Genomic DNA, 72,089 nt, shown 5'->3' with positions numbered 1-72,089 from the left:
GCCAGACATGTCACACACCACCATTTGTCCGTGCCTCGGCATCAGACTTAAAAGGCAGCCGCTCCCCCATCAGACTTCAAAAGAAGACGCTCCAGCGCCACGCAATGCCAGTGCTTGTTTTTAAATATATTTTCATTCCTGCTGCACTCTTTTCTCTTTTTGTTTTCCCTCCGCTTATATATTAGCACAGCGTCTGCTTCACGGACACCGTGCTTCATGTTTTGGACACCTTTATATTACGTCTGCCTTATCTTTCCTTTCCGCCTGGATTTCTGGCTTTCTCTCGCCTTCCTCGCAATAGGAGCCCTCTCCCCCACCCTCTGAGCAGCTGAGGGTTTCTTATACATGTGCGAGAGCAAACGCCTAGAGTTTAAATAGGAAATATGCTATCGGAACAAAATTAACATTGGAAACAAAACTACAAATGCCGAGCATACCAGGAAAAAATTCCCAGTATGATCAGCATTTGTAATTTAGTTTCCATTGCTTAATTTGATTAGAAAAATTGTAGGCACGGGGTTGAGCCGATACTTGAACCGATTCCTTGCTCATGGAGTCAGCCGCTCTGTAGCTTACACTACACCTTCTGAAAATTATAACGGACACTGAACCACCACCAGTACGGCTGCACCAAAATGCTGATATATGTAGGTGACTGAAGAAAAACAGCAACGCAACGGAATAGGAAAGAGTAGTCTGGGCCATTGGTACACTACCGCTAGCCCATTCCAGTAAGCACATGTTTGTGGAGGGAGAAAGCAGTGCGAGCAGGGGCTGAACATGTACAGCAGCCTAGGAGAGGTGAGTGCAGGCTGCTACTGCTTCCCATTCACTGCTTCCAGGTCTTAATATTTGGCCCTATTCTTCGTGCACATTTCTCCTTCTGCATAGTGTTACTCTCTGTACCCCATGTGCTGGTCCCTGCCCGTTACTTTCCTCTTCAATGCTTGTTGCTTCCTCAATTGCATCCTCTGTGTTGATTACACCTTCCCCCTGTTGTTTCCGCCCCTTCCACCCCCCTATGTTGCTTCCAAGTACCCCCACTGTGTTTCTTCAGTGTCCCCAAACTACCTCCCATGGAGCTTGCGTCCTATGATGCATGCACCCACCGTTCCTTCTGCCCTAAGTTGCTTCCGCTGCCCCATCCTCCTGATTTAATAAAGCACTTGCCCGACTCTCACACCCCTCACCCTCACACACCCTCACACCCACTCTCACACCCCCTCACCCTCAAACCCCCTCACCCTCACACACCCTCATTCACCCTCTCACCCTCACACACCCTCTCACCCTCACACCCCTCACCCTCACACCCCCTCACCCTCACACCCCCTCACCCTCACACCTCCTCACCCTCACCCCCCCTCATCCTCACAACCCCTCACACACCCTCACCCACCCTCAACCCCTCACACCGTTACCCTCACACCCCTCACCCTCACACACCCTCACCCTCAAACCCCCTCTCACCCTCACACCACCTCACCCTCATCCCCTCACATCCCCTCACTCTCGCACACCCTCACACCCCCTCACCCTCACACCCCCTCACCCTCCCACCCTCACCCTCACACCCCCTCACCTTCACACCCCCTCACCCTCACACACTAACCCTCACCCTCACACCCCTCACCTTCACACCCTCTCACCCTCACACACACCCTCACAGACACCCTCACCGTCACACCCCCTCACCCTCACCCCCCCACCTTCACACACCCCCACCCTCACACACCCTCCCACCCTCACCCTCATACACCCTCACACCCCCTCACCCTCACACCCCCTCACCCTCACATCCCCACACATTCACACACCCTCACCCTCACAACCCCTCACCCTCACAGCCCCTCACAGCCCCTCACCCTCACAACCCCTCACCATCACACACCCCCACCCCTCACCCTCACACCCCCTCACCCTCACACCCCCTCACACCCCCTCACCCTCACACACCCTCACACACCCCCTCATCCTCCCTCACTCTCACAACCTCACACCCTCACACCCCGCACCCTCACACACCCTCACCCTCACACACCCACCCTTGTCACCCTCACCCCATCACCCTCACACCTCCCCACCCTCACAACCCCACACCCCCTCACCTTCACACCCCCTCACACCCCTTAACACACACCCTCACCCTCACACACCCTCACCCTCGCACCCCCTCACCCTCACACACCCTCACCCTCACACCCCCTCACACTCACACCTCCTCACACCCCCACCCTCACCCCTGTCACCCTCAACCTCACCTTCACAACCACACACCCTCACCCTCAACCTCACTCACCCTCACCCACCCTCACCCTCACCCACCCTCACCAGCATAGCATAACAAAACACAGCATAGTACAGCATAACAAAACATAGCATAGCATAAAAAAGCACAGGGTAGCAATACATAGCATAATAAAACAAAGCATAGGATAGCAAAACAAAACATAGCATAACAAAACAAAACATAGCATAGCAAAACACAACACAACAAAGCATAGCATAACAAAATAAAACAAAACATAGCATAGCCTAACAAAACATAGCATAACAAAACAAAGCATAGAATAACAAAACAAAAAAAGCATAGCATAACATAACAAAGAATAGCAAAACAAAACATAGCATAGTATAACAAAACATAGCATAGCATAAAAAAACATAGCATAGCATAACAAAAAAGCCATGATAGCAAAACATAGCGTAACAAAACAAAGCATAGGATAGCAAAACAAAACATAGCATAACAAAACAAAACATAGCAAAGCAAAACACAGCAAAGCATAGCATAACAAAACAAAACAAAACATAGCATAGCATAACAAAACATAGCATAACAAAACAAAGCATAGAATAACAAAACAAAACAAAGCATAGCATAACATAGCATAGCATAACAAAACATAGCATAGTATAACAAAACATAGCATAGCATAACAAAACACAAAACATAGCAGAACAAAACATAGCATAAGATAACAAAACATTGCATAACCTAACAAAACAAAGCATAGCATAACAAAGCATAGCATAACAAAACAGCAAAACACAACAAAACATAGCATTTCATAACAAAAACACAACAAAACATAGCATACATAACAAAACGTAGCATAGCAAAACAGCATAGCATAACAAAACACAACAAAACATAGCATAGCATAGCATAACAAAACACAACATAGTATAGCATAACAAAACAAAGCTTAGCATAGCATAACAAGCATAACAAAACAAAGCATAGCATGTGGGGGAACAGGAGTCAGGACCGGAGCACAAGAATGGTGGCCGGCAGGGGCAGTAAGTACTTTTTATTTTTTAATTTAACCCATTCCCTCTTTATCCCTGCCCCCACCCCTCCACTAGTGATTGATAGCATCCACCACTGAATATCACACTGGAAAGACGTTCATTAGTGAATTTCCAAAGTTTTGCATGAGTGTGTTTTTCGTCATCATTACATATTGATTTTCTTTGGCAGAAGACAAGATACAGGGGTGGAAATGTTTGGCTTACTTACTGGCAATTTTCAATACTCCAGATCTTCCCTCCTCACTCTATTACTTAATAAAATGAGATGAAGACACCTGCTCATCTCCAGCACTCTCGTTAGAACTCGTACGCTTATTCTAAGAAAAACCTGCTTTGATATAACATTTGCAACAAAATTCAACACATTGTCCTGAACCAGATTACATTTGAAAGGAGAAAATAAAGTCAAAATTGAAGCCCAAGTCGCTGCCTTACAACTGCCAACCAGTGATATACACGCCAACTCGCCCACCCTGAAAGCAGGCATCCATTAGTTGACAGAGCCTGAACTGTCTCCGGAAAAACATCTTAATATCTGGCAAGCTGAGGAAATGATCAATTTAACCCAGAGACCCTGCACGCATTGGGAGGACTTGCAGCCCCTCCTTATCAAGCCGTTTACAAACTGTCACCTGATCAGTGAATGTATATCTTTATTATTACCATATCCAAAATACCCAATCTATATTTTGCCCCATTATCCGGACAGAGAGAGAGCGGGAGCACTATCCCTTGATTCCTGTGGAAGGAAGAATTGATATTGGCAATGAAACTTAGATGCAATCCTAGAAAGAACCTATCCAAAATAATTCTAAATGAGGATATTGACATAGAAGAGAACAACATTCACTTATTCTCCTGGCTTTGGGTTATTTCTACTAAAAATAAAACCTTTACAGTGAAAAAAAACTTTTCATCCACTTCTTGCATTGGTTAAATAAGGGGGTTCTCGAAGACAGGTCATAAACAGAGGGAGCTGCCACGTAGAAAATAACTGCTTTGCCCTGGGTCTCAACAAATGAAAACCCTTAAGCATGACACCAGAGACTCAATAGCAGATAAACCACTTCAAGGCGATCTAAAAGCGTTAATAGATGACCACTGTACCCTTAAGGTGGCTACGGCAAGGTTTCACTCAAATCCCTCCTGTGATAACTGCAAAATGCTAACCCAGAGCAGAGCGATCATAGAAAAGGGTACTCAGCTGACAGCATCTGCTAAATGAAGAGCAATGGGTGTTCCATGGCTTCCTCATAGATTTCCCTTCTAAAGGCCTGCACGGAAAAGGCTAAAGACAAATCAGAGTTCATAAGCCTTGACCTCTCAATGACTAGACTGACAGTCTGAGACAACAATGAGTGATTGGTGGAATCAGAGGCTGTTAAAGAGGGAAAGGAGTCATGGGAATCAGTCAATCCTTCTCCATATCCATCAGACAAAGAAGGGGAACCAAGGTCTCTTTTGCTAATGACAGAGAACCTAAGCCACCACTGCTCTGTCTATCTAAATCTTGGCTAAACCCCTGGGGATGAGGAGAATTAGAGGAAAGGCGTTTAAGAATTTTGTGGCAACTGCATGGCACATTATTTGTCCCTAATGCTTGAGGATCTAGGAAGCTTGAGGAAAAATTGGTACAAAAGTGTATTCTGGTGATTTGTAAACAGTTTGACTTCTGGGACCCAAAGTAAACAACATATCTGTTGGTGCAAAGGGAACCTCAGAGAATATTCCTGAGATGAAGCGAATATGCAGCTTTGACAATCTGTTCGGATATGGTTTATCCCTTGAATGTGAGAGTCTTTGATTGACAGGAGAGTTACTTCTGTCCAAAAGTGCATTAGAGACGTTTGAAGATTCAAAGTCCTGGTCCTGAACTGATGATTCAGACAAGACATGGCCACCATATTGTCCATTCGTACCACCAAAGTCAAACACTTTAGATTGTTTGCAAAGTGTTGAAGAGCTAACCATCCAGCAATTGTTTCTCTTCAATTGGAGAATCGAGAAGCTTCCTCCAGGAACCAGCACCCCATAACTTCTGGCATCTGTTAAGACTACTAGGCCTGGTAAGGAAAAATCTTGTTCTGGTTCTCAGTGCTGATGGAATCCACCACAAATAGAGACAGTCTCTAATGTCTGTAGAGACAGGAATCTATGCCTCAAAGTTCAATGTAAAAAGGAGTTCAATGCTATAGAATGTGAGACACTAATCAACTCACTGAACACGCCACCCCTGGATCTGAAATCTCTCCTTGACCATGCACTGGGCTTAGCCAGCACTTATTGGAGATAATTTAATAGTTTGACTCTCCTTCCCTCTGGGAGAAATACTTCACCGCCATCTGTGCTGCACAAGACTTCAATATGTTTCTTGCTTTGTGTGGAGTGAAGATAAGACTTAGAATAGTTGATTGAAAAGTCCAGATCTAGGAGAGCTTGCTTCACTTTCTTCACACCTCTAACCCTGGGTAGATAAAGATGGCTCAATCAAGAGTTTGTGCCTGTAAAGATGAATCCTGAGAAAAATATTGTGAAGAAAGGCCATTACTGGAGCAGAAGCATATATCGAGATTCTGGGTGCTGTCTTGAGTCCAAATGCCCCCTGAAGTTCCTAAGAATGTCTCTCACTATGAATCTGAGAAACTTCTGATGCGAGTCTCTGATAGGGACATACAGATATATATTCCGTAGATCCAGCTTCGACAATAAGATTCTTTTCCAGATTAATGGAATTTGATGCCTTAGTGTATTCATCTTGAAATGTGATGTTACAAATAACATATTCACCAATTTGAGGTCTATTACCATTCTGAAATTCCCCAGACATTTCCTCATTAGGAAGACTGTTGAACGCCACCCCATACATCTCTCCTGAGGTGACACAAAGAGAATGGTCTCTCTGTGTGCCACCCATAATTTGCCAAACTATATCCCTCTGCAGGGCTGCTACCACAGCCGAGCACTGAAGTTGGATATAGCAGGCCACTCATAATCCAAAGCAGCCTCTCAAAGAAATTCATTGTTGCTGAAATTAAAACACCGAGGTTATGCTTGTAGAGTAACGTGATAAAAGGTGGTGTCTAGTCCCACTCAAACAGAACTAACAAAATCATGCCTCTTCAATAAAACAAAGAAACAAGCATTTGCAATGCAATAGGTCTCGCATTTACGCGAGTTAGAGCTATTGACATTGTAAATGATAATGCCTTTTATTTTTGTTTTTAAAACATAAATAAAAGGCATATTTATTTACAGTGCCAATAGCTGAAAGTCGCGTAAATGCGAGACCTATTGCTTTGCAAATGCTTGTTTTAACCACTTTCGAGTGTTTGGAAAGTACCAGCAGAGCAGCGGACCCCACCAGAGCACCAGTTACGTGGACAGAAGGCATTCCTGCTCATTGCCAACTTTTGGCAATTCATTTAATGCGGATTTAGGGTTCTGTTTATTCACAGTCAGCATCTCTACAGGCCTCCTCACAGGGATACTCAGTTTTGCAAACCTTTATCTTTTAACACTTTACCTATGAAGTGTTACCATTTTTACCATCATAATTTTAACACGATATAGCACTCTGATACCCGCAAGGGTCATGTTCACGCTATATAAAACATTATAAATCAATACATTTAGAATTATACTGGGGCATATTTTCGTTCTTTGTGTTGTGTCGCAGTAATGCTTTGCAGTAGTACAGACGTAGGCTCTTCGGGCACCAGACTAAAGTAACCATTCTCTGCCAACAGACTGCCCACTGCCATACAGCATGCTTCAGTGCCCAATGGCACTGAAGCGCACTCTCATACTCCTCATAGAAAAGCGTGGTTTTCTGATGAATAAACATTCTGCTGTGGTCGTGACTTAGAGGTAGGCCTGCTGCGAAGTAGACGAGTTTTGAAGTAGAATTAATTCGGCTTTCAGGCGTCCTTAAAAGCTGGACTGAATACGATGTAGGTGGGAGGAGGGTATGGAAGAACCCTCTTGGCCTCCTCCCACGTAACTCAGCACGGAGTTGTCCATGGGCAGGATTAAGTTTAGAGTGAAGGGCCATGCAGTATGCAGTTAGAAGTTATTCATTATGGCTGTAGGACACTAACACAGACTGACAATATATTGCTCCCACTACAATTACCTACTACTACAGGGTAAAATTTATTTTTACTAACTTAACTTCAATCATACGTACTTTGTGACGTAGGTAAAAGTGGGAACTTGATAACGAAAGTGAAGGAGCGAGCGACTACTAGTTGGCCAAACGGCGCCAGGTGAATGCGTGCACATGTCCTGGGCTGCATGCGCTAGCTAAAAAGAAAAAAACATATGTGGGGGCATTTATTGTTGTGGTGGTGGTGGGGGGGGGTAATCACAAAAGTAGAGAGGGCCTGCTAGAGGGAGTAAAAAAAGTAAAAAGTAAAAATGCAGTAAAAAATCAAAAGTAAATACCTTGCAGCAAACAAATGCAAAGCGCGTGTATATGTTTTTTCCTGCGTGCGCACAGTCACGGAAGAAGAGAGGGAGAAACCGAGCAGAGCCATACCTGTGCACATCTCGTGTCACCTGTATGCGCACATCTGCTGTGTCTTCAGCTAAGCTGTTAGACAGACATTCGCGTGCACATGTCCTGTCCCCCTTCGCCCATCAAACTGGCAACAATAAATCTCACCTAGGGGTGCAGCGCATGCGTTGCGTCACTAGGCGAGACCTAAAAAGGCTAGTGCCAGCAGTTATGGCCCTTGGTCACAGCTCTAGATTACCACCAGAATTTGTGAGAGCGTCAGAAAGAGACAGCAAACTAAAAGGCACCATCCAGACCTTGTAGGTATCACCCAAACGAACAGAAGCACCAGTGGTTGCACAACTGAAAACCCAGCAACACACTGGCCACAACACACACATCCCAAGACATATAAACAGAAACACAATGCCATTCACTCATAAACCTAAGACAGAAAGATGGAACTATCTCGCTGAAATTCACAACACACATCCTATGAGTCATACATAAAAACATGCTTCCCATTCCTAAGTCATAAGTCATAGAAATGGCTAGCATAGGACCCACATTCTTGAGTCACAAATTTAGGCGAACCAGCATATTAACACCTATCTGGCATAATCACACAAATACAACCACTGTGCCAGGCCCCGATATCCCGATCCAGGCAAAAAGAACTATTGCGGCAGCGGTCGGAACAATTCTTTGATACAATCACCATATTCAGAAAAAGAATCATGAATCTGTTGCTTTTAACTGTAATCTCAGTTGTAAAATAGTATGACTAATGTCTTTATCTTTGATTTTATCAATAGTTACAATGTACAAATAGAAATTCTAACATATCACAAAATGCCTCTAATGTAGTTTCAGAGCACTTACAACCAGACAATAAAAGCAAGCAGAACAACAAATTCTGGAGAGACCGGGGCAAGATGCTAAGGTACCAATGTAATGTTTAGTAGAAATGCTGGGCCTTGAACCTTCTTCTGCTGGTTCCACAGGTTGCAGCATTAGGGGGCAGGATGCCATGCTGCTGACTGAAATAACCTATCCCAGCATTGTGAAAACTGCAAAAAAAACTCAATAAAGACATTACAAAAACAGAATCTATTCCAGCATGCACGGGTTACTTTTTAAAAGTCAACATTTTGTGCATGTTCACTTAAGGACTGCATACTTGCTGGGGGCTTCCTGGTATCCTCTGGGGACTTCAGTGTGTTGACATAAACCACCCCATTGCTACATCTGGTTAGATAGATCCTGGTGACTTCGATTGACTCCTAAACCTTGCCAGGAATACATTTTATTTAAATTTAGGGTCCCAGGTTTATGACTCAAGGGTCAATCTCTCTGCTACTTCCTGACTTTTATGGACACTTGAGGCTCTACAATGAACATGCAACAGCAACCATTGGTTATTGCTATTTAATTATTGACTTAATGAAGTCTTGTTAAACAAAACACACAACAGCCAAAGCGTATTGCATCACGATATTCATACACAGGCCATAGTGATGGAAAATAAAAGAAATAAGAAGGACAGATGTTGCACTTTTTTATTTTTACTATAGTTGGTGCATTCTAATGTAAATTAGGGACATAGGAACTGATTTAGAGTTTGGAGTACCCGTACTCCAAGTTAAGAGATGTTTGCCGACCCAGCAGACATCTCTAATCGATGACAGGAACAGCTGTCAGGGCAGTTCCTATTAATGATTTAAAGGTTTGATGGGCAGTACCATCTAAATTACGGTATCCTCTTTTACCTTTTTTTGTTTTTTTAAAACAAAATCCCAAAGCGGGATTTTGTTTTTAAATTAACAAAAATAAATTACACCCACAGCATGAGAATTTCTTCCATGGAACGGAGGTCATTTAAACATTTTCACTGTCCCTTACAGCCCGTTTTTCACATCAGTAAGGGACAGCAATAACCAGGCATTCAGCCACCCCTACTAAATCAGGCGGGTGGCCAACACGCCAAACCTCAGATAATCCAAACTCTGTTGGGTCTTCGGAGCAGTATGTCAGCGACGGAGACAGAGTATTCTCCATCACTGACATACTTAATCTCTGGCTACTGTTAGGGAGGCCAGCGGGCCTTCAGTTTGGAAGAGAGGGTACTCCTTCGCTGTTGCACCAGAGCACCTTCTCTACCAAACTCTAAATCAGCTCCTCCGAAGGATTTGTGATTCTTCTGAGCCTGCTAGGACACAGTGTCTTATGAGAATCATCTTTGCAGCAGGGTTACTACTACAAATGTAACAATTCAGGTAAAAAAAGAGTGATACTGATGGGAATTCAGTACATGTTTTTATGGCTGCTTGATGTTGTAATAGTGTTTACTTACTAATGTTGTTACACAGTACACTTTAAGCCACTATTTCTGGTGCTGTGTTTTAGTTGGTCACTGTGTTGGGAGGCACTATCGAGTTCAATGAAATTAGGTGTATGATTTTGGAGCAAGTCAGATGTGGCTAAAGGGCTTTGCCAGCTGCTTAGACATCTCTTATATTTAGTAAGGGGGAAGACCTGAGTCTACAAGAAAACATATAATTCTGAATATGCTTTGTAGCATCTGGAATCCATTTCAGCTAGGTGGATCGAATGACCTCAAAAATAGCTCAACGACTGCATTCATTGTTTATGTCACTTCTGAACATTCTTGAGTTGTAAACTTACTACTCTGAAAATCAGGAGATCCAGACTTTATATGCTCTGGAATATCTCAGACATGTGATGTGCCACACATACATGATTTGACTCAACCAACTGGTTTGTGTGATACACGCACGCACCGAAACGCACAAAGAGAATGTGCTCTTGTATGTCCTCTTTAAGGATCCCAGCAAGCCCAAGCCCCCTCCCCATGTTGAATTTGAAAGTAGTGAGAATGTCAATGTCCAGGTCCCTCGTATGCTCTGACAGGATGTCTCTTACTCTAAAACGTGCAGGATAGGGACTACACACTATGGTGGGAGCCTGCATGTGATGCAGTCTTCCTCATTTAATTTAAGACTCAAGGCACTTTTCTCTGAAAGAAGACAGCCGTCAAGTGCATCTTTAAAATGATTTCCTATAAAGAGCAGTTGCTTTAATGATACCTTGTAAACAGGTGGATTCTTCACATGCTTCAGCACTCTCGCCATTCCTTCTACCTTGTGTCACTGTTCATGCTGTAACTTCACTATGCACAGTCATCTGCATTGGAAACCCCTGGTTACCTGCCAAGGCCAAGATTCAGAAGATGTTTTTTTTAACACCAGTGATCTTAAGCAAACTGAGTCTTCTTATGTGTTGGAAAGGCAATGGTTAGCATCTCACAGTTATCAATTTTAAGATTTATTCAGACTGTGCCCCCTCTCTTAAAGCTATTTTGCCCCGGGGAACCCATCTCCCATTGCCTCTATTTTAAATAGGTGGGTGCACCAGGGCCCACACAGGACATCCACCATACACACGTTGGAAGCCATGGGGTATCCCCAGGGCCCCAGATGCCCTAGCCAGCTCCTGGTATTTCTGATGGAGCCTGCATTTCTCCCTCCTGCAGGGAGCAGCTATTTATGCGGATTCCTCTGGGCGGGAAAGATCTGTTAATCTGTTTCCCTGCCCGCATCAGCATTTTTAAAGCTTCCCCCTGCTGTGAGCAGACCTTGTGTTTTTTCCCGTTTGGTAGGAGTTTTGAAAAGGCTCCCACAAGGTGAGAGCAAACACAAGTATACCTGCATACACCCTGTGCGGACAAAAAAACTGCTGTGTCCCGAGGGTGGCTCGCCGGAACACAGGAAGCGAGACGGATCCGGTGGATGGGGTCCCCGGGGCCAAAAGGACTCAGGGGTTGAGGCCACATTCCTGCCCCCCCCACCCCCTAAAAATTCTTTGGGCCCTGGGGGATGGGTTCCCGAGGCTGAATCCAGCTCAGGGAGGTAGTCCCTCAGGATCCCCCTGTGGGGCCTAGGGGGCAGGGTAACCCTTTCCTACTCTATATAATTGTTTTTTAAAGTTCTGGACCAGGGACTAAGTCCCAGAGTCCTGTAAGTGCTGCCAGCAAAAAAATTTCATGTTGCTGGCAGCCAATCAGAATGTTCCCTTCCACTGGAGTCTACCTCCCATGGGAGCGTGAAGGCCTAAGTGAAAAATGGTCCCTGGGCCAATCTGAATGCTCTATTTTTTAAAATTGGGTTCGAAGGACACTAGCTAGAATCCCTCATACCTCAATGTCCAGATTTACAAATATGTTTTAACTTTCATTTCTCAAGAACTACCATACGGATTTATAGCAAATCACAATAAGCACAATCTATAGATATAGCTTCCAAGCCACATTTGGTGTAATTACATTCAGCAGTTTTTGCTGTAGCTCTGCCTAAATAGGCTTTGGGAGGGGAGGCCTGCTCCTTCCGGGGGTTTTGGTCCGGGGGGGCGAGGGGGCGGGCGGTTGGGGGATCAGCCAGCACCTCAGTTGGGCTGGTTGGGCTCTATGGGCTATCTTTGGGCTGGTTGGGCTACTTTTGGGCTATCTTATTATTATTTAACCAGCCATTTTAGGGTACTATCCACCATTGGGTGGTAGTGACCCAGCAAGGTTGTTGGTGGTTCTGTGGGAGCATTTCTTTTCCCTCCCGCCCTCCCCCTTTTTACTACTTTTCGGGATTTTGGAGGGTTTTCTATGTACTGGATTTGGTTAGATGTGGCATATTGAAGGGGCATTGCTTGGAGCTGGGGCATTGTTTGGAGCGGGTGCATCTGGAATGTTTATTGTATGGGGATTTGTCGCTGGAACAGGTGCTGGTGTGTTGTTCAGTTCTTTGGGGTGGCGATTTTCCTAAGTACTGGGGGATTTTAGAAGGTCTGGTTTTACCGTTGGGGTAGATACAAGAAGCTATTTATTAGGTAGATAGGAAAGTTGGCAATTGCAAGTTTGTGTTTATTAATGTTGCAGGGGGGACCCATGTTTAGGGGAGGGGGTGGGGGTATGTTAGGAAAAATATATTTAGCGAGGTTTTGTTGTGTACGGCACAGGCCAAGGGAAGTTATTTGTAAGGTGCACCTGCTTCCAATAAAGCAGCCTTTTTCACACCAACAAACTGGTCTGTGGTTTGTGCTGCCCCCGCCCTCTGATGGGCATAAGAAGTCTATGGAAAATGCAATGGAGATTTTGCATTTTGGGGCGATCTTTTTTCAGCTCACGCTTGACGGATCACCCCAAAACATTCCATGAACAAACTAGGCAAAAATTTGCACTTTTTGAATAGTTTTGTGGAGATTCGTCAAAGAGTTATTAGCAACATACAAACGTATTTCCTATGGTAACCCTGACCTAACTAGAACTACTCCCGCCACTGGCTGTGTGTGTGTATATATATAAATGCATGTGTGTGTGTGTGTGTGTGTGTGTGTGTGTGTGTGTGTGTGTGTGTATATACATATATATATATATACATATATATATACATATATATACACATGCACACACACACACAAACATATACATATACATACACACATACACACTCATATAGGCTTATTGTGAATGATCAAAATGTCACTGCCATACTTTGCCTGTTAAGACACTGTCTGACCAAATAAAACATATCGTGAGGTCAGGCACACAACCTTCTTTTGAACTGCTGCATTATGGAGCTTCTAAGTGGTGGAAAATACTACAAGAACACAGTGTGATCTAATTCGATATGACACTAGCAAAAAAGTTAAGTAAATATGGGTGAGGAACTGGATAAATAGCTTAGTACTAGTACAAGTCACTGAGTGTTTTTCTAAATACAGTTAAATCCTTGAAACACCATACAAGGTCAGGGTCCAGTTTTTGGATATGAACAATATTTCTGGGACACGCAGGCAGCCGCATCCTCAAACCCTTTATCCTTCAGAAAACCGCTTATAAGTCAGCTGTTTGGGGAGTCTCGGAAGAGCTTTAAAAACATATCCATGTAAATGCTTGCAGAATTGGAATTATACGTGTTAAAATATCAAGCAACGAAGTCATCCTCAGAAGAGGATGCACATATCATGCAATTAAAATATAATACAAATAAAAAAAATAACATTCTACTATATTTTACACTATTGTTTCTCTTTCACCTTTAATCACTTTTTACGCCCACAATACAACAAATATCTACTCTTTCTAATGTGTTATGTTCTAATAAGAGCATATGCTTAGCGTAAGGCTATTACTTGGAAACTGGGCACCCCACACTTCTAAAGTCGCTGATGTCTTAAAGTAGATTACCATATATTTCAATAAATATCTGAGCACAGAAAGAGGCCTTTGAATTGTTTTAATCGAGAACCACTACGGTAAAATAGCATTCTTGACTTAGAACATCAAATAAAGCATGTGCTAAGTACCCAAAAACACGAGGGCTTTAGAAACAAAAACAAAAAGCTCAAAATGCCTTAACAAAGAAAGAACAAGGGTTCTGAGGCCCTCCTTTCTAGGTCTGGCAAATTTGTCATTAGTCAAAAGTCACAACATTTCGCTTTAGGCGAATTCCCATAATTTTTTTACATGCTGGAAACAGGTTATAGCTAAAAATGTCTCAAAGCGACTTTTACTCTATTATCAGGGCTTTGCTGGTACATTTGCATCACTAATTTCAAGGAGAGAATGTGCTAGTACAACGAAAGTCATGCGAGATGCTGACATTTCACGCTAAAACGCAAATTCTCAAAATTTCGCAAACTTCATTTGCTTTTAAGTAATTCATGGAGGATGACTCATTAATAATATTGTAGCGAATAATGTAATGTGCAGGTTACTATTGTAGCGTCCAAATTTCACAAATCTGTTAATGACAGCAAGATACAATCACAAAACACTGAAAGTTTGTATGTGTAGGTTTAATTTCTCATCAAATTACTTCAAACTCTAAAAATAAAATCAAAGAGGCCTGTATGGATCTGCAACGCTTTACAACTGTGTTTCAGATGATAAACTAGTGCATGATCTGAGCCAATGTGATATTTCTTCTGAACAAATTTCACACAGGCGTGAAAAAAACTTTTTCGCTTTAGGACCGATAAAAAAAGCCGATATTTTTGCAAAATAAAAGCCATGAATTCAAATCCCGTTTCACGCAGAGTAGCTTTGAAATTAACTTGGCATGTCAGTTCGGTCAAAGCAAGGATAGAAGGGACTGGATGAGCCCCTGGACTGCGAGGTCATGACCTGCTGACCAGAGGTCGTGCACATTCAGGGAGAGAGGAAGGAAGGACGCAGACATTGCTGCGCTCATTTTGTAGAAGGCGGCATATATAATCAGATTTAAGAATATCAAGAGAATATAAATTAGACAGGCTCACCTTTCGGAAAAATCAGAATCGATATATTCACGCGGTCGTTTTCTATCCCTGGGGGTTAGAAGAGAAGGAGAAAACATTGTCAAACAACTATACACACAACATTTTTAAAAACAAAAGGGGCAAGGGCCTTTACAGTGTCATCCCAGAATCCAGGCGCTTTTGAGTTATAAGATCGTACATTTGCAGTATGGAACGCATTATTAGGGCCTAATTATGAGTGGCCCAGAAATATCCGGCACCTGCGAAAACACGTTTGTGAAGGGATCACAATTATAAGTTTGTCGGAGTTTACGGCCCCATTACATTCCCAAGCTCCGGATATCAGATTTTTATATGAGCAAGGACTATGGCATCATCACCCACTGTACCATTCGGAATAGCGCCTTAACGAGTTAACTTGTTCGGAACAATAGTACAGCCTGTGGCATGCTTGGTTGCAATGTAGTCACAAAAATCTTCCCCCTGTGGCGTGCTTAGCTACAAAGTAGTCACAAAAAAGTTCATCCTATGGTGTGCTTGGTTACAATGTAGTCACAAAAAAGTTAAGCCTGTGGCGTGCTTGGTTACAATGTAGTCACAGAAACGTTCAGCCTGTTGCATACTTGGTTACAATCTCATCACAAGCAGAACATTATTACTGCATGCCTGCTTTCAAACAAGACAGAAGTAGTGAAGAAAATTATTGTTTTCATCTATGATTGTTTTTTTTCTCAAGGTACCTATGAACGAAGGTTAACTTGCGAAGTTACAGGCGTACAGAACACCAGGCTAAATAAAGGCACATTCTCCATTTTGTTTTACATAGAATATCATATACTCTTTTTTAGGGCTTGGCCTACATCCCACGAAGTGGGTGTGGCTTCAGAGTCCTTTTGAGAGGACTTCGAAAATCTAACCTACGAATTCCAGAGAAGCGTGTGAATGTTCGTAATTTATGGCAGCTGCATGGCAATTGGCCCTCGCATGGCTGTGTTTTTACAAGGCAGCACGCAATAGGCCATAGTCTGTAGAGTTGCTCCACTTCCTGCATATTCCTTGCGGACACGCGCAGCAGAAGGCTATAATTCATCAATTACCAGCTGTCAGGGACCGCCGCGCAATCACCTCTTTCCAGTTAAAAAAAATGTCAGCTGTGTGTGCGCGCATACTGGCTCCCTGCCAAAGCTTGTGGGCCCGTGGTAATTGAAGTCAGATGCCGGGCGTGCAGAGGCCTCTGACACCGCCTCTCCCAGCCTGCTCCTCACTGCAAATTAGATGAAGCCGACACGTGTTTCGTCACAGCGTGTAGCGGCTGTGACTCATCAGGGCTTTAACGCACTGTGTGCGAAAGGAGGGGTCAATGGCGTGCGCGGTAATCCGGGTTGTGTTCATCCACAACCCGGATGCCGACGGTAACGCCTGCACGGACACGTGTAACCCGTTTCACATCTCTAAGTTGGAGATCTATCTATCTCCACTTGTACCCTCGAGGCGTTTGCGATTACCGCGCACGCCATTGACCCCTCCTTTCGCACACTGTGCGTTTAAGCCCTGATGAGTCACAGCCGCTACACACTGTGACGAAACACGTGTCGGCTTCATCTAATTTTGTCTACCACTTGCTACTTGGGTGTACTGAACATTCATTCCACGATTAAATTCTACAATTTTCACCAGACGAATCTTGTGTATCTTTTCGTTAACATTGCTCAAATTTAAGTCTCCACCTGGAGACAACTCAAATCTTTCGTGTGCACAAGATTTTGTTCATGTTATTCGGTACAGGAGTGGAATCTCCTTACCTTTGCAGGGGTTGGTTTTCCGTTGGGTTTGTTCCCCCGACCTGCTTGCACCGGATTTTGCACTGTCATAGCAACTACCAGAACCAAAGGAACACGCAGAGCGCCATCACTTCCTTGCACATATCCAAACCCATTCTCCCTTGCTCGTCCTTTCAGCCCCCACCGCTGGAATTCGAAGCCGGACCACGACTCCTCCCTGCTGGACGGCCTCCCGGACGAAATCCTCTCAGCCAGGCAGACACTCACTCACTCACCTTCGCCCCTGTCTCGCAGGGAGGCACACCACACCATATCATCTCGCGTGAGTCTCGCCACAGTCCTCCCACTTCTCAGGGCTCACTGCGGCTCACAGATCCTCCGTGGCACCAGGGGCCCAGCGCAGAGCATGGCCGCGGCTGCTCCCCACGGGCCAGGTGGGTCGGATCCCTGGCCGCCATACATGTCCTTTCCGCTCCTCACTGAACCGCCATCCAGCAGGCTCACTGCACACTAAACCGATCCGCGGACAGTGCAGTATCCCCCATTCAGCTTAGGCACTCCAGCCCACCATCTTGGTGCCAGAGGCCACACTCGCTGTTCAGCTCTCCAGTGAATTTCGCCCTCCTCAGTCCGCCACCATCGACAAAACTGCTATCAGCCGCTTCACTGACAGGTCAATTACATTTCCTGTCTTTTTCAGGTGCTGTCAGTGGCCCGATCTGCAGGATAAATGGTGAATGATCTGTCCAGCCAGCAGAGCCTCACTAGATGGTGGCCATCTTGCACCTAGTGACAAGATGCCCCCCCAGTCAATGACATCCTTAATGACATCTCAAGTGACATCTTTGATGATATCAATGATGGCATCACCCGGAGAATGTGAGTGCGGAGTTCAGAGTGCGGAGTTCAGAGTGCGGAGTTCAGAGTGCGGAGTTCAGAGTGCGGAGTTCAGAGTGCGGAGTTCGGAGTTCAGAGTGCGGAGTGCAGATTCAGAGTGCAGATTCAGAGTGCAGATTCAGAGTGCAGATTCAGAGTGCAGATTCAGAGTGCAGATTCAGAGTGCAGAGTGCAGATTCAGAGTGCAGATTCAGAGTGCAGATTCAGAGTGCAGATTCAGAGTGCAGATTCAGAGTGCAGATTCAGAGTGCGGAGTGCAGATTCAGAGTGCAGATTCAGAGTGCAGATTCAGAGTGCAGATTCAGAGTGCAGAGTGCAGATTCAGAGTGCAGATTCAGAGTGCAGATTCAGAGTGCAGATTCAGAGTGCAGATTCAGAGTGCAGATTCAGAGTGCAGATTCAGAGTGCAGAGTGCAGATTCAGAGTGCAGATTCAGAGTGCAGATTCAGAGTGCAGATTCAGAGTGCAGAGTGCAGATTCAGAGTGCAGATTCAGAGTGCAGATTCAGAGTGCAGATTCAGAGTGCAGATGCAGAGTGCAGATGCAGAGTGCAGATTCAGAGTGCAGATTCAGAGTGCAGATTCAGAGTGCAGAGTGCAGATTCAGAGTGCAGATTCAGAGTGCAGATTCAGAGTGCAGATTGTGAGTGCAGATTCAGAGTGCAGATTGTGAGTGCAGATTGTGAGTGCAGATTCAGAGTGCAGATTCAGAGTGCAGATTCAGAGTGCAGATTCAGAGTGCAGATTCAGAGTGCAGATTCAGAGTGCAGATTCAGAGTGCAGATTCAGAGTGCAGATTCAGAGTGCAGATTCAGAGTGCAGATTCAGAGTGCAGAGTGCAGATTCAGAGTGCAGATTCAGAGTGCAGATTCAGAGTGCAGAGTGCAGATTCAGAGTGCAGAGTGCAGATTCAGAGTGCAGATTCAGAGTGCAGATTCAGAGTGCAGATTCAGAGTGCAGATTCAGAGTGCAGATTCAGAGTGCAGATTCAGAGTGCAGATTCAGAGTGCAGATTCAGAGTGCAGAGTGCAGATTCAGAGTGCAGATTCAGAGTGCAGAGTGCAGATTCAGAGTGCAGAGTGCAGATTCAGAGTGCAGAGTGCAGATTCAGAGTGCAGAGTGCAGATTCAGAGTGCAGAGTGCAGATTCAGAGTGCAGAGTGCAGATTCAGAGTGCAGAGTGCAGATTCAGAGTGCAGATTCAGAGTGCAGATTCAGAGTGCAGATACAGAGTGCAGATTCAGAGTGCAGATTCAGAGTGCAGATTCAGAGTGCAGATTCAGAGTGCAGATTGTGAGTGCAGATTGTGAGTGCAGAGTGCAGATTGTGAGTGCAGATTGAGAGTGCAGAGTGCAGATTGAGAGTGCAGAGTGCAGATTGAGAGTGCAGAGTGCAGATTGAGAGTGCAGAGTGCAGATTGAGAGTGCAGAGTGCAGATTGAGAGTGCAGAGTGCAGAGTGCAGATTGAGAGTGCAGAGTGCAGATTGAGAGTGCAGAGTGCAGAGTGCAGATTGAGAGTGCAGAGTGAAGATTGAGAGTGCAGATTGAGAGTGCAGATTGAGAGTGCAGATTCAGAGTGCAGATTCAGAGTGCAGATTCAGAGTGCAGATTCAGAGTGCAGATTCAGAGTGCAGATTCAGAGTGCAGATTCAGAGTGCAGATTCAGAGTGCAGATTCAGAGTGCAGATTCAGAGTGCAGATTCAGAGTGCAGATTCAGAGTGCAGAGTGCAGATTCAGAGTGCAGAGTGCAGATTGAGAGTGCAGAGTGCAGATTGAGAGTGCAGAGTGCAGATTGAGAGTGCAGAGTGTAGATTGAGAGTGCAGATTGAGAGTGCAGAGTGCAGATTGAGAGTGCAGAGTGCAGATTGAGAGTGCAGAGTGCAGATTGAGAGTGCAGATTGAGAGTGCAGAGTTCAGATTGAGAGTGCAGAGTTCAGATTGAGAGTGCAGAGTTCAGATTGAGAGTGCAGAGTTCAGATTGAGAGTGCAGAGTGCAGATTGAGAGTGCAGTTTGTGAATGCAGATTCAGAGTGTGAGTGCAGAGTGTTAGCGCAGAGTGTGAGTGCAGAGTGCAGATTCAGAGTGCAGAGTCAGAGTGCAGATTGTGAGTGCAGATTGTGAGTGCAGAGTGCAAATTCAAAGTGCAGAGTGTGAGTACAGAGTGCAGATTCAGAGTGCAGATTCAGAGTGCAGAGTGTGAGTGCATAGTGCAGATTCAGAGTGCAGATTCAGAGTGCAGGTGCAGATTCAGAGTGCAGGTGCAGAGTGTGAGTGCAGAGTGCAGATTCAGAGTGCAGATTCAGAGTGCAGAGTGTGAGTGCAGAGTGCAGATTCAGAGTGCAGATTCAGAGTGCAGAGTGTGAGTGCAGAGTGTGAGTGCATAGTGCAGATTCAGAGTGCAGAGTGTGAGTGCAGAGTGCAGATTCAGAGTGCAGGTGCAGAGTGTGAGTGCAGAGTGCAGATTCAGAGTGCAGATTCAGAGTGCAGAGTGTGAGTGCATAGTGCAGATTCAGAGTGCAGAATGTGAGTGCAGATTCAGAGTGCAGGTGCAGAGTGTGAGTACAGAGTGCAGATTCAGAGTGCAGATTCAGAGTGCAGAGTGTGAGTGCATAGTGCAGATTCAGAGTGCAGAGTGTGAGTGCAGATTCAGAGTGCAGGTGCAGAGTGTGAGTGCAGGTGCAGAGTGTGAGTGCAGAGTGCAGATTGTGAGTGCAGAGTGCAGATTGTGAGTGCAGAGTGCAGATTCATAGTACAGAGTGCAGATTCTGAGTGCAGATTCTGAGTGCAGAGTGTGAGTGCAGAGTGTGAGTGCAGAGTGTGAGTGCAGAGTGTGAGTGCAGAGTGTGAGTGCAGAGTGTGAGTGCAGAGTGTGAGTGCAGAGTGTGAGTGCAGAGTGTGAGTGCAGAGTGTGAGTGCAGAGTGTGAGTGCAGAGTGTGAGTGCAGAGTGTGAGTGCAGAGTGTGAGTGCAGAGTTCAGAGGGAAGAGTGCAGAGGGAAGAGTGCAGATTCAGAGGGAAGAGTGCAGATTCAGAGTGCAGAGTGCAGATTGTGAGTGCAGAGTGCAGATTGTGAGTGCAGAGTGCAGATTGTGAGTGCAGAGTGCAGGTGCAGAGTGCAGATTCAGAGGGAAGAGTGCAGATTCAGAGGGAAGAGTGCAGATTCAGAGGGAAGAGTGCAGATTCAGAGGGAAGAGTGCAGATTCAGAGGGAAGAGTGCAGATTGTGAGTGCAGAGTGCAGATTCAGAGTGCAGAGTGCAGATTCAGAGTGCAGATTGCAGATTCAGAGTGCAGATTGCAGATTCAGAGTGCAGATTCAGAGTGCAGAGTGCAGAGTGCAGATTCAGAGTGCAGAGCGCAGATTCAGAGTGCAGATTCAGAGTGCAGATTCAGAGTGCAGATTCAGAGTGCAGATTCAGAGTGCAGATTCAGAGTGCAGATTCAGAGTGCAGAGTGCAGATTCAGAGTGCAGAGTGCAGATTCAGAGTGCAGAGTGCAGATTCAGAGTGCAGAGTGCAGATTCAGAGTGCAGAGTGCAGATTCAGAGTGCAGAGTGCAGATTCAGAGTGCAGATTGCAGATTCAGAGTGCAGATTCAGAGTGCAGAGTGCAGATTCAGAGCGCAGAGCGCAGATTCAGAGTGCAGATTCAGAGTGCAGATTCAGAGTGCAGATTCAGAGTGCAGATTCAGAGTGCAGATTCAGAGTGCAGATTCAGAGTGCAGATTCAGAGTGCAGATTCAGAGTGCATATTCAGAGTGCAGAGTGCATATTCAGAGTGCAGAGTGTGAGTGAAGAGTGCATTTGTGAGTGCAGATTGTGAGTGCAGATTCAGAGTGCAGATTCAGAGTGCAGATTGTGAGTGCAGATTGTGAGTGCAGATTCAGAGTGCAGATTCAGAGTGCAGATTCAGAGTGCAGATTCAGAGTGCAGATTCAGAGTGCAGATTCAGAGTGCAGATTCAGAGTGCAGATTCAGAGTGCAGATTCAGAGTGCAGATTCAGAGTGCAGATTCAGAGTGCAGATTCAGAGTGCAGATTCAGAGTGCAGATTCAGAGTGCAGATTCAGAGTGCAGATTCAGAGTGCAGAGTGCATATTCAGAGTGCAGAGTGCATATTCAGAGTGCAGAGTGCATATTCAGAGTGCAGAGTGTGAGTGAAGAGTGCATTTGTGAGTGCAGACTGTGAGTGCAGATTGTGAGTGCAGATTGTGAGTGCAGAGTTCAGGGTGCAGATTCAGAGTGCAGATTCAGAGTGACTGTGAATGCAGAGTTAGTGCAGAGTGATTGCAGAGTGATAGTGACTGCGGAGTGACAGTGACTGCAGTGTATGAGTGTGCAGGGTGAACACATGGATAAAACACATTGCCATTTTGTAGGAGAGTAGGGTCTGCTTTCCTACGGTCACCCCAGATTTTTGCTTTTTGCTTCACTGGTTTTCGACTATGTGGCTGTGGGCCTGCTAATCAGACCCACAGCCTGCTGTTCTCTCTCTAAATTCACAGACAGGTACTTTAGGTGCAACCAAGGCCTACTAGGGGCTGCAGCATATCTTTTGCCACCCCTGGCTGGCCATCTAAACTGACACAACTGGCTGATCACTCAGCTGGGGCAAGGTCATGTAATCACCCCTTGCTTAGATATAGTATACCTATATCTAAACCTATATCTGGACACATATATACCTATAAGTCGCTCCTATGGCAGACCTTAACAATTCTGGAGGCAGAGTGCTTGGTTTTATGTGAGATGGTGCTCTAGCATGAGCTGAGCCTGTCTGCAGCTGTCGGAACCAACTCCCTTAGCTGTTCCGGGATATTGCCATAACATATACTCTTAAGTGCATTGTAATCCTCGCGGTTACTTGCTAACTTTGGTTTGACTTTATCAAAACATGTCGTATAAGGTGTCATACGCTTTGGAATACTACCCCCTCGCCAGTCCTGGCGACGGGGGTAGCATTCCACCCTTCTAGAGGGAGAAGACATGTTACTTTACTTAAACGCGGTTAAATCTAACCAAAGCCCCAGCATCACAAAATGGATGCTGCTGCCACAGACACGAGTCTGGCCTCCTGCAGCTGACCGAAACTCCGGCAGGGGAGGCCTGGACAATAGATATCCTGTCACAGGGAGGTGTCACACCACCCCAGACAGGAGATAGTGGATTGTAGCAGGGAGGGTTGAGTGAAACTAGACACTGCCTGGGGAGCACAAGGCTTCCCATGCATAGTCCAGTTCAAACCGGTGCTGGGGCACTACAGCCCCAGCTCTGGCGCGAAACTGGACAAAGGGAAAGGGGTGTAACCACCCCCTTTCTGAGTTCCACCCAGAGGAGGAACCTAGCAGGTAATCCAGCCCCTTGATTTGGAATAAAGGTAGGAGCTGTGCCCAGGAGCATTAGATTATCCTGAACGAAACTTTGATAAGAACTATGGACCCTTCGACATCCCACTCGACGTGGAAGACTGAAGAATCTCCCTTGTGGTCAAGGAGTGACCACCCTGTGCAAACAGGCACCATCCAGCGCCCAACGGTTTGCTTTGTTGCAGTTCCCGCCGGAACTCGAGCGACAGAGACCGACAAGACCCAGCTTCCCTGACTTCTAACAGCCCGATCCACAGTCCCAGCGAATCGGAGACCCGTGGAGGCGACGTGAAGCGTGGAGCCGGCCATCTTGAAAAGAATGCGAAGTGCTGACCGTGCAGCTCCCGAGGCCCCCTCGAAGCTGTGCATTGGGGGTTGAGAAGCCCCAGCCCCGAGCAGCTTGTGCACCGAAGATCTCCCCTCCACACTCATCGAGTGCTGCGTGGGGCCCTTTTGCATTTTCCTGCTCGACGCGTTGGTCTGGTCGCTTGCCCGTGGCTAGTGGCCCCAGAACCGATGAACCTTGAAATTTACACTGCTAGTCTGGTTGCTCCAGACTTGCCCTCGCTCCCCTGAAAAGGAGCCACCGCTCTGACCTTGCTGGTCCGAGTAAGAAGCGATCTTCCAATCCTGCGTGGTTTGCATTTGCCAAGGCCTGTTAAGTCCGATCTGGAAGCCGACACCGCCGACAGCGAGAGCCTTCGTGGGACAGCTCGTGCTCCACTCCTGGTCATCGTCGATGCCCCAGAGTCCACGTGGCAGAGGAGTCAAGCTTCACGACAACCACCTGATTGCGCCCGACATCGCCTGGTTCCCTCCTGGTTCCTTCCTGGTTCCATCCTGGTCACTGGCTAGTGACCCAGACTCTGTTCCCTCTGCTTTCAGGTACTCTACATCTTCGATCCACCCTTGGATCCAACCGGACTCTTCTCTCCTGGCCGCCTGCAGCATCTTCATCTCCAGGCTCCATAGATCTACACGGCGAAACTCAACACACTTTGGCACCTATGCACCCGCTTCCTGTGGGTGAGGTAACGATCTAACACCGGTGCTCCTGTAGTGGTTTACACCTCTAGTGTCCTAGTTTAAAGTGTGGTAATTCTATTCCAGTCGGAAGACTTCCAAAACAGTAACTCGATAACTTCTACGCGCCATTGACTTTGCATTGGCATATGCTTGTGCTTTAGGCACTGCACCCGTGTCCCGCGGGCCTCTCCCGACTTCATCACTGCTAGTCCCGAGTAGTCCCAGCGATTCACAATGCCCTAGGCCTTACCATTGTTCGAGAGGTGGTACTTATACCACTATTTTAGTATATGGTTTGAGTGGCCACCGGGCCTATCCAAAATTGTGCAACTTTTGAATGTTTAACTGTGCTTTTGTTTAAACGCTTGTGCCTCTGCCCTCATAAAGAGTACAGAGGATTATTCTAGTAATAAATACATATATTTTTATAATATATAACTTGTGTGGTGTCCTTTCATTTTATATTACAGGATTGTATAAGGTAAAACAGCTGGCTTCACATACCCTCTTGAGTTTAGCGTAAGACTGCTTAGTCCATGCTACACCTAGGATAGCTTGTCTATAAGGTGGACTTTACAACCACCACCATAAGGGATTGTTTGTACTGATACAAGGTGCCCACAGAATTGTGGACATCATACATCAGGCCAACTTCTCACACATTTACAATGCCATTACCTCTAACTAAAAAAATCAGAGACCTATTGCATTTCCAATGCTTGTTTAACTAATGTTACAGGCGAAGGAGCCAGCCCCGGGCATCAAAAACAACATACAATAGCTAGGAGGGGCGGATATTTAGGAGGAAGGCCCAAATCCACAATAGATTCAGCTGCCTCCTGCGGGACACTGGATTCTGCCTTATTTTCTTCCACTCAGGAATCGATTTGCCAAAATGTCCTGAAACCAGTTCACAAATTATTGTATTGGCCAATCTGATTTGTCAAAACGGCAGCCTTTCAAACACATGCAGAACATTCCAGAAAGTGCAAAATGCACACAATAGTCATGGGAGGAGTGATGTCATTTTGGTATGGGAAGAAGCAACCCACAAGGGTCGAGAAAAACATGTTTCAGCAGAATGGAGGCTTTCTACACACACCTATTTCCCTTGATCGAATGTTGGGGCAGGTATACACACACACATACAATCTCGGATGAGATGCATTATATCATATAAATAACAGGTCCACTAGTTTCTGTGAGACCTCATTATGAATCATGTTTATTCAAAGAGAACAGAATAGATTGCGGTTTCCTCCAATGAATTCCCTGTGTTTATGATTTAATATTCATGGAAACAAATGTACAAAAATAGACACTATGATCTATGTTCTTTACAGGTGGGCACATTAAGACGTTCCAAGAGCATGGAGAGTTGGTTTGGCATATCGCATTTTAGGTAAGCATAACCTATACCAAGGAAATTAAGCACAATTTTTGTTATGCCTTTACATGTAGTTTTGAATGTTGTTATTTGACTTCCAAGAGTAGACGAACCCCTTTGAAGATACTTGGGTCGTTGAACACCTGACCGCCCGGTTCCTGTGGTGGCCAATATATTTACATATATTTTCTTCACGTAAGAAGAGAGACTATCCAACTAGGGTTCTGATGAATGCCTCCAAATCTCTTTAGAGGACCAACCTATGGCAGAAACATGTTGACCTATATGTAGGGATATATTAGTTTAATCCATAGTCCTGTTGTTTTTTTCACTGTGTCCCTGCAGCCACCCAATAAAGATTTAGTGGACCCAGAGACATTTTTAATCTCTCACACTTTTTTGCACTCTGCCCCTCTTTCACCACTATCCATACACTCATCTTGAGAAAGCACCTCAGCTCCTCCCCTTGGGGGAGGAAAACCATATGATGAAGCATGTCACCTAACGGTGAACGAGGGCTCTTGTCCTGAAGGAAATTTCTCCTTCTGGCTTTTTAGGTCTCGCGACCTATCAATGCGCGCATGCGCATTGAGCGGAGCGAGAATTCAAGTGCTCAAAATGCTCGTCAAACCAAGGGTTTTGTTCGTGCGGTTTTCTTTAAGTTCACGTGAATCACATGACCAAACAAGCACGCGCATCAGCCTCCCTCCCTCCCTCCTAATTGCATTTTTTCACGCCCGCACAGCACATCAAAGGGCTTCTCCCAGCGTGTGCTGTGCGGCTTCTCCTCCCCTAATTATTCATGGCTGGCCGGTGGCCGGCCGTACTTTCAGTTTCCCGGCCGCTCTTGTTTTTGTAAAGCACTGTAGTTAAACGAAACCCTTTATATTGCTTGTTCTTCTGTAAGGCCTTTTCTTGCATACGTCTCTATGCTGCCACTTAACTTTACTTCTGAGCTCCGGATTCAGAGTGCAGAGTCAGAGTGCAGATTGTGAGTGCAGATTGTGAGTGCAGAGTGCAAATTCAAAGTGCAGAGTGTGAGTACAGAGTGCAGATTCAGAGTGCAGATTCAGAGTGCAGAGTGTGAGTGCATAGTGCAGATTCAGAGTGCAGATTCAGAGTGCAGGTGCAGATTCAGAGTGCAGGTGCAGAGTGTGAGTGCAGAGTGCAGATTCAGAGTGCAGAGTGTGAGGGCATAGTGCAGATTCAGAGTGCAGAGTGTGAGTGCAGATTCAGAGTGCAGGTGCAGAGTGTGAGTGCAGAGTGCAGATTCAGAGTGCAGGTGCAGAGTGTGAGTGCAGAGTGCAGATTCAGAGTGCAGATTCAGAGTGCAGAGTGTGAGTGCATAGTGCAGAATGTGAGTGCAGATTCAGAGTGCAGGTGCAGAGTGTGAGTACAGAGTGCAGATTCAGAGTGCAGATTCAGAGTGCAGATTCAGAGTGCAGAGTGTGAGTGCATAGTGCAGATTCAGAGTGCAGAGTGTGAGTGCAGATTCAGAGTGCAGGTGCAGAGTGTGAGTGCAGAGTGCAGATTGTGAGTGCAGAGTGCAGATTGTGAGTGCAGAGTGCAGATTCATAGTGCAGAGTGTGAGTACAGAGTGCAGAGTGTGAGTGCAGAGTGTGAGTGCAGAGTGTGAGTGCAGAGTGTGAGTGCAGAGTGTGAGTGCAGAGTGTGAGTGCAGAGTGTGAGTGCAGAGTTCAGAGGGAAGAGTGCAGAGGGAAGAGTGCAGAGGGAAGAGTGCAGAGGGAAGAGTGCAGAGGGAAGAGTGCAGAGGGAAGAGTGCAGATTCAGAGGGAAGAGTGCAGATTCAGAGGGAAGAGTGCAGATTCAGAGTGCAGAGTGCAGATTGTGAGTGCAGAGTGCAGATTGTGAGTGCAGAGTGCAGATTGTGAGTGCAGAGTGCAGATTCAGAGTGCAGATTCAGAGTGCAGAGTGCAGAGTGCAGATTCAGAGGGAAGAGTGCAGATTCAGAGGGAAGAGTGCAGATTCAGAGGGAAGAGTGCAGATTCAGAGGGAAGAGTGCAGATTGTGAGTGCAGAGTGCAGATTCAGAGTGCAGAGTGCAGATTCAGAGTGCAGAGTGCAGATTCAGAGTGCAGATTGCAGATTCAGAGTGCAGATTGCAGATTCAGAGTGCAGATTCAGAGTGCAGATTGCAGATTCAGAGTGCAGATTGCAGATTCAGAGTGCAGATTCAGAGTGCAGAGTGCAGATTCAGAGTGCAGAGCGCAGAGCGCAGATTCAGAGTGCAGATTCAGAGTGCAGATTCAGAGTGCAGATTCAGAGTGCAGATTCAGAGTGCAGAGTGCAGATTCAGAGTGCAGAGTGCAGATTCAGAGTGCAGAGTGCAGATTCAGAGTGCAGAGTGCAGATTCAGAGTGCAGATTCAGAGTGCAGATTGCAGATTCAGAGTGCAGATTCAGAGTGCAGAGTGCAGATTCAGAGCGCAGAGCGCAGATTCAGAGTGCAGATTCAGAGTGCAGATTCAGAGTGCAGATTCAGAGTGCAGATTCAGAGTGCAGATTCAGAGTGCAGATTCAGAGTGCAGATTCAGAGTGCAGATTCAGAGTGCAGATTCAGAGTGCAGATTCAGAGTGCAGATTCAGAGTGCAGATTCAGAGTGCAGAGTGCATATTCAGAGTGCAGAGTGTGAGTGAAGAGTGCATTTGTGAGTGCAGACTGTGAGTGCAGATTGTGAGTGCAGATTCAGAGTGCAGATTGTGAGTGCAGATTCAGAGTGCAGATTGTGAGTGCAGATTGTGAGTGCAGATTGTGAGTGCAGATTCAGAGTGCAGATTCAGAGTGCAGATTCAGAGTGCAGATTCAGAGTGCAGATTCAGAGTGCAGATTCAGAGTGCAGATTCAGAGTGCAGATTCAGAGTGCAGATTCAGAGTGCAGATTCAGAGTGCAGATTCAGAGTGCAGATTCAGAGTGCAGATTCAGAGTGCAGATTCAGAGTGCAGATTCAGAGTGCAGATTCAGAGTGCAGAGTGCATATTCAGAGTGCAGAGTGTGAGTGAAGAGTGCATTTGTGAGTGCAGACTGTGAGTGCAGATTGTGAGTGCAGAGTTCAGGGTGCAGATTCAGAGTGCAGATTCAGAGTGACTGTGAATGCAGAGTTAGTGCAGAGTGATTGCAGAGTGATAGTGACTGCGGAGTGACAGTGACTGCAGTGTATGAGTGTGCAGGGTGAACACATGGATAAAACACATTGCCATTTTGTAGGAGAGTAGGGTCTGCTTTCCTACGGTCACCCCAGATTTTTGCATTTTGCTTCACTGGTTTTCGACTATGTGGCTGTGGGCCTGCTAATCAGACCCACAGCCTGCTGTTCTCTCTCTAAATTCACAGACAGGTACTTTAGGTGCAACCAAGGCCTACTAGGGGCTGCAGCATATCTTTTGCCACCCCTGGCTGGCCATCTAAACTGACACAACTGGCTGATCACTCAGCTGGGGCAAGGTCATGTAATCACCCCTTGCTTAGATATAGTATACCTATATCTAAACCTATATCTGGACACATATATACCTATAAGTCGCTCCTATGGCAGACCTTAACAATTCTGGAGGCAGAGTGCTTGGTTTTATGTGAGATGGTGCTCTAGCATGAGCTGAGCCTGTCTGCAGCTGTCGGAACCAACTCCCTTAGCTGTTCCGGGATATTGCCATAACATATACTCTTAAGTGCATTATAATCCTCGCGGTTACTTGCTAACTTTGGTTTGACTTTATCAAAACATGTCGTATAAGGTGTCATACGCTTTGGAATACTACCCCCTCGCCAGTCCTGGCGACGGGGGTAGCATTCCACCCTTCTAGAGGGAGAAGACATGTTACTTTACTTAAACGCGGTTAAATCTAACCAAAGCCCCAGCATCACAAAATGGATGCTGCTGCCACAGACACGAGTCTGGCCTCCTGCAGCTGACCAAAACTCCGGCAGGGGAGGCCTGGACAATAGATATCCTGTCACAGGGAGGTGTCACACCACCCCAGACAGGAGATAGTGGATTGTAGCAGGGAGGGTTGAGTGAAACTAGACACTGCCTGGGGAGCACAAGGCTTCCCATGCATAGTCCAGGTCAAACCGGTGCTGGGGCACTACAGCCCCAGCTCTGGCGCGAAACTGGACAAAGGGAAAGGGGTGTAACCACCCCCTTTCTGAGTTCCACCCAGAGGAGGAACCTAGCAGGTAATCCAGCCCCTTGATTTGGAATAAAGGTAGGAGCTGTGCCCAGGAGCATTAGATTATCCTGAACGAAACTTTGATAAGAACTCTGGACCCTTCGACATCCCACTCGACGTGGAAGACTGAAGAATCTCCCTTGTGGTCAAGGAGTGACCACCCTGTGCAAACAGGCACCATCCAGCGCCCAACGGTTTGCTTTGTTGCAGTTCCCGCCGGAACTCGAGCGACAGAGACCGACAAGACCCAGCTTCCCTGACTTCTAACAGCCCGATCCACAGTCCCAGCGAATCGGAGACCCGTGGAGGCGACGTGAAGCGTGGAGCCGGCCATCTTGAAAAGAATGCGAAGTGCTGACCGTGCAGCTCCCGAGGCCCCCTCGAAGCTGTGCATTGGGGGTTGAGAAGCCCCAGCCCCGAGCAGCTTGTGCACCGAAGATCTCCCCTCCACACTCATCGAGTGCTGCGTGGGGCCCTTTTGCATTTTCCTGCTCGACGCGTTGGTCCGGTCGCTTGCCCGTGGCTAGTGGCCCCAGAACCGATGAACCTTGAAATTTACACTGCTAGTCTGGTTGCTCCAGACTTGCCCTCGCTCCCCTGAAAAGGAGCCACCGCTCTGACCTTGCTGGTCCGAGTAAGAAGCGATCTTCCAATCCTGCGTGGTTTGCATTTGCCAAGGCCTGTTAAGTCCGATCCGGAAGCCGACACCGCCGACAGCGAGAGCCTTCGTGGGACAGCTCGTGCTCCACTCCTGGTCATCGTCGATGCCCCAGAGTCCACGTGGCAGAGGAGTCAAGCTTCACGACAACCACCTGATTGCGCCCGACATCGCCTGGTTCCCTCCTGGTTCCTTCCTGGTTCCATCCTGGTCACTGGCTAGTGACCCAGACTCTGTTCCCTCTGCTTTCAGGTACTCTACATCTTCGATCCACCCTTGGATCCAACCGGACTCTTCTCTCCTGGCCGCCTGCAGCATCTTCATCTACAGGCTCCATAGATCTACACGGCGAAACTCAACACACTTTGGCACCTATGCACCCGCTTCCTGTGGGTGAGGTAACGATCTAACACCGGTGCTCCTGTAGTGGTTTACACCTCTAGTGTCCTAGTTTAAAGTGTGGTAATTCTATTCCAGTCGGAAGACTTCCAAAACAGTAACTCGATAACTTCTACGCGCCATTGACTTTGCATTGGCATATGCTTGTGCTTTAGGCACTGCACCCGTGTCCCGCGGGCCTCTCCCGACTTCATCACTGCTAGTCCCGAGTAGTCCCAGCGATTCACAATGCCCTAGGCCTTACCATTGTTCGAGAGGTGGTACTTATACCACTATTTTAGTATATGGTTTGAGTGGCCACCGGGCCTATCCAAAATTGTGCAACTTTTGAATGTTTAACTGTGCTTTTGTTTAAACGCTTGTGCCTCTGCCCTCATAAAGAGTACAGAGGATTATTCTAGTAATAAATACATATATTTTTATAATATATAACTTGTGTGGTGTCCTTTCATTTTATATTACAGGATTGTATAAGGTAAAACAGCTGGCTTCACATACCCTCTTGAGTTTAGCGTAAGACTGCTTAGTCCATGCTACACCTAGGATAGCTTGTCTATAAGGTTGACTTTACAACCACCACCATAAGGGATTGTTTGTACTGATACAAGGTGCCCACAGAATTGTGGACATCATACATCAGGCCAACTTCTCACACATTTACAATGCCATTACCTCTAACTAAAAAAAATCAGAGACCTATTGCATTTCCAATGCTTGTTTAACTAATGTTACAGGCGAAGGAGCCAGCCCCGGGCATCAAAAACAACATACAATAGCTAGGAGGGGTGGATATTTAGGAGGAAGGCCCAAATCCACAATAGATTCAGCTGCCTCCTGCGGGACACTGGATTCTGCCTTATTTTCTTCCACTCAGGAATCGATTTGCCAAAATGTCCTGAAACCAGTTCACAAATTATTGTATTGGCCAATCTGATTTGTCAAAACGGCAGCCTTTCAAACACATGCAGAACATTCCAGAAAGTGCAAAATGCACACAATAGTCATGGGAGGAGTGATGTCATTTTGGTATGGGAAGAAGCAACCCACAAGGGTGGAGAAAAACATGTTTCAGCAGAATGGAGGCTTTCTACACACACCTATTTCCCTTGATCGAATGTTGGGGCAGGTATACACACACATACAATCTCGGATGAGATGCATTATATCATATAAATAACAGGTCCACTAGTTTCTGTGAGACCTCATTATGAATCATGTTTATTCAAAGAGAACAGAATAGATTGCGGTTTCCTCCAATGAATTCCCTGTGTTTATGATTTAATATTCATGGAAACAAATGTACAAAAATAGACACTATGATCTATGTTCTTTATAGGTGGGCACATTAAGACGTTCCAAGAGCATGGAGAGTTGGTTTGGCATATCGCATTTTAGGTAAGCATAACCTATACCAAGGAAATTAAGCACAATTTTTGTTATGCCTTTACATGTAGTTTTGAATGTTGTTATTTGACTTCCAAGAGTAGACGAACCCCTTTGAAGATACTTGGGTCGTTGAACACCTGACCGCCCGGTTCCTGTGGTGGCCAATATATTTACATATATTTTCTTCACGTAAGAAGAGAGACTATCCAACTAGGGTTCTGATGAATGCCTCCAAATCTCTTTAGAGGACCAACCTATGGCAGAAACATGTTGACCTATATGTAGGGATATATTAGTTTAATCCATAGTCCTGTTGTTTTTTTCACTGTGTCCCTGCAGCCACCCAATAAAGATTTAGTGGACCCAGAGACATTTTTAATCTCTCACACTTTTTTGCACTCTGCCCCTCTTTCACCACTATCCATACACTCATCTTGAGAAAGCACCTCAGCTCCTCCCCTTGGGGGAGGAAAACCATATGATGAAGCATGTCACCTAACGGTGAACGAGGGCTCTTGTCCTGAAGGAAATTTCTCCTTCTGGCTTTTTAGGTCTCGCGACCTATCAATGCGCGCATGCGCATTGAGCGGAGCGAGAATTCAAGTGCTCAAAATGCTCGTCAAACCAAGGGTTTTGTTCGTGCGGTTTTCTTTAAGTTCACGTGAATCACATGACCAAACAAGCACGCGCATCAGCCTCCCTCCCTCCCTCCTAATTGCATTTTTTCACGCCCGCACAGCACATCAAAGGGCTTCTCCCAGCGTGTGCTGTGCGGCTTCTCCTCCCCTAATTATTCATGGCTGGCCGGTGGCCGGCCGTACTTTCAGTTTCCCGGCCGCTCTTGTTTTTGTAAAGCACTGTAGTTAAACGAAACCCTTTATATTGCTTGTTCTTCTGTAAGGCCTTTTCTTGCATACGTCTCTATGCTGCCACTTAACTTTACTTCTGAGCTCCGGCAGCCGCATGGTGAGAGTGGCCTTATGGAAATAACCGTTTCAGTGATTAGCCATACCCAGAAGCGGTGGGTTTGTTGTGATGGGGCGAATATTCTATGCTGCCACTTAACTTTACTTCTGAGCTCCGGCAGCCGCATGGTGAGAGTGGCCTTGATGGAAATAAGCGGTTTCAGTGATTAGCCATACCCAGAAGCGGTGGGTTTGTTGTGATGGGGCGAATATTTTAATGCCTAACACTTCTGAGTGAACTCTGTCACACTCCTTTATCCCTCATGGCGGATGGCGTTTAAACGTCCTCATGTCCGTGCAGGTGCAGACTTGTCCAGATTGTTTTTCCTTTCATGTTGCTGTCATGATTGCTGCTCATGGTGTAAACCACTGAATGGTCTCCATGATTCTAGCCTTTTCATGACTCACATGTGGCTTCTTAAACGGGTGGATTGAAACATTCGATTTGCCTAGTTTATTTTCGTACACGTTTTTGGACCGACTTGACCGTGCTACTGACTTTAGTACCTATTGTTCTCAATGCTTTCAAAATTATATAGGTTGAGATTTTGCTCCACCCAAGAAACTATTTCCTCTCACACCTCCTAATTCTTTCTGTTTTGTGTATGACACCGCCTCCTGTGGATTGCTTCCAATGCAAAGCATGGGGGACTAATTTGCATCTCAAAAATGCACTGAATCATCGTACTTAAATTATCACGTAGCTACATTGCACATAGAAAGCTATTTATAATTTTTTTTAACTGTAGCAGGCTTTATTAAATATTTTTAGTGAGCACTCCAAATAGAAGCTCGACCTCTTTAGCTTTTCTTAATAGTGCTGGTGATAGTGTGATATCCGCAGCAGGTGCAGATCTTTTCCCTTCCACATTGTCAACAGTTATTGCGGTAAACTGAGGGAGCGATTTCAGATATTTGAGTGCCTAGCACAGCGTGTAACACTAGCCTGCTGTGCATTTGTGATGCTCGCATCCAGGGGCATGTAGTTCAATTTGGAAACAGTGAGCAAGGTTTACCTCTAATGCTTCTGTCGGGCTCTGTCTGAAAATAAATCTCTACTCCGAGAAATATTGGGTTCAAAGAATTCACTTTCGTCGCACAGGCGCTCTACTTACCCTGCACCAGAAAAGATCATATGATACGGCCCCTATGAGACCATGTTATGCTGTCTTGAATGAAAGGTCTACTAATGTGGGTGCATGCTCGACTCTGCGTAAGAACGCAGATTCTGGAGTATTCACCCTGCAGGTCACCAGCACCACTGTCTGCGACACAGCCTTCTTCTTAGCTATGACTGTCAAACCCTTCAAGAATTCCATGTCTGCTCCCTCTCTGTGCTTCTCTCCCCTGCTGCACTCTCGTGCTCTCTAGAGATGTGGCCTAACGACCAGAGCTGCCATCTAAGTCACGTAAATACAAAACATGTTGCATTCCAAAATGCTATAGGTGTCACGTTCGCGAAAGTTATAACTATTGGCATTGTAAATGACAAAACTATCAATTTAGCTATTTTAAAAACCAACACATAAATAAAATATTTGCCATTTACAAGACTAATAGCTAAAACTTTCCTACTGCGAGACCTATTGGAAACGCCAGTTCTTGTTTTTTCTGACATTACACAACTTCTACCTTTCTTTCTCTTTCCTACATATAGCAGGACATACTCTGTGTGATAATAAGCATAGCCAAGACGTGCCTGGCAAAGTCTCAAGTCACTTGCAGAAAGAGGCTGGTCGGGGAAAGCCAATGGTTGAAAGGAGCGGGTTTAAAGTTTACTCAATGAATATTGTTAGCAAATGGTCAATTAACAGCAGTGCTAAAAAGAGGAGTGCTGTGAGCAAATAAATTGCTAATTTGCATCAAAAGGGCGGCTACAGAAGCTACAGAACATTAAACTGAAACAAGTGCACAGCGAAGTGTATTTTACAAGAATTCTGCCAGATTTCAAAGGACATTTTACTTACCCAATATTGGGACTTCCCTTAAACACTTCGCTGCGGCCGGAATTCCCCCGCAGTACTGAAGAATTCCACGTGTGCGTGGTTCGGACAGCCCCCTGCCATCCTCCGCACATGCCCACTGTGACGTCAGATGGCGGGGGCCGTCCGCACACGGAAGAGGCTAATGAATTGTTCTCATTGTGGATTTAAACGTTAACAAATTAACCGCTCAAGGTGTTAATTCTATAAACTATATTCACAAGGGATTACAATGCACATCAACATCTTCTCCAGTGCACAGCTTCTTAAGTCGTGCCCCAGTTCTCAGTCACAGCTCGGCTTAGCAGTTTTTTGCCCAGGTGATTGGGTCACAGTCAGACAGAGAGCACTTGAGGACTGGAGTAGGCCAATAAGTTAATCAAACAACCTGGGAACTGACATAAGGGCAACATGCATTGTTTTCTCTCCTGTCGAGCTCCTCCTTGTGAGAATTCACATGACCAGAAAAGAATGCACAGCTGTACCAGCAGGGAAATCAGGTCAATGTTTGAGTTCAAGGAAGGCTAATGGGCTAGAAGACCTAGATCAGGGGTCCATAATCTTTTCTGCAATAAGAGCTACTTAACTTCAGTGAAAATCATCACGAGCTACTATGTCTCTCCCTATATAGTGTTTTTTCTCTCCGACTCTCATAATTCTACTTTACAAGGTCCGTGCAATGTTAGACTAATGTTCTGATTTGTTACCTTTGCTTCACATTGTAAAGCGCTCTGATATCCTTCGGGATCAAGTTTGCGCTATATAAAACTTTATAAATAAATATACATTACCAGCAGTGATGGCCTCAGTTCATCAAGGCACATATGCCAGCACTAATGTCAAAAAAGTGTTGTCAATGTGAAATGTCTATAAGTGGGTAATCCATAACAGCCATAGCTGCAATGCCCCTGGCACCTAGGTAATAATAATAAAAGTGTCCCAGAGGCTGCCTAATTTATCACAATTATTTGCCTTAACCCCTTCCATGCTGATGACGGCCCCCAGTGGTCATGCATCACGGTGCTCGTATGCTGATGACGGCTAGGGGCCGTCATGAACCCGCCCACTTTTAAAAACGGCCGCACAGGCGCAGAATCGTGGCCGCGCCAAAGGGGTTAAACATAGTTTGGAAATTCAACAATTGTTCTTCTAATATAAGCTTATGAGTTTTAAAATTAGACAGACATATCCAATACATGCGTTTAAATGTTGTTACACCAATCATAAAAGCTACTAATTTAATAGGCAGGGCTACTAACAGGAGAGCTACTTATGGAGACCTGGGGAGCGTGAGGTAGCTTGCGAGCTATTGGTTAGAGTAGCCTGACCTAGATGGAGTCCAGACCACTGATAAACATTTAAATCTTGTTTATAGCATTCTGTGATGGGAACAAGCTTGTCAGGGGCTGAGGGTATTTGTGACTGTGGCCCTTACATATCAACGCATTTCCCCAAAGATACAGAATAGGCAGACTTAATTGAAACATCAAGCCCCTAGCCTTGTAATAAGTGCCTCTACTTAATCAAGATCATAGGTGAATCAGGGAAAACAAAAAGACCCACACAATGCATCTTGTGTGCACTTCACTTTGCCCACCGGCGTAACTTTTAGGTAGAAGCCTACAAGACAGTGAAGCTGCCTGGTTTGCTTAAGACTTTATGTGGGCATTCTGAACGCTTCCCTGGTAATGCACTCAGTCTTTGCTGATCATTGGCTTTGTGGTTTGTAACTCACATTTTGTGGCTTTCAATTTGCTGGCATTATTTGTTTTAGTCTGTTCAACTTGAGTTCGTCCATCCTGTTGCCCAAACTTTGTTTACTGCGTTCTTCCACAAACTCATTTTCTGTAAACAGGCATTTCAATCTTGTTCTTATGTTGTCACATTTGCTGTGCATCTAAAGACAGAGGTCAAATGTCAAACTCGGTCTTCCAAGGGAGCTTGGTGGTGTTTTCTCGGACTTCAAAGTGAGAGAATTTATGTTACAATCCTGCTGAGTATCCATGAGAGAGGAGAGGGTGTAAGATTTTTTTTAGCACATAAAAAAATTAACTGTGCTGATGTTTTAGAATATAACAGACTTAGTACAAATTAAGCACTTTTTGTAATGCTGAAGTGTGGTGGGAACAAACATTTGAATACGATCAAAACACATCAATACACTACATGACATTTGCACACATTATCGTTTGTATGCATTAAAACCATATTTTGGTGCAAACGTAACGGTAATTTCAATCGAAGATGTGTTGTCTGTAATGACAGTGCACTACCACACCATAAATACTCCACACTATGCCACTCCACTCTATGCCCTTCCACTCTATGCCACGCCTTTCCATTCTACGACATTCCACTTCGCTCTATGACAGTCAATCCACTCTACGCCCCTCCACTCTAAGACACTTTACGAAATACCACACAACTCAACGTCACTCGCTCCACAACATAACACGCCACTCTACTCTACCCTGCTGCCCTCCACAACACTTAACCCCACTCCAATCTATCCACTCCACCCCAATTTACCCCACTCAACCCAAAATACCCCACCCCAATCTACCCGCTCCACTACAATCTACCCCGCTCCACTACAATCTACCCCACTCCACTATAATCAATTCTACCCCACTCCACCCAGTCTACTCCACTTCAATCTATCCCACACCACTTAATAAACCCTAATCAACCCCACTCCACCCCAATCTACCACACTCCACTCAAATAATCGAAACTCTGCTCTAATCTGCCCCACTCCATTCTACCTCAAACCACCCAACTTCAATCTACCCAACTCCACCCTACCCCTATGTACTACACTCCAATCTACCTCACTACACTCCAATCTACTCCAGTACAATGTACCCCCACTCCATTCCACCTTACCCAACTCCACCCACTTCAAACTCCACTGCAATCTACGCAACTCCTCACAACTCTAATCTCCCCCACCCCACATGCACTCCCCTCCAAAGAATACATCCTTCTGGGAGACCTCAACTTTCACCTTGAAAAGATCAACGACCGCAACACCGCCACCCTCTCGGACAACCTCGCCAACCTCGGACTTAAACAACTGGTCACTTCCCCCACCCACATCGCAGGTCACACTCTCGACCCCATCTTCACCTCCAGCAACCATGTCTCCTTCAGCCACACTACGGATCTCCTCTGGACCGACCACAGCTGCGTTCACTTCACCTACAACAAGCCGAAACCCATCATCCACCTCCAACCAAATCTACAAAGAAACTGGAACAAAATCACCACAGAACAGATCTCCACATCGCTCCTTCAAACCTCCCCAGCCCTCTCTTCTAACGCCAACGAAGCCGCCTCCAACCTCACCCTTTGGTTATCCAACACCGCCGACAAATTAGCACCACTGAAAAAACGTCAACACAAACTTGGCATCAAGAAGGCCTCATGGTTCAACGACGACCTCAAGAAGTCCAAGAAACTGTGCCGCTCCCTTGAAAAGGCCTGGAAAAAAGACCCATCCACCAGCAACAAGGACGCCTTCAAAAGCGCCATCCGTACTCACCACCAACTGATCCGAAAAGCCAAGAAAACAGCATTCCAAGATCGACTTGACAACAACGCCCACAACAGCAAGGAACTTTTCAACATCGTCAAGGAATTCTCCAACCCCTCGGCCAACTCCAACGACATCACCCCCTCCCAAACCCTCTGCGATTCCCTAGCCTCATTTTTCCACAACAAGATTGCTGACATCCACAACAGCTTTGACAACCAACCCAGAAGCCAACCCACCCTACCATCAGCTGACCATCTTCCCCCCGTTAACACCCTTAACGCCTGGAACCCAATCTCCACTGAGGACACCATCCGCCTGATGAATTCCATCCACTCTGGATCCCCCACAGACCCATGCCCTCACCACATCTTCAACAAAGCAGACTCCGTCATAGCTCCGCACCTCCGAGACGTCATCAACTGCTCCCTCAACTCCGCTACCTTCCCAGAAGACTGGAAACACGCTGAACTCACCGCCCTTCTGAAAAAACCAACAGCAGACCCCACCGAACTCAAAAACTACCGCCCCATCTCGCTTCTTCCATTCCCGGCCAAAGTCATCGAGAAAGCTGTCAACAACCAGCTCGCCGCCTTCCTCGAAACCAACAAATCACTCGACCCCTCACAATCTGGCTTCCGAGCCAAACACAGCACAGAGACCGCCCTCATCGCAGCAACAGACGACATTCGATCCCTACTGGACAATGGAGACACAGTCGCCCTCATCCTCCTCGACCTCTCTGCAGCCTTCGACACAGTCTGCCACAGCACCCTTCTACAACGCCTCAGAAACATCGGAATCCAAGGAAAGGCACTGGACTGGATCACCTCGTTCCTCACCGGAAGAACCCAGAGAGTCCGCCTCCCACCATTCAAGTCCGAGGCCTCTGAAATCATCTGCGGCGTACCACAAGGATCCTCACTCAGTCCCACCCTCTTCAACGTATACATGAGCCCCCTCGCGACCATCGCCCGCCAACACAACCTCAACATCATCTCTTACGCGGATGACACTCAACTGATCCTATCTCTCACCAAGGACCCCAGCACCGCCAAAACTAACCTACACGAAGGAATGAAAGAAGTCGCCGAATGGATGAAACAAAGCCGTCTGAAACTGAACTCAGACAAAACAGAAGTCCTCATCTTAGGTAAATCCCCCTCTGCATGGGACGACTCTTGGTGGCCGGAAGCCCTCGGAAAAGCACCCATCCCGACAGACCACGCACGGAACCTAGGCGTCATCCTGGATTCTTCACTCTCAATGAACAGACAAGTCAACGCCGTATCCTCTTCCTGCTTCAACATTCTTCGCATGCTCAGAAAAACATTTCGCTGGATCCCCTCCGAAACAAGGAAAACAGTCACCCACGCTCTGGTCACGAGCCGACTGGACTACGGAAACACCCTCTACGCAGGTACTACCGCTAAACTCCAGAAGAAACTTCAACGAATCCAAAACGCCTCAGCCAGGCTCATATTAGACATCCCACGCAACGAACACATCTCTGGTCACCTTAAAGACCTCCACTGGCTACCCGTCAATAAGAGGATTACTTTCCGTCTGCTTACCCACGCACACAAATCACTCTACGACATCGGACCAGAGTGCCTCAACTCTCGACTGTCCTTTTACAACCCCTCCCGCCAACTTCGCTCTTCCAGCCAAGCCTTCGCCACTGTTCCTCGCATCAACAAGACCACCATGGGAGGCAGATCCTTCTCATACCTGGCTGCCAAAACATGGAACTCACTCCCCGCTTACCTTCGCCTCACCCAGAATCACCTAGCGTTCAGAAAGCAGCTTAAAACGTGGATATTTGACAAATAATCCTCCTCCCCTCCTAAGCGCCTTGAAACCCTCTGGGTATGTAGCGCGCTATATAAATGTTATGACTTGACTTGACTTGACAATCTACCCCACTCCAATCTACGGCAATCTACCAGATTCCAATCTACCACAATCTACCCCACTCCACTGCAATCTACTCCACTCTACCAAATTCTACCTCACTGCACTCTACCCTACTGCACTCTACCCTACTCCACTCTACAACGCTCCACTCCAACCAAATCTACCCCACTCCACTTTGCTCCAATGTATCCCACTCAACTCAAATCTACCCCACTCCACTGCAGTCTAACTCACTCCACCACTCCCCAATCTACCCCACCCTAATCTATCCCACTCTAACCCAATCTATCCCACTCATCCCACTCCAATCTACCCCACCTCATCCGAATCTACCTCACTCCAATCTATCTCCACTCAAATCTACTTCAATCTACTCACTCCAATCTATCCCACTCCGATCTACCTACTCCAATCTAACCTACTCCACCCTAATAAATCTCACTCTACTCCAATCTACTCCTTTCCACTCCAATCTATCCTACTCCAATCTACCTCAATCCACGCACTTGACTCCAATATACCACACTCTACCCCCAATGTATCCCAATTCAAACTACCCTACTCCTGTCTACACCACTCCAATCTACCCCACTGTCCCTCAATCTACCCCCACTCCATCCCATGCTATTCTACCCCACCCTAATCTATCCTACACCACTCATCTACCCCACACCACTCTCATCTACCCCACACCACTCTAATCTACCAGACAACACTCAATCTACCCCACAACAACGTCCAACATACCCCATAACAACAGTCCAATCTGCCCCACAACATTCCAATCTACCCCACAACAACAGTCCAATCTACCCCGCAACAACACTCCAATCTAGCCCCACAATGCTCCAATCTAGCCCACAAAATTCCAATCTAGCCCCCAAAATTCCAATCTAGCCCCCAACACTCCAATCTAGCCCACTCCACTCTACGCCAATCTACCCCACTCCAAACTACCCGGACTCCATTCCAATGTACCCTACTACAATCCTCCAATCTACCTGACTCCAACCTACCCCTCTTCACTCCAATCTACCCCAATATATACCCATTTCTACTCTACTACAATCTACCCTACTCCAATCTACTCCACTACAATCTACCTTAATCTAATCCATCCCAATCTACTCCACTCCACACTACCCCAAACCAACCCACTCTACTCTACCCCCATCTACCTCACCACTCACTCTACCCCATTCCACTATACCCCAATCTACCTCACTTCAATCAACCCCACCCCACCCACCTCTATGCCAATAACTTTAAGCCATGGTGAATAGCACCCACACTGTTGAACAGCATGGCTAAAGCACATTGCCAAAGTGAATAACTCTTGCATAGGCAAGACCTATTGGTTTTGCCAATGCTAGTTATGTAAGGCCAGTTAAATGGTCAGATTTCCTATGGACTACTTCCTGCTCAGGTAAAGGAATTGCATGCAGTGATATGTATAAATAAACAAACTCTATGCTTCATTCTGGTCAAATTAATAACAGTCGTTCGTGTAGGTGTGTAGGTAATACAAGCGATAAAGTGATCCCATCAGCTGTACAGGCGTTAAGCTTGCCATTTTTAATTCAATAGGCCTGCTTTGGAGCGGTTTTTGTAGCTGTGTAACTGTTGATGATCGGGGAGTGGTTGTTAAAGTAGTCTTTAGTATGGACTGTGGCTGATTATCATTTGAAAGAGTATAGTTTAATAAAAACTAGTTAGGATGTCACAGTCACAGCACACTTCTTTGGCAGAATTTGTAACGTTTGTGAAAAGCAGTGTGGTTAAAAATCAAAGATTTATTATTCAGTTTGGGTGACCTGTTACATGAACAAAACTGAAATACTCTCATAATAGTCATAAGGTCCTTTCTTTTGTGGGAGTGCAATTTCCCTCCCCCCCTTGCTTGTTCTCCATCTCTCTACGTCTGTCAGGCAGTCGATTACCAATACCATGTGATGTGGTGCAAATTAATGAATTGTGTCCCGACCAAGTGCTTCTCAAATCCCACCATCTACTCAGAGCATGAAACTAACTCCAAAGTATGGAGATGACCCACTCTTCTTGTTGGTAGAATGGTTGTTCTTCCTTCTTCATCGCAGTTGTGATGCTTCAAGGACCAGTAATGTGCATGTTTCTTCACCCTTTCCAAAAGTCCGCTGAGAGCATCAGTGTGAGTAGGTTAGTAGGTTCAATGCACCTTTATTGACACACAGACTCCATCCTGCTCACTTACATCTCATTAAGGGTAATAAGAGGTTCAAGCTGGAAGGAAAGGCTCTTATCTGAGAAGAGTAGGCTGTAAACCTAATTCACCTCTGAGCTTTGCAGGGATACAGAATACATTTACATTTAGTCTCCGAAGCGGCGGATGGTCTTTCCGTCCGCCGTGGTCCCCCCGGCATAGTAATAAGGCAGGGGAAATGGGTGGCGGGCGGGGACGGATCTCGGACGGATCGCCACCGCCATGCGGGCGGTGGAGATCCGCCCGAGATCCTAATGACCCCCTATGTTTGTTGATACTAGTTATGCTTAATCGTCCCCAACATAATGTTAATATATTTACAAACGCCGAAATGTATGAAGTGTAGGTCAGAAGTCTGTGAGAAAATTAATGTATGATTGCAAATTCAATCAATAGGACACTGCTATAGTGTAATATCACTTGTGAGCAAACTTGTTTCTATGGATTGGATGCGAGCATTCCAGAGCAGGGATAACGTATAGCTTCTTACCTGTTCGTGTAGTTTTGCAGCTTGAAGACTTTCTGGATTCACTATGCTGTGCATTATTCCGCCATCTAGTGGTTGGGTGCGGAATTGTAGTCTTTTTCTTGTTTTTTTTGTTTTCTAGGCCCAGGTGGGTGTCGACATACCACCATTTGGTGTCCTTTGTGACATCGACGTGCTTCCTCCGGAAGCTCCTACCTTTGGTCACCATCTTCGGATTTTTTTTTTCTTGTCTTGTGTAAGTCTTTCTCTTCCTTTAACCTTTTAAAGTCTTTTCCCTGTTTTCCTCCTCTTCCTCTTGTCTCATCTTTCTGGCGGAGGAGGGTGGGCTCACTAGTGAATCAAGAAAGTCTTCAAGCTGCAAAACTACACCGACAGGTAAGAAACTATACATTTTGCAGCGTGAATCTTTCTAGATTCACTATGCTGTGCATAGACTTTGTAGCGGTTTATCGTTATTGTGGTGGCTGGGTGGAAGATGAGCTCTGGTTACTGAATATGTGTTGTAAGACCTTCTGTCCCACTAGCGCATCCTTGTTCATTTGAATATCTACACAGTAGTGCTTAGTGAACATGTGCACTGAAGACCATGTTGCGGCTTGGCAAATGTCTTGAATTGACACAATTGTTGCTCCTTTCTTCCTTGTTGGGTCGAGCATGAGCTGCTCCTTGTAACTGTTTTCCTGCTTGTTTGTGGCAGAGTTGTATGGTTTGTGCAATCCACTGTGCAATGGTATTTTTGGTAACTGGTCATCGCAAAAAACTGCTGGCAAAGGATACAAAGAACTGCTTTGTCTTTCTGCACTCCTTTGTCATTTCTATATAGTGCATTACTGCCCTCCTGGCGTCCTGTGTGTGTAGCGCCCTTTCTGTGGTAGGTTTTTGGAAAAAACCTGGTATTTGAATTGTCTGGTTGATGTGGAACCATGACACCACCTTTGGCATGAAATGTGGGTCTGTTCTCATTACAATCCTATCATTGTGTATTTGCAGGTAGGTCTCTCGAAGTATTAGCGCTTGTAATTCCCTCACCCTTCGTAGCGATGTGATAGCCACTAGGAAGGCATGTGAGCATGTGCAGTGTAGCTTTGGGAATATGCTCAAATGGTGCCTTCATCAATCGAGTTGCGGTACAAAAGGGGTTGGTGATGGACGGAGCTTCTGAATCAATCAGACACTCACACCCAGTCAAGAGATCTGGGTTTAATCCATCACCATTCTTTAGCCCACTCTGCCACCCCAGTTCAGACATGGCTATATGCAAATCAGTCTGACCCTGTGCCTCATGGGAACAGTGCAGCCCGAACTGCCAAGCCATGTCTTGCCAAGCCGGGCCGAAGACGGCTGAAATGCCAGAAACCGGTCCCCGGTAGCTTGTTTCCTTCCCAGTGAAAGAATTGGCTTGGTAGTTTGGTTTGCCCTGTTCCCATGATACACTGGGCCAGGGACAGACTAATTTGCATATAGCCAGGTTCTGAGCTGGGATGGTGCAGTGAGCTAAAAAACGGTGTTGGATTAAGCCCTGATCTCTTGACTGGGTGAGAGTATTCTGCTTAATTCAGAAACTCTGTCCATCACCACCCCCTGTTGTTTAATTATTTCATCAATTGAGTTAGCACTACGTTTAGGTTCCATGCTGGTGCTGGCATTCTGTTTGGAGGTGCAATTCTCTTTGCCCCTTTTAGAAATCTTTTTACTACTTGGGAGGTGAAGAAACTTTCCTGTTTCTTCTCTTGTGTAAGCCATTATTGCCGCTAAGTGCACCCTTAGGGATGTGTAGCTTAGTTTACTTTGTGGTAGATGCGTAAAGTTTTTTAGTGCTGTTGATTTCTTTGTAATTTCCCTTTGTAGTTTCTCCCTAATGCACCACTCGGAGAATCTTTGCCACTTTGTTAAGTAGCATTTTCTTGTGGTAGGTCTCCTTGCCTCCCTGAGCACAACCATTGAGCTTGCTGGTAGTTTGAGGTGTACAAATTCTAGGTCTGCAGGAGCCATGCTGCAAGGCTGAGGCTCTCTGGCTCTGGGTGTAGCACCATTCCGTTCTGCATTGCTAACAGGCCCTTTCTCTTTGTCTGTGTGCTTGTGCCATTTCTACTATTTGTGAGAGCCAGGACTATCTGGCCCACTGAGGTGCTATTAGTATTAGTCTCATGTTGCTCATCCTGCATTTGTTGAGTACCCTGTGTATCAGTTGGCATCAGGGAAAAAGCTTATGCAAATGTCTTTGACCAACTTATCCATAGCGCATTCCCTTTGGACCGATGGTCTGGTTGTCTGGATGCGAAGTGTTGGCATTTTGCATTTCGGTGTGTTGCAAATAGGAGTATTTGCGGTGTGCCCCATTTCCGAAATAGTTTCTCTATTTCCTGTGGTTGCGCTCCCATTCGTGGGAGGCTGACGTTTGCCTGCTGAGTCTGTCTGCTTCTACATTGTCCTTCCCTGGGAGATGTATTACCAGCAGGTCTATTCTTAGTGGAATGGCCCATGTCCATATTATCTATGGTAGCCCTGATAGTGCCACAGATTGTGTTCCTCCTTATTTGTTGATGTAGAACATGGTGGTTGTGTTGTCTGTTTGGATCAACACCCTGTTTCCGTATAGCTCCTTTTGAAAGGCTTTTAAGGCTAGGAACACTGTTTTTAGCTCTAGGTAGTTGATGTCTTTGACAGCATCCTGCTGTGACCATAACCCCCTCTCCTTGAGTTTGTTCATGTCCGCGCCCCACCCCTGCTGGGAGGCATCTGTTGTGATGGTCACTGTTGGAGTTGGCTGTGTGAATGGTTTCCCTGCGATGTTTTCCTTGTTCCACCACACTATTTCCTGATGCACTCCATGTGTGACAACCACTAGACCTTCCCAACTCCCTGTTGCATGTGACCATTGCTGCGGTGTCCATTCCTGGAACGGTCTCATGTGTAGGTGAATATTTGGGACCAAGTGTATGCATGACGCCCATCATTCCCATTAGCTTGCTCACTGACCTCGCTGTCAGAGCTTGCCCCTTGCGGTAAAGACGTGTCTTCTTCAGTATTGCCAAAGTTCTCTTTGTGCTGGGGAACACCTTGCCCTGTATGGTGTTGATCTCTGCCCCTATGAATATCTTCACCTTTTCCAGTTCTATTGAAGACTTCCCCCAATGGATTGAAAAACCCAGTTGGATTAGAATTTGTATCACCTGCTGGATGTGTTGTTTGCACTGGCTGTAGGAGCTTGCTTTTACAAGCCAGTCGTTGAGGTAGGGGTATACATGTATTCCTTGCCTCCTCAGGTGTGCTGCTAATGCTGCTAGGCATTTTGTTAACACCCTTGGACCTGATTTGAATCCAAATGTGAGCACTGTGAACTGGTAGTGAGTCTTGTTGTTCACAAATCTTAGTAGGCGTTTAGTTTTTTGTTGATGGGATGTGTAAGTACGCGTCCTTTAAGTCTATAGTTGCCATGTAATCCCTTTCCTGTACCTGGGGTATTACTTCTTGCAGAGATGTCATTTTGAATCTTTGTGTTCTTATGAACTTTTTTTAAGAACCTTGGATCCAGAATAGGCCTAAGCGTTTCGTCCACTTTTGGTACGAGGAAGTAGTTGGAATAAACCTCCTTGTTTCTTTCCTTGTACGGCGCTATCTCTATTGCCTCCCTGTTGAGCAGTTCCTGTGCCTCTATTAGCAAGAGGGAAAGTTATTTTGCAGAGAGCGCCTAGTTGTTTGGCCTCTTGTTTGGAGGTTGTTTTTCTAGCTCTATAAAGTAGCCATATTGTATGATGTTTAATATCCATTTGTGTGTTGTGACCTTCTTCTATTCCTGGAGGAAGTTCCTTATTCTGCCTCCTACTGGTGTTATATGTTTGGGGAACTGTCTGTTTTGTGAAATCAGTTTTTGGACTTTTCTTCTCTTTCGATGCCCCCTAGAGGTGACATCTAGATGGGTGTTTGCCGTTCGGCGAAGTCACTTGGAGGTGGGTAGTTGACCTTCTCTCCGTGCCTGTCCTTGTCCGTTTGAGCGACCTCGAAAGGACTGGCCTTGTGGCTGGTACTGCCAGTTCTATTGCTGCTGGCCCTGGTCGTTTCCCTGATAACCTTGTTGGAAGGTTTGGTGCGAGGTACTCGGTAGATTGCCTCCCCTACCATTTGGACTTCTTGAGGGTGTACCCCTTCTCATCCCTCTGAACTGCAGTGCTCCCATGGACCTTGCAGTTTCGTTGTCTTTTTTTGAGTTGAGTTAACTTTTCGTCAACTGGTGTCCCAAAACGTTGTTCTCCGTTGAAGGGTGTGTTCAGGATGTTGTTCTGTACCTCAGGCTTGAAGCCTGAAATCCTAAGCCATGCGTACCTTCTCTCTATCACCCCAATCATCATCTGCCTGCTGGACATCTCCACCGCGTCCTAGGCCGTCTTTAAACATGTGTTCGCCATGTTTTTCTCTTTCTCTACTAGGTGGGGTAGCCTTTGCTGGTACTGATCCGGTAGGTGCTTAAGGAGTTACCCCACTTCCTCCCAGTGCTAGTACGTGTGTCTGTTGATTAGGGCATTTGAGTTGGCGATGTGCCACTGAATCGCCACACTCCGTTCTACTTTCCTCCCCGTGAGGTCCATTCTTCTACTCTCTTTGTCAGGAGGAGGTCTGGCATTTGTGGGCACATTGGCTCTTTCCCAGCTGTTGCAGTAATTACTGAATCCACTGGCACTGATCCCTGAATGCATGCATGGTCCTTTGAGGAGTGCTTTTACTTCCTTTCTGTTCTCGGGGTCACTGACTTACATACAGCTGGCTCCCTGAAAGCCTTTGTCCATTCCTGCGCTCAGGGAGTCCCCTGTGTGCGCATTCTCGGGTGAACGTCGAGATCTTGTGAGAAAATCTGCTCCTTCGTAGTCCCGGTTACCTGACCTGTAGTCGGGTGTGATGAAAAACTTTGATTTTATCGATTTTCAACAAATTTCCGTTGATTCTTCCTCCAAATCTCTGGAACTCTTCTAACGATCCAGACCCAACAGCGGAAAAAAGAATCTGAAGATGGCTACCAAAGGTGGGAGGTTCTGGAGGAAGCACGTCGACGTCACAAGGGACACCAAATTGTGGTATGTCAACGCCCAACTGGGCCTTGAAAAAAAAAAAAGAGAGAGAAAAAAGACTACAATTACGGACCCAACCACTAGATGGTGGAATAATGCACAGCCTAGTGAATCCAGAAAGATTCACGCTGCAAAACTTTCTGAGTAGGTGTACACCCATAAACCCATCAGTTTCTGAGTGTATACTATCGGTTGCTAGAGACATTTCCACCATGACATTGTTGGACAGTTACGAAGGCAAATGGCTGATGTAAAGATCCAGCATGGGTGAGAAGGGGAAAGAAACATCCCTTTTAACTGGCTTGTACAGGGGATTGTCTTTTCCACAAAGAATTTAAAACAAATCGCCACCACCCTACCAAAGAAAATAAAAAGTTAGCAGGTACAAATGTACTTGGACAGCATGTTTATGGAGGTTTAAACGGATATCTGCAGCATCTACAAAAGTGAAAATGTCTTCACGTTGAATTATTGTAGAATTCCGTAATCCTTCCTGGGAAACTCTGACATTTCTAGCTTACTAAGAAAACGTGTGAAATCCAAAAATGTCAGAGAAATGTACTACCAACATAGGCACAAGTCCACTGTGCCAGGACTAAGCCCATTATTTGTGGGCAAAATGTTATTCTTCAAGTGCTTTGCATTTTTATTATAAAATAAAAGTAGGCAGATTTCACTGGAAGTATTACAAATTCTGATCAATTTATTGGCATTGTGAATGCTCAATTTCGAAATCTATTGAAGAAAGGAAACCAGCTAAGTAGTTTAAGAGATTATATTAACGTAGGTGAAAAAATTACTACTGATAGCCACAATATTTGAAACGTTTTATCTAATAAAGATAATAGAAAACAACAATATAGGATTAATACAATAATAATATATGGGATAACTGTTTATTTCGGGGGTGGCATACCACTGCATTTGCCTCTATTACCATTCTCCAATTTAAATAAAGCCTGGGTATAATAAGCTAATATAATACTCGATACAGCCTCACCCGCTTTAATGGGAAGAAATGATAGATAGAAACTCTAGGACTTTTTATAGTGAGTGCAATTTTCCCAAAAAATAGATTCTTTTATCTAGGTTGACCATGCTTATCATCAAGGCATTAAAAGGCATAAAAACACAAGCCAACGTATGGCCAACACAAATTGCATTCTGTCTAAAACATTATTTTTAAATTGTGCAGAGAAAACCCCCCAAAAATGACTACTTTATGTATACAATGCATTTATGAGACAAATAATGTAACGTGTCATCATTCAGTGTACTGTTCACAGAAAAACTGTCCCTCATGTTTTCAAAGCAAGCACATTATAGGAGTTGAATGATACATCAAAAAGCCAATAGAGCTAGGTGACAAAAAGCACTAATCTGAGTGAAGCCAAAGTCCACGCGATCTACATTATACAGCAGTTGTTCTTAACCTGTGATGTACGCACCACTGTGGGTTCACGGCACCTACTTAGGGTCCCCAACTGCTTAGAAGATGAAAAATTAATAAAGAGTACAGAAATAAAGATGGAAGTACATAAATGAAGGTGCAAAATGGAACATTTTTAAATATTCAGTAAATGTGAAAAAACTTTTCATTGGAGGCTAAAAATTAAGTTGGCGTCCTCAGCTAGATTCAAGGGAGCAGTGCACATGCATCAAAGACAATATAGTATGGAAGATGTGTGGCTTCAGTTGCATTTAGAAAAGCCCCTACTTTTCCATTAAAATTACAAATTTTATGTTTCATATATATATATATATATATATATATATATATATATATATATATATATATATATATATATATATATATATATATATATATATATATGTAAATTAAATAAAATATTTCATCTTTTGTATATTTGTTTGATGAATACTTTTTTCTGGATGTTTGTGTATTGTGAGGTTTAAATCATCAAATTCGCTTAAGCCAGGGTCTACTGGCTTCCAGTAATGACTCAGAAGGGGTGGAGGCACGATTCTAAAAATGGTTCAGTGGTGGTACACAGATTCCAATATTGATTAGGTGGGGGTCCACAGGAGTCAAAAGGTTCAGAACCCCAGTTCTGCAGTTTTGGTAGCAATAAGTCTGCAGACGGCTGCGTTGTGAAGCCAACCCGTATAGTTGATTGTTCTTTAACTTTCATAACTTCTTAAAAGGAGATGGGGATGCTTATGAGGTGTGCTTCCAGTTCGTGAGTACTAACTTGACTGCAGCGGTTAGGAGAAGGTCTAACAGCTCTCTTTCTCCCTGGGGAGTTCAGTACGCGACAAAGCCGTCGTGATCGAAGCAAAATCCCTCTTTATTTTACATTGGAGCGCTTTGTCTACAGGATACTCTCGCTCTCTTTACTTATTCACACTTTCCTCTCCTCCTTTCTAGTTTACCGTTATTGTATAACCAGAAAAGGGGCACCATCCGAATAATGTTTAACATGTACCTTGCACCGCACAGGATGGTTGCCCATATGACAGAATCACCGTGCATTGTATGTATATGTATAAAAACCATAAATAAAAAAATGTAAAAAAAGAAAATATATACATTTAACAAAAATGTTTCTGAAAAAAAAAAAGGGGATGGGGGTTAAAGCAATTATCTTAATTCCTGTTGTTTTCAGACGTTGGTTCGATGGCACAACCTTCCACTAACCCAAAACACACAGGGAATACAGCAGGTGGACTTCAGATATAACTTTCAGGGAGCTGGGGTTTCCCCAAAAAGTCTTACTAGACCGAAACGTCAAGATGAAGCGGTGGGTAAAGATGGGCCAACGCTGCCACTACACTCATCTAAATTACTCTGCGTTTTCGGTCTTGCCATCCACCCCTTTGAAATGCCCAGGAGATAATTGGTCACTGGAACATATGTTGTCAAAGTAACCAAACTAGATTAGATACTGGCAGGAGGTATACGTATAAACATATAATGGATTACATTTAAATAGACCCCAAAAAGTATATTCTAATGAAGCATTGATCTGATTTTTTTTAAAACTAATTTGAGGCTCAATAACCAGGTTTTTATGGATGCTTCAAAAATGGACCTTCACGAATGCACCTTCATCACTTAGCTAACAAATGGGTTAATGCAATGTGCCCAACTTGAGTCAAAACCAAAATGAAAAAAATGTTAAATGACAAATGGAACCAGTTAAACAAACATCTGCAGCTTTGCTGTATCTGACAGTTTTCAGAGAATGAGCCCTACCTTTCGTTCGTCTGATTAAATGGATGTTTCAGTGTTCGTATACAGTATGAATGTAGTAATGAATGATCAGCGGGTCTAAATAGGAAAAAAAAGACAGGACACGTGGAAAGAAAGGATGAATTTATTAGGTCATCTTATTGTTTTGCATTTACAATAACATTATGTAAGTAGTTTAAAGGTGAATGCTACTGTACTATTTCCTGGGTGTTTACAATAATGGTATTTTAATTTATTTTATTTTTGATTCATGAACTTTGTGCTGGTGATACTGATATGATGATTATTTTATATGGAAACAGATTTTTTAAGTACAACGACAGCTTAGGCTGTCTGTGCCAACAATGCCATTTCAGTATGGTAGATGAGCTACATAGTGTCTCTTGAGACAGCTCTAAGATACTGTCCTCCTGCAACTCTATCGTATGCCTCTCCTCAAACTGAATCAGTAAACAGCCAGCTTCCGGACGTCATTTTTTAATCGTTATGAACTGTATTCAACAGTCTGTCTGCAGGCCAAAACAACACCATCCCAATCGAAAATGGAGGCTTGTACTTAGCTGTTAGCGTTAATTACAGTTCTTGCTATAAATCTTACATAACTAAACATACATGTCCATTACTTAGTAAGCAAACCCACATATTTAGTGATTACTGACAATGTTATGGAGGAATCTTCCCAAAAGAAAGCAATGCTTTACTGTAATTGTCAATTTTGGGTGCAACTGACCATTATTGAGAAAAAATGCATTCTGTCTACCAATAACACAAAAGGGGTGGCACAGGAACACCACAAACGGGAATAATACTGTGTATATATATATATATTACCTACTGGTGTTAACCAGTTAGTATTTATAGTTAGGACCATGTTCTAGAGGAGTAACGTTTTTGACTATATCTTTGGTGCCGTTTTATGAATTTTCCCCAATAAGTGTGCCAGTGATTCTTGGTGGGAATGGAAAGGTGCAGGGTGATCCATGTAGCGGGGGCCAAGAAAAAGGGGGAGGAGGTTGAAAAAAGTTTGTTTCCCATGTTACTTACCATAAGAACTCTGAACACGACTACAGACCAAATCACTTGACAGATTTACACCAAAGTTGGCATGATGGAAGATTTTGGTTCGTAGATCAAGTTATCTATCCAGTGTAAATTTGTTCAGTAGTTGTTGAGAAATTTAAGGGAAAAAAAGGATATCTGCAATTGTGGCAACTACGCAAATAATAACAAACTTGTGCAGGGAAAAGCAGAGCTCTGATTGACTGCCAACACTTCAACCAGGAAGTGTTGGCAGCCATCTTGGGACTGGTTTCGACAGAGTCTCAAAAGAAAACGTGAAGAAAAGAAAATGGGGTAGGGTAGGAATACCCTGACACCCAAGCCTTAGTATGGGGGTACCAGAGGGAACCTGTAGGACAACATAGTATAAAATAAATAAATATTTAATTACTGCAAATTTGTGATATCCGCAAATTCGCAGTAAAAAATAAAAATAAAGAGTGAGGGCTCCCACGCTTGTTTTCCAAAGGGTCCCGGGTTGGCCAGGTCCTGTGGGCATTTCATAAAAAGTTTAGGTTCTTTGAGCCCCTGGGACCACCACTCCCAGGGGATAAAAAATATAAATAGTGGGTGTGGCATGTGGACCCACCCTTCTCTATGGGCTCTTACGAGCCCTAGGGAACACCACCCCCCCGGGATTTGTTTGTATTTATTTTAATTAAAGAGGGTGGCCACACAGACCCCCTACTGGGATTCTAAAAGCCCCAGGGACCTCCACCTCCCCGGGGTTTTACCTTTTTTAAGAAGGAGTGAGGCCTCACGCCCCTCCACATCTCCCTGGCCGTTCTTGGCTTTGGGGACCACCACCTTCCCGGGGCAGCCCGTGCAAACAGAAGGCTCCACACGTCCCCCCCCCCCCCCCCCCCCTCCTGGAGCCATACATGCCTTGGGGACCGCCACTTCCGGGACGCAGCTGTTTGCTCTGACTTGGAGGGAGTTTTGAAAGCTCCCGCCAAGTCAGTGAAAACGTAAATTATGTTCCAACAAGCGCGAGCAATGAAACCACTCCAGCTTGCTGAGAGTGGAGTTTTCCTTTATTTCCCAGCCCACCTCAAGCAGACAGGGAAACAGACGAAAGAATTTCTCTCACAGACAGGGAGCTGCATGTTTAGCAGCTCCCAGTCTGTAAGAGCAATGCCAGCTCCCGCGGGAGGCAGGGTCCGCTGGGACCGCAGGGGCATTCAAGGTCCCCTGCAGTCCTGGATAAAGAAAGCAGAAAGAGGCGAAATAATGCTCAAAATGGGCAGAAAGAGGCAGAATAAAGGTCAAAAACCAGCAGAAAGAGGCAAAATAAAGGTCAGCCACGAGCAGAAAGAGGCAAAATAAAGGTAACAAACGAGGATAAAGAAACAAAATAAAGGTGAGAAACAAGCAGAAAGAAGCAGGATAAGGTCAGCAATGAGTAGAAAGAGGCAACACACAGGTGAGAAATGAGCAGAAAGAGGCAAAATAAAAGTCTGACACAAGGAGAAAGAGGCAGAATAAAGGTCAGCACTGAGCAGAAAGAGACAAAATAAAGGCCAGAGGCTAGCAAAAAGAAGTAAAATAAAGGCCAGAAGCTAGCAGAAAGAGGCTGAATAAAGGTCAGCAACGATTAGAAAGAGGCAAGATAAAGGTGAGAGACAAGTAGAAATAGGCAAAATAAAAAACAGAAACGACCAGAAAGAGGCAAAATAGAGGTCAGAAACGAGCAGCAAGAGGCAGAATAAAGGTCAGAAACAAGCAAAAAGAGGGAAGATAAAGGTCAGAAACAAGCAGAAAGAGGCAAAATAGAGTCCAGCAACAAACGGAAACAAGGAAACAAGCAGAAATAGATAAAATAGAGATGAGAAACGAGTAGCAAAAGGCAAAATAAAGGTGATAAATGAGCGGAAAGAGGCTAAATAGAGGCCTGAAACCAGCAGCAAGAGGCAAAATAAAGGCAAGAAATTAGCAGAAAGACAAAATAAAGGTCATCAACGTGCAGAAAGAGGCAGTATAATAGTCAGCAACGAGCCGAAAGGGGAAGAATAAAGGTCAGATACAAACAGAAAGAGGCTGAATAAAGGTCAGCAATGTGTAAACAAAAAGTGGTGTGATGCGGGAATGGATGATTGTATTGTTAGTTATCCAATGATTACATAAATTAATCACTGGAGCTATATTCACAATTTCTGCAAATTGATTTTTAACCTTCTAGCTGAGCCTACAACCGTTCACTACTGGAGTAGGTGTCTTGGTTATACAAATGCTGTATAACACATTAAACATACACACATAAAATAAATAAGCAAACATGTACAAGGGACAATCAATGCACTAAGCTGCAGACACATAAAACATATATCAAATACCAAACAATAAATGTGCCAACTAGAAAGTTTATTTCTCCAGTCTTCCAGTTCTTTTAAACAGATATGGCTGTAGTCTTTGCTTTTTACAGAGTCCATAAAAGAGACAGTCTGTAGATTGTACACATGTGAGGGACAGTTTTGCTCTCTATATTTTTTGTGTGTCAAATAAGGTCTTTGAAAGTCGATTGAGATTAACAGACTCCTCAATTGAAGGTATCAATGGTTTTTTGCCTAGACACTGCAGGCCTCTTCAGGATGAAAGAAAGACAATGTACTAGCAGTCCCGTCTGTGGGTTGGTGAAACACAGCAATCCTCTGGATGGGATCTGTATCCTTGTATCAAGCAGATAACAGGCGCACAGTCATGATTAGGAGGATCCTGGAGCAATGGGAAACCAATTCCCTCAAACTGCTCCAGTGAGATGCATAAATAAGAATGGCCGTGTTGTGTAAATCAAATAAACAACAGACAGTGAGTGGGCCATTTAGCGTGCAGCTCCGGGAACCTGATGCTGCACTTTTTTGTTTCTTAGTCACGGAAACTGAAGAGGCTCTAGGCAGGATCAGTCGACGGGGAGCAGCAGAGTGCCAGTGTGCTTCTCCAGCCGGCCGGCAAATTAGAGGTCAGAAACGAGCGGAAAGAGGAAAAATAGAGGTTAGAAGTGAGGAGAAAAAAGTCTAAAATCAAGCAGAAAACAAACAGAACCCACTCAGACACTCATGCACCCACTCACAGACCCAGCCAGACACTCATACACCCACTTACAGAATCACTCATACTCTCACACACTCACAGACCCACACTGACTCACAGACCCACTCAGACACCCATGCAACAACTCACAGACTTACTGACAACACTCTTGGAGGCATCGCAAAGCCACCGATACACTCTCACACCCACTCAGAGACCCACTGAGACACTCATGCACCCACTGAGACACTCATGCACCCACTTACCCACCCAGTGAGACACTAACACTCACTCACACACCTGCTGAGATACTCATGCACTTACTCACACACCCACTGTCAAAGGTTACTGGTTATAGTTAGGAAATAAAATGAAAAAACTTCAGAAATTCAATGAAAAAAAATCAAAGGTTACAGGGACGTTATACTAAGGAAATAGAATTAAAAAGACCTTTTTAATTCAATGTAAAAAACAAAGTTAACAAGGAGGTTATAGTTAGGAAATATAATTATTTTTTAAACAGACATTCTCTGGAAAAAAACTGTTACAGGGACATTGTAGTTAGGCTCAGATTTCACTCGTACAAAGCTCAGCAGTTACAGTTACCTGAGCTAACTATAACTTACGCCCCTGCAATGCACTGCTTATGACCTCACATATTACATCACTCATGGCATGAGCAGTGACATTACTGATGACATCTCAAATTACATCACTTATGACATCAGCAGCAGAATGACTCAGACACCCACTCACACCCCTAAACAAGCTTGCATACACCCACCCACTTACACACCCACTCACATACCCATTTGCAGACCCATGCAAGTACTCACACAACCACTCATCCCTAGAGATACTCACACACTCACTCACTCAATAAGCCACTCACACAACCACTCACCTATACAGATACTCATACAACCACTCATCCTTACGCCCACTCCTGCACCCACTCACCCATCCATAGTCACTCACACCCCTATACATACAGCCATTCACACACCATTAATACAACTACTCACACCTGGAGTCACTCACCCATTCAGGCACACACAGACAGACACACACACACACTCACTTGCGCATACAGTCACTAACTGACCCACTCACTCATACATGCAGGCACTCCGAAAACCACTCACTCAAAAAACAACCACTCATACACCCAGTCCCTCGCCCATACAGCCTCTCTCTCACCACACACTCACCCATGCACCTACCCACACACCCAGCTATTCACCCATACAGCCACTCACACACCCATTAGTCTCTCAACACAGCCACTTACTCGCCTATACAAGCATTTACTCATGCACCCACACAACCACTTACAGACCCATTCACACATCCATTCAAGCACCCCCACATCTGCTCACTCACACAGACACTCACTCTTCACCACAGCCACTCATACAGCAACTCACTTAACACCCACTCAAAGAGCCACTCACCCATAGACACTTATACACCCAGACACTCACTCATCCAGCCATTGACACCAACTCACCCACTCAATTATCCATATAGCCACTGACACATCCACTCCCTCAGCATACACACAGTCACTCACATAATTTATATTAAAAGTAGTATCACTTATTAGTAGTATGCCTAGTAAACAAATGTAATTTTTGTGATGCCTTAGTATATATGTTTAACAATCATAAACTCTTACAAAATACTTACACTTACTGCTGATGTCATGAGTGATGTCACTGACCATGTCATGAGTGATGTAATATATGATGTCATAAGTAGTGCATTGCCAGGACTTAAGTTATAGTTAGTCAGGTAACTAGAACTGCTGAATTTCACTAATTGTGGACGAGTGAAATCTGAGCTTACTAGAACGTCCCAGTAACCTTTGGGTTTTTTCAGTGAAAACACACACACAGCCATTCCCCCCCCCCTCCTTTGGTGTTCTTTGCTGCTGTCCATCAAAGAACTCAATAACTGGAGTGTACCATATGTATCAGCAATTTTATATGTATTTGGAGAAATGCCTACAGACCATGACTATCCAATCGTGAATAGAACAAGGTCAGCATGGAAGAGGAAAAGGGGCACAGTAAAGAACATAAGGGGAATTAAAAAGAAAAAAAGAAGGTTTTGGAGGAATGCAGGAGGAGGGAGAAGGAGTGCAAGTAAAAACGCAAGTAAAAACGCAACTCTTCACTGCAACCACTCTATGGAAAGCATCTTCCCTGTCGGGCCGTATCACAATGGTGTGTGATTAACACAGGATCCGAAGCAGTAAGTTCAGAGTCAAACGTTGCCCATGACGGATCCTATGGTGTCTTGCTTCTGATTCAAGGAATGACTGGGTTTTCTGAGGCTGTGAAAGAAAACAAATGATTTACCATCCAATAACACCTTCAGTCTGACAGGGAAGCTGTAGCCACCATATCCAGAAAATTGGTGCAAAGCGCATGGAGTTGTTTTTGTGTTGCAAGAGGGCACCACATTCAGGGAACAACACAATCCTTCCATTTATTTTAGTATCTTCCAAACTTGCAGCTTTCTTCAGGCTGGTGTCCCGATGAGCTGAATCATTTAGCACCATTAAGCACATCCTTTTCCCTGTTTCCTGGGGGTTGCTCTACATCATGATATAAGCCTGTATTATTTCCTTCACTCGCACTTGGGGTTCTCCGTCTGGTAGGGCAAGGTGCTCCTTGCAAAATGCCTGCACCTCTTCCATGAATAATGTCTCATAGGGTGTTGCTTTGTAGCCTAAAAATCTAACATTTGTTGTCCATTGTGCATCAAGCAGCATTTCATATTTTCCCTCAAAGAACAGCAGTGCGCCCTTCAGGTTCCCATGTTTTTCCAGGTGGTAACTGAACCTGAAACTCATGTGGTCCCTATTTCTTTCCACTTTCCCCACCCTCTTCTCCACTGAGTCAGCAATAAGCCCCTCACTACTCTTGTCTCAAGCCTCTGTAACCTGGACTCTTTCACTAACAATGTCTTCTCCACCTTGTTGAGATTTTCAAGGATGGTCTTCAACACTGCAGTTCTTATACACTGGCCCTTTGTAATATCGACTGCCTCTGATCCATTGCACTCTTCACTGCGAGCCACCTCTTTGCTGCAGGCAGTGAGGGTTAAAATAAAAAAAAATTACTTTTGTTTTACTGTTTCACCTCCATTTCAGGACTCTGTAGGGGTATTACACTGTAATTCTATGACCTTGCCCTCTCTGGAGCAAGAAGAGAGGTGCAGCTCTCTTTATTTGTCAACTCCTGATGTTGCTGCTTCTTCCTGCACTGGGACACACTGGCTCCTAGTACAGCACTGGTGCCAGTTCAATCAGCAATCTCCATCTGCGATGGAAGAGGTCACACGAAACTTCAAAAGTGCTGCAGAGCATCCACTCAGGGAGTCTTTGAATGCCCCGCTCTCGCTTCTGGATTCCCTCCCCACAGAGCATCACTCACCCTGCTGGCAGCCATTTTGTTTTCCCACATAGTGTTTAGCGAATGCTCCACTCTCAGTAGCTGCAGGAACTCTGAGTATCTAGACAGAACACAACCCTTCCCCCTGCTTTTTTTTTTTACTATGTGTCAGTCAGCTGAAGCCTCTGGCGCCATGTAAGCAACAAAGAGTTAAAATTGGCAACGGTATGTCATTATGATTTTCACGAATCCCCGAACCCACTAATTATTATTCTTCATCGGGAATATAGCTGGGCCTTATTACAAGATAGTGGACAAACACCCTAACACGCCTCTCCCCTGTTTTCTAAGTAGCACTACTCGGGGTGCTGCACAGGATCGTACTTTCAAGACTAGTTAAACACAAACTCACTTGTTTATGTTGCGCAGCTTGACATTTCTCATTAAAGAAAAAAAGCTTAATCTATCAGAGATTAATATAACACCTGCTGTATTAGGCAAAGCTTGGTGATGCTTCTTTAGCTGTAAAAAAAAGAATAAATTAAGTATTGGCAATGCTGGACTCACAGCATTTCACCAAGCTCTGTAAAAATGGGGGTATTTGGGGAGATATTGGGGATGACAGCCTGTGCTATATCCATGTCGAAGGTCATGGCATGCTAAGTAAACTGAGGATAAATGTGAAACCAAAGTCACACACTAGAACTTCTTGTCTAGGATGTGCTTTCCATTGTTCTAATCCCTTGAGCATCTATCCATACATGTAGAGCGATGTGATACCCAAAAAGTCTTGGCTTGCAGCATATAAAGCCATAAAAGTAAATAAATCAGTAGGTTTCAGATAGACAACCACAACATCAGAAAAAATAGAAAATATTTGCTATGGGGGTTGTCCCGCTGGAAGGAGCACCTTTGATCACAAAAAAATAAAGCAACCTATACAAAAAAAGTAATTTGCATATCATCTAGGATATTTCATATACGTAGGAAAAAGTTCTTACCCTGGGATCCAGTTGGTGGCTTCTGTGATGTGACTGTGTGTGACCATTGTCGATTGGTTTGGGGTGTATGGACTTCCAATCAGAACACTCCCTGAATTGGCGAATCGTTGAGGTGCGCTTATGAGCTGAAAAAGTAAAAAATATATATATATATATTTTTACATACATTTCACTAAGACCATATAATCAGAAATTCAAAGTGCTGGGGTATTTTGGTAAGTGAAATGTAGCCGAGCAATACAACATTTGTGGCGCTAATTGAATAAATTAACAGTAAACAGTTTGAAACATTGTATACACGTGTCCCTATTCACACTACCTTATTAACAATTAGATAAGGACAGCGCAAATGCAGAGTGTGGACATGATTCACCGCTTCACATCATCTTGCTTTTAATCCAACAATGTGCAACAGCACAGGCGTGAGCTCGAAGGAAGCCCACATGGGTGTCGGATGCAACTTCAAAAGTCATACTATGAACTTCGCTGTGCCATACAGACCAACCCCAGAGATGGTGGCCAGTCATTAAAGGCAGCATATAGAAGATATGTAAAGGTGTGACATGAAGCAGCTTAGTGCGTAGAAGATGAAAGCAGATTCTTGCTTTTCTGCTCCCAGTCCTGACTGAGGGTAGCATCAGTTTGGCATCTCCATGCAGAGACACGATCCCCCCTTCCCTTCCTAGCACCATGGCAACAAAAGTGTGCATAGAGAAATGCTGCACAACATTGCATTTTCGGGTAGAAAAAGAGCAACCCTATATAGGTAAAAGGTGAATAGAGAGGGAAGAGAACGCTGCCCTAACGGATGCGCGCATGGGTTACCGGCGGATGGAGAGGGAAGAATGCTGCCCTAACAGATGCGCGCATCAACTGGTGCTGGACAGAGGGGGGGGGGAGTGCTACCCTAACGGATGGGTGCATCAACTGGTGGTGGATGGAGAGGGAAGAATGCAAGCATTGACTGGCAGTGGATGGAGAGGGAAGAGTGCGCTGCCCTAAAAGATGCACGCATTGACTGGCAGTGGATGGAGAGGGAAAAGTGCTGCTATAACAGATGCGCTCATCGACTGGCGGTGGATGGAGAGGGGTGTGAATGCTGCCCTAAGATGCGCACATCGACTGATGGTGGATGGAGGGAAGAGAATGCTGCCCTAAAGGATGCGCGCATTGACTGGCGGGGGGCCTGTGTTGCATCCCTAGAACCCTCTTGCTCTGCATGTGTGTGTGTGAGGCCTTTAGACGATTTATTCCAAACTCGAGCAGAGGGTCACATTTATGCCCATGACACAAAGTTGATGGTCCCAGTGAGTGGTATGACCTTTGCCGTCGGCTCCATGGTCCTGGCCCACCTCCTACCGGGTAGTTCGAACTGGATGCAAGACAGTGGGACCACCCGAAACCACCGGCTCAATTTAAGCACTGGACTTATGCAATGGCTGGAGAAAAAAGTTTCAGCTGCCCACGAAATGCAGTCCAAGTTCTCTCAAAATGCCAATGCAAAATCTGATTTCAATAACCAAAAGCTAACTGCTGAAGATACAGTGTACAGTTCAACAGAGTTCAATACTGCTCAATACAGCTGTCTCGGGGATTGCTGAAGGGAAAAGAATATGAGCAGGTATCATTAAGCAATCAAAAAAACAAAAAAAGGTCTAAGAAAGGCACATGTGATCCTCATCTTTAAAAGCCTCCTCCCCTACCCGTGGACCTTATCGAATTCCTCCTATTCATTATATGCTATATATATTTCATTTCTCTTTTTTATAAATACAGATTTTTGCTGCCTTTGTAATAATGTCTGTCCTAGGGTTTTGATTCTTGATTCGGTCTTCTCTCGACATAAATAGGATTAGCAATTAGGACAGCAGAACACTCCAGGCCAAAATATGCCAGTGACATTCTCTGAATGAGGCAGCGCTCGCACAGCAGAGCAATGTATGTGATCAAAACACAGAGCCACGGAGAAAAATAATGACAGGAGTTCCTTCTGACCCACTTAATCACAGGCAACAGAGACTAAATAATTGGCCTTTATTTAACCAGCACCATGCGCCATTTAAGTGTTTGTGACAAGAGTCATCCAACTAGCAAGTCAGAAATGGCCACCTGGAAACTATTACTGTTCGAAGTTCTGCTCAATTAAGATTGCTATTAAAACAATGATGTTCATTTCTTTTTTGCACGTTATTAATAATGGTATGTATTATTTTGAAAATCTATACGTAGCTGCAAATTGGCCTCATGTTATGAAGGACACCGGCAGCTAGTACGAGCTCTGTAGTCAACAGGGTCAGCAAAAAACTGCAGATTGCTATTCATACAGACTCGAAGAGAATAATACAGCCTTACAACCCACTGCCAGGGGGTATACTACTTTTTAAAGGACATGAACCTGGCAGTGGAGTAGCAAGCACTTTGCCCCCCCCCTCCCCCCCAGCGCCCCCCCCTCGATTGACGAGCGGGGGGGGGGGGGGGGGGCGATTGCCATCCTGAGAGCGGCAGGTAAGACAGGAGGAGACAGCCCCCGCCGCCTGCCTCCCCCCCACCCCCCTCCGGCTTGCTACGCCACTGGAACCAGAGTATAATGAGGGTGAGGGCCTTAAACAACTGGTATAGTCGATGCAAAAGGGCTATAAGTCTATTAGAACATTCCACCGACCAAGGGAAGAATGTTCAAAATGAAAAGGGGAGAAACATGAAGACAAACACTAGAATGTTGGAGCTCCCGGCTTATACCAGCCATTATAAGCCCTGAGCCACTCCGTCATCTTCAATGGAGCTCCCGAGATTAAATGTTGTAATTCAAAACAGGGCACAAAACAAATGATGATCACCTAAACACCTTACAAAAAACTCAATTATTCATGGGTAGACGAAGTGATTTGCCCAGAAGAGGCAACACCAGTATTCGAACCCTGTGCCCCACTTCAAAAGTCGGCAGCTCTGGCAGCCAGTACTTGGTTTGAATTTCGATGAGTGTACCTTAGAGGCTGGTGAAGAGCTAATCAGGTAAATCAAAGATTAACAGTTACACTATTCTGCGTTTCCTTACTTTTGCATTTAAATTCAGAACACTCACTAACTAAGTTTGTCCTTATTGGTTAAAACCAGACAACAACTATGCAGAACCACGGACTTTCTCCATCATGCTGTCACTCCAGCCTTTTCAGCGAAATGGCGGAGGAGGATTCAATTCCGGTTAGCTTAAAAATGAGACCTCCAATTAACAATGTGGAAACAAAATACCAGATTTGGAGAACACGGCACTGTGCAACATTTCTCCACAACGTTCCATTACACTTCTTTTTCCTAATGTTCTGTTTTAGGCAGTGCTCAATTTGTAAAGAAAGAAAATGCATGCCAGGGCCCCCGTTAGGCAGTCACTGGAGCTTGCACTAGCCATTTCCCCTACCAGGGCTGCCAATGCCCGCACCAACACCACTACTTCAGCGCCAAGAGACCTTATGGTGAACATGCGCTCTACAAGTGACCTTTACCTTACCATAACTAACCATCACATCCCTACAATTGTGACAATTCAGACATTTCCAGGCTCCCAACGCTATAAAAATGGCTTGGGCATCAGGTATTAGTCATTTTTTATGTCCAGTAAATAAATAAACCTTTTTTTGTGCTTATCTTTAAGTAGGTAAACAGCACCACCATGTGGCAAACTGTCATAAGTGCCGGTGTTTGCAATTAAGAGCAGGTGCTGATCACCGGAAAGCAGTGGCTCAAATTAAGCAATGGTTTTAGGACATGCCACCAAAAAAAGACACCCTCAGAAAATAAGTTTGGAATGACTGTGTAGCAGAAATGATAGAACAAGCTATGCTTAGCAGATTTTGTGTACTAAAACAAGCAAGTTAGTCAAAGATTTGCTTTCCTCACGATTTACATACCCTCTTGGTTCCTAAAACCATCTCATTGATTTGAGCGCATCTTTTTGAAGTACATGTTATTAACCTGATTTGTAATTAGGTCATAGGCTTTTGTGTTGCTCATATTTTCCAAAGCCCTGATAAAGCATAAATGGTAAGCCGGACCCTCTCTTTAAAGATGAAGAAAATACAAGTCAAATGTAGTTCTGTTAAAAATCGGCAGGCACATTTTCAGTGAAATGGTGTGTAGTTCAAATTATTGGGTTCGATTCTAGAGTTAATTACATTTTTTCATTTTAAATTAGGGAGTACCCACTGCTACTCTATCCTCATTCTGGTCTCTTCCAACTTGATCCCTTCAATCCCACTTCTCTTTTCCATCCTTCCTTTGCTAATCCCATCCTCCCTGAAGGTTTGCTCTCCATCCGCTTTTAAACTCAATATCCATCTCTACTGCTTCCCGTACCCGTCCTACATTTTATCTTTTTCCACATCCTATATCCCTAGTTTGTTTATTTTGAGGTCTGCTTCCTATTTGCTGTACTTTTCCATAGAAGTCTCTCTTCCTTTTTTTAAATCTGCCTCCTATTTTTTCACTTATCCATAGAAATCTCCATTCTCTATTTAGGTTTTGGCAGCAAACAACTTTGACTGTGGTAGTCGAGACCTATTGTGAACAATACGCTACATAGAGTAGACTTTGGGTCAGCCTCCTTCTTATTCATGATTGGATGGCTTTCTTGTCTATCTTACTCTCCTGCTTTTGATTTGATGGCGTTCTCCTTATTCTTGTGTTTGTTCCACACAGGAGCATTTTGGTTGGACAGTGTTTTGCATGATGGCATGTATCCGACCATGGTTGACATTATAACTTGCATTGCAGTTCAATGCATAAGGTCGACAATTTTCTCTCTCTACATTTCTTCAAGCTCTCAGTTGTTCCTTCACAGCCACTTGACTTTATTAGCACCCATCCCTCCACACAACATCTACTTGTTCCTCCCCACCCCTTTTGGTGTGTTACAGATTAAACACCACCCTCCATGCTATCAACAGGGAGCCACCCTCAACTGGTTAATTAACAACTGCAAGACAGCCTCCTACACGTGAGCATGCATGCCAATTGTGCATTTTTAATGTATTTTGTTATTTTTGTAAGATATCCCATTCATAGATGACCACCGTAGGAGGCTACATTTACATGGAGTATCTTAAAGTATAATAAAATGCATTCATAGATGGTTGCTGCAGAGGAGTGTACATTCGCCCTGGCCATCAGGACAAACAGTTTCCTGAGACTTTTTTTTCAGTGATACTTCCTTTTCTGAATTTTTACTTTCAGACTAGCTGAATTTTCAAATCATTTGGTTCAAAATGCATGTGCTTCAGAAAAAAATACTCCAAGCAGGCCTATCACTGGCTATACAAAGATGTGAAGGAGTTAAAGGGAGTAAAATTACCAATTCATAAAAGAGTCACTGACTTTTCTTTTCACTGGCAGGCCTCTTGCAGTCGAGAAATCTTCGGACGTATTCAGCAGACTAGCTCACTTAGGGGTCCAGGTAGGATTCCGAAGAGGGAGTATTTGACTGATTTTGATGTGCCATACTTGGAGGATGGAACAGTGCCTCTGCCGTACACGTAATCTTTGATCCACTTCAAAGCGCATTCTGTGCTACACACAGACCCAGTGCTACATTGCACAGCCTTTAAGCCTCCAAAAAGCAAAGTCACAAGATGGGACTTGGTTACACGTGTTCTACCCAACCATGACAATCAACTCTCTGCAGTGACAGCCAGATCAACACTGGAGAAACTGAAGAGTGTACAGAAGGGAGGCCGGTTTCACTCCTGTTTGCCTGCTGTTGGGGCCGTGACTGGGGACAAGGACCACAAGTCCCAGGCTTCTTTGCGGCCTGCTGCCGCACACGTAATTGCCATGGCGCCAGGAGGCACTTTAAATTCAGTAGAGGTGGGCTCCCGCACACAAGGTTGGGCCAGTCCAGCGCCCATCAGCGCCTGGAAGTGCCACCTCCCCCCACCCCCCCATACCTCCAGCACGAGGACTTGGGCTGTTCCATTCCCAAGGTACTATTTGGCATTTTGACGTTTTCAGCTGCACCATATTTGCTTCACCTAATACTTCATACCATCTTCTGCAGTATTGACTCATTGACTGCCTGGCATGGGGAAAAAGGAAAGGGACTGAGGCTGGGAGGTGCCACAAAGAAGAGATCCAAGAAACGGTGCCAGGCTCCAGGGCAGGAAACCGAGAACGAAAGGGGTGCAAAGGGAGAACGTGCTAGATCGCATTGAGAATATCATTGCAGACTGTGAGGGGTTGCTTACGGCACCTGTTTCATCTTTCGACACTCCCGCACCCCTCATTATGGCTTCTCACCCACACACCTCAATTGGGTACACCAACACAGGGTATGGGAACATACAAATTTATTTAAGAAAGCGGCTAACAAAATACATCCAATGCCAGTCCTGGAAGTGAGAAAAGAGCGCACTTGTAGCCTTTTGTGTCCTTCAAGTGAAGCTTGCTCCTCTGATTGTGTCATGCCAGTCGACCTCCCCCTGAGTATCGCTTTGCCCCCCTTGCAGAGAAATCGGCTATAAAAGATTAATATAGTGACCCGGAGCATACAAGTATAACAGACAATGGGTTAAATATGAACCCCTACCAGGGAGAAAGGGCGGCTGCTAATTGACTTGTACCCTCTAATTTAGATCTTCAGAGGTAAATAGTAACCCTAAAAGGTTCAATTGAGACTTTGACTGTCTTAGTGTCAAAACTCTACCATAAACTAGAAGAACGTAGTAGACCCCAGCAACCCCCCCCCACCCCCCTCCTACCAGCGCTCACATCAAATAATCATGAAAACTCGAGGACCTGCCCTGCAACTTCCCCCTGCATGCAAACCGGCCATAATGCTTTGAACATTAACTTTGCCCCACAGTTTGGCCCACTTGGTTGCAATGATAGGGCACCTGGTACCTTACTAACTGCCCATGGCAGGTTTCAGGAGGATCAATGCTGGAAACTTAAGGGTGTACCACGGGACCTAGCTGGGCATGGGATGCCGAAAGAGCAAGTATCCCAGCGATTGAATACAGGTTGTAGTATGGTGCCCTTACTCTTCCAACCACCTCACCCCATGCACATTGCTCCCCTGCCCACAACTATCTATATGACCAATATTCCCAAGGTGGGCAACAACAGCTACAAACATAGGAACGGTGAACCCTTAAAAAACAAAGCTATACATTGATTGAGGCATACCAGGGGTTGCAGATCTATAATAAGGGATGACATTGTGCAGGCAAAAATATGTGTCCTTAATCACAGCTCAGATGATGCAATAGAGCTTATTCTAATCAGTAAACACCTGGTGCATAAGCTAGTTGCCCTGGAAGCTAGAAACTACCCACCACCTGGTTCAAATATCCAGCTGAAGCTAAGCATTCCTACTACGACCGAACGAGCCAAAGCTACCCCACAGCCCCTTGGGGACTACCCTATTTCAACTTTGCCCCAGAACGATTGAGTGCATCCACCTTCTGCCTGGGAACCCACATACATCTCCAGTATAGATTATGTCCGCACTTCCCCCACAGCATACATTCATCTAGAAGGCTCCTTTCAAGAGTTCAGCTGTATTTATTTATTTTATTTATTTAGAATTTTGTAGAGCGCACAGCTACCTCCGACGGAGGTGTCCCGGCGTTGAAGACATAATCTCAAGAGGGTCGAGAAGGAGTAAAGTGGGATCTTTAGATCTGTGAGAATAACCAGGTCTTTAGTTTTTTTCTGAATTGGGGTTCGGACGTCAGGAATCTTAACTCTGTGGGTAGCTGATTCCACAGTTTGGAAGTGGCTACTGCCAGGGCCCTTCCTTCTGTACGTGTAAGGCGAAAGCGGGGGCAGATCATGAGGCGAAGATGATTGAATCTCAGGTTTCTTGGTGCTAGTGAAAACCTCATTCTGCGACGTAGATAGGTTGGGCCTCGGTCATTGAGCGCTCTGAAGGCCAGTGTTAAGGCCTTGAATTGAATACGGCGTTTTATTGGGAGCCAGTGTAGTTTGATTAGGTGGGGTGAGATGGAATGACGGTAGGGGATGTTGCAGACTAGCCCGGCCGCAGCATTCTGGACTTTTTGAAGTTGGTAGATGAGGTAAGTAGGGGCGCCTACGTATAGGCTGTTGGCATAGTCCAGATGAGCAGTAATGAGGGCATGAACTACCGTTTTACAGGACTCAAGTGGTAGGTATGGGATGATTTTTTTTATCATTCAAAGTTTCCCGAAACAGGCTGAGGTGACTTTATTGATTTGAGTTTTGCAGGAGAGGGAGGTGTTGAATTGAAAGCCAAGGTTGCGGGCGGTTTTAACTGGTTCTGGGGGGGGGGTTGAGTTAAGACGGCCACCAGAGATTGGAAGGTATAGGCGATTCTTGATTAAAGAATAGGACCTCGGTCTTGTCTGTATTGAGTTTTAGGTTGTTAGCGGACATCCAGGCGGCGATGTTGAGCATACAGAGGCGAAAGTTGTTAAAAGATTTTTCAGTGTGGTCTTTGAAGGAGAACACCAGTTGGGTGTCGTCAGCGTAGAAGGTTACTTTGACGCCACAGGATTCAACAACTTTAGCCAGAGGTTTGAGGTACACATTAAAAAGGAGCGGGCTGAGGGCAGAGCCCTGTGGGACGCCCCAAATCAGCTTTTTTTTGGAGGAGAGAAAAGGTCCCAGCATCACTTGCTGTATTCTGTTTGTAAGAAAAGATTTTATCCATGCGAGGGGGTCCCGCTGATACCAACTTCTTGCAGGCGAGTCAGAAGTTTGTCGTGTGAGATGGTATCAAACGCAGCGGATAGGTCGAGGAGAACCAGCATGGCCTCCTCTCCCTTGTCCGTGCATTCGCGGATCGATTCGGATACCTCGAGTAGCGCCGACTCAGTACTATAGTCTGGTCTAAAGCCTGATTGGGTGTTGTGGAATAAGGAGTTGGATTCCAGGTAGTGGGACAGTTGTTTTTGGACGGCTTTTTCCAGAACTTTTGCGGGCTTGGGTAGAAGTGAAATTGGTCGGTAGTTATTTAAACAGGAAGGATCAACGCCGGTTTTGTTTTGAAGTGGAATTAACATAGCGTGTTTCCAGGCAGAGGAAACAACCCCAGTGAGTAATGAGGAGTTCCAGATGTCTAGTAGGGGGTTAATGATGATGGGGGCAATTGCGTTCATGATAAGAGCTGGGGCTGGGTCCAGAGGTGAACCAGATTTACATTCCTGAAACAGCTTTAGAGCAAGTTCTTTGCTGAGTGGTTGGAATGCGGTAAATGCATGAGTGCTGTTGGGGGTTGGATCTTTGGTGGTATCGGGATCTTTCTGAAGGATCGCTGCCGCTATGTTGGCAATTTTTTCTTCGAAGAAGTTAGATAGGTTTTCACATAGTGTCTGTGACATGGGCACAGGAGTGGAGAGTGCGCTGGGGTGAGTAAATTCTTTCACTATATTGAATAGGGCCTTGGTCGAGTTTTTTGCTTTGGCAATTGTTTCGGAAAAGTATGTGCTCATGGATTGGCGTTTGAGTTTGCGAAACTCTTTAAGGCTTTGCCGATAGAGGGCCTTAGCTCCTAATCTAACTGCAGCCTGTCTTGGCAATAGCCATATTGCTTGTGACAAGAGATCATCTGCAGGCCAATAGTCTAGACACACTTAGTTATCATCCAATAGAGCCGATTCAACCAACTGCCCTACCAACTCCCCAGGCTCTCTCCTTGATGACAAACAGCAGGATGATGAAAATAGTGTCGTGAAATGTGGCAGGCAAAAGAGGAAAGCTCGATTGCCCACACTGGCTCGAGTTTATTAAACCAACATAAGATCTGCTTACTGCCGGAAACAAGGAGCCCGACCCCCACATTCATTCCTGGGTTCATGACATTTCATAGAGCGGCTATTCCATCTAAGCATGGCCGGCCATCAGGTGGGTTGCTTATTCTAATTAATATCTCAACAAACTGTGACATTAAGGAGCTGGTCACCAATAGCTCAGACATCCTTGGGATTAGGCTAAATAGTCGCAAGGGCAAGCCTTTGATATTTACAATGTTTATGCCAGAAGCACTAGAGGAGGTAGCTCCCCAACTCTCCATGCCCTGGACAATTTATTGGAGGCCAGGCACGACAGTCACCCCCTAATAGTCGGTGGTGACTTTAATGTCACATAGAAGCCACTCGACTGGGTTGACTCCCACAAGGTGAATGAGGAGGATAAAGTGTGGTTGGTACCACCCCTAGTGCTCCCTCCTATAATAAAATGGTTGCAAGCAGCATTGCTGCTGAATGCTAAATCTCTGAAATACAGGCTAAGGGCCACTAATGGGAGAACCAGCTCCGATAAAGGATGGGGATAACCTTCAGTGGACGGAATGAGTAGAGTAGGATAGAATACAAACGATAAACGTCGTCTCAAATGGCCCGCTACTATGTCAGATGAACCAAAGATTAATATAATTAAAAATGACTTAGAAAAGCAGTTGGAGATTCTGTCACTAGCGACCGATGACCTGACTACACAGATTAGCTGCAGCACTCTACATACGGACTTCTTCAAGAACTTGGCCAGATCCTTTTTTGTTTACATTCATAAGAATAGAATTAAGCAGGGAGGATCATTAGAAACAAATTTGTGGGTCAATAAGAAGTGTAGGGTATTGAGAGGGAGACTGTCTGTCGCCATCAGAAATAGGGATACTCCCATGATACGTGAAGCCAGGAGAGAATACAAACAGGCACAAACTAAAGCCAAGAGAGAATGGGACGAAAGGAGATGGGAAGATCTTGGGGAGGTCATCCTGCACCCAGATAGCAGGATGTTTTGGTCACTTTTGTACACAAGCAATTTTGAAAGATCGCCCACCTTTGGCCAATAACATCCCAACTTCAATTGGCATAAGCACTTCAGTGATCAGTATTCCATCACTAACATCCAAGATAGATCCCAGATGTTTTTTGACACAGGTCACCCAGTAGCTAACCTCATTTACTAGAGAGGAAAGTCTGTCTTCCTTGGACGCAATCTCACCTGCAAAAGCCCCTGGCCCGGCTGGCATCCCTCTCGACCTATTCCACCTAGACAGGGGTAGTAACTGGACAACATACCTCAAAACACTGGCCAATGACATAGCTGGTGGGGGGAAGATTCCAGGTTCATGGAAAGGGGCCGAAGTAGTGCCGCTCGTGCTGGAAACCTACCGGGAGGACTGCTGATTGCTGGATTGTTGGATCTAACACGGACTCTGCCGATTTGGGTGCAGGTTGGTGGTTGATTCCGGGTTGGTGGTAGCAGCCCGGCGCCATTTACTGAGAGACTCTGCATTACGGCAGACCTGACTACAATTGCTCTTACTAATTTTAACTTGTATTATTATTTTGCCATATTGTGTTTTAAACAGCTACTGTGTGCAAAGCGGTGATTGCAACTGGTACTTGCATGCGGAATAGCTGGCGAGTGCTTTTGTATTTGTATGCGTGCAGGGCGGCTGATTAATAGCGCCACTCGCACTCTCACCTTAAACAGCGGCCCCTCTGCCTTGGTCCATCGCGGCTTCTGCCGATTGTGTGGAGGGCGGCTCACCTACCGCGGCTCCTAGTGCCGGTCTGGTGGTGGGAACGGGCGCCATATTGGGAGGAGCCAGAGAGCGCAGGGACCTGTGGCAGCGGTCCAGTCGCTCGAGGCTCCCTCACATAAAACGTAATGTGTTGGAGGGAGCGCAGCGGGCGCGACTGAGGCGCGCCGGAGTCGCGCTAGAGTCAAGCTCGTCTACGCTCGTCCGCGAGCGTCCGGGGCTAGGGGCGAAGGACTTTGTTCGTCCTTTAGTGTACACATCCGCTGACTTACTAGCGCTGCGACCTTCCATCATGATGTGCCCCCCCGTACCCCTCAACACGGTGAAACGGACTTTTCGCCTAGGCATCACTAATCCTATCAATCTAACTACGGACCCTGCCTCTAGTTACGCGGTTTCGGAAAGCACGCCAGGTACTACCTGTAATTTTAAATGTGTCTATTTAAACACCCGCTCTATGACCAAACATCAGACAGACATCTT

General features: G+C 45.3%; 1 long non-coding RNA gene across 1 annotated transcript; it reads right to left on the bottom strand.

The window, feature by feature from the left end:
* Positions 1-15,139: 15,139 nt before the first annotated feature.
* On the bottom strand, positions 15,140-60,214 carry LOC147663029 (uncharacterized). The gene is made up of 3 exons (XR_015305442.1): positions 60,089-60,214; positions 51,604-51,678; positions 15,140-15,187 (listed from the first exon to the last, which is right to left on the bottom strand). It is a non-coding gene; the product is annotated as an uncharacterized LOC147663029 (long non-coding RNA).
* Between the last annotated feature and the right edge of the window lie 11,875 nt (positions 60,215-72,089).

Source organism: Lissotriton vulgaris, unplaced genomic scaffold (assembly GCF_964263255.1).
Source record: "Lissotriton vulgaris unplaced genomic scaffold, aLisVul1.2 SCAFFOLD_3672, whole genome shotgun sequence".
Lineage (NCBI taxonomy): Eukaryota > Metazoa > Chordata > Amphibia > Caudata > Salamandridae > Lissotriton > Lissotriton vulgaris.
Note: the sequence above shows the minus strand (reverse complement) of the source record. Positions and strands in the feature narration are given on the sequence as shown.